This window comes from Scardinius erythrophthalmus (assembly GCF_964197995.2).
Source record: "Scardinius erythrophthalmus genome assembly, chromosome: 7".
NCBI lineage: Eukaryota > Metazoa > Chordata > Actinopteri > Cypriniformes > Leuciscidae > Scardinius > Scardinius erythrophthalmus.
The window spans coordinates 12,884,219-12,956,307 of NC_138227.1; the positions used below are offsets into that span (position 1 = coordinate 12,884,219).

The following is a 72,089-nucleotide window of genomic DNA, read 5'->3' on the forward strand; positions in this document are numbered from 1 at the left end:
TTTCTTAGTAAACAAAGCATAGTGTGTGAACAGTACAGATCACTAGATTTTTACAATTAAGGTAAGACATTAAGTAAAGTTAACTAAAAAGTGTTAGTTAGAATCACTGTTGGATTTTACAGTGTAAAGTAAGCATAACTTAATGCAATTATTATTATTATTTTTACTTTGGTTATTTAAAACATAAACAATCTATTTAAATGACAAAAGTTCACATAAGAGAGCAAGTGACAATTAAAGCTGCAAGCAGCGATGAAAAGGGCCCTGGCACCCCTGCCACCGCCACCCGGCGCCTTTAGGAAAGGCCTTAAGATTACACTCGCCAAATTTGAAGAAGATCAGATCAAAACTGTAGGAGGAGTTTGTTAAAGTACAACATCAGGAAATGGCAAAAACTGCCCAAAATCTGAGAGGAAGTTCAAAATAGCTGACTTCCTGTTGTGTTTAGGGCTACGCTCCAAGGTACTTTTTTGTAGGTATTGGGTCATTACATGTATGTACCAAATTTCATACCTGTACGTGAAACGTAGAGCCGGGGCAAAATGTAGGGGCAATAATTAAGCCATTTTGCCCCACCCAATTTTGAAAACCATATCACACGTAAATGTTCACCACTTCTGAAGCGTGTGCAAAGTTTCCTGATTTTTCTAGCACGTTTTGTATTTGCCACACTTCCTGCTACCAGCAGGTGGCGCTATTGCTGTAACCATAATGAGCATGGTCATGTGTTCAGGACAGGACTCTTATCAAACATGTGAAGTTTGGGGCAGATTGGAAATTGTATGCCTATTACTGCAGGCTGTCTGTAGTTGCCTAGCAACATCGGAACTGCAAGCAACATTAATATTGAACTTATCTGATCATGCATATATCACCAAAAGGCGAAATTGGGTGAACGTTTGTCAGGCCGCCGAGGGCACACCCTTCGACGAAAACTCAAGATATTCGCAATTTAACGTCGCAAAGGCCTTAAGATTACACTCACCAAATTTGAAGAGGATCAGATCAAAACTGTAGGAGGAGTTCGTTAAAGTACAATATCAGGAAATTACGAAAAATGCACAAAATCTAGGAAGAAGTTCAAAATAGCTCACTTCCTGTTGTGTTTAGGGCTATGCTCCAAGAGACTTTTTTGTAGGTATTGGGTCATTACATGTATGTACCAAATTTCATACCTGTACGTGAAACCTAGAGCCGGGGCAAAATGTGGGGGCAATAATTTACCGAATTTGCCCCCCCCCCCCACCCACATTTTCACCACTTCTGAAGCGTGTGCAAAGTTTCATGAGTTTTCGAGCATGTTAAGGTCCTCTAAAAAGCGATTCACTTTGGAGAAGAAGAAGAAGAAGAAGAAGGAAATTTCGGTAGGAAATTTACAAAATATCTTCATGGAACATGATCTTTACTTAATACCTTAATGATTTTTTGTATAAAAGAAAGAATCGATCATTTTGACCCATACAATGTATTGTTGGCTATTGCCACAAATATACCCGTGCGACATGTGACTGTGACTAGTCACATTATCAGTATCAGCCAATAATTGTTTGTTAAAATCGGTATCAGCCCCAAAAAAATAAATATATATATATATATATATATATATATATATATATATATATATATATATATACAGTATACACACACACACACACACACACATATATTTAATTGCCAGTCAAAAACCCATGTGCTCCATCCAGATTGTTTTGCTGAGGCATGTGAAACAACCTTTCAGCATGAGACATGAAACCAGCCTCAGCATATGGCCAGATGGTCAGACTTCAAACAAGTAATTACAATCTTGTTTATGTTGAGTCTAAAATAAGTTCCCTCTTGGGTATTCTGAAATACTGCACATGACATTGCAAGTCTATGGCGGTGAACAATTCCTCTTTATGGCCACTGAGGCTGGGTATTTGAACAGGTGTGTGAATTTTGAGAGGGAAGTGCATGAATGTGAGCAGAGTTTGAAAGGGCCACTTTCCGCAGATGCTCTCCTCCTCGCACACAGAGGAGGTTTTTGCAGGCGAGGGTAAATTCCTTCCCAGTGCTCTGAAAATGATCCGTCGTGGAAATAACCTACCATCATCAGATGATAGAAAAGGACTCATGAGATTAAGTATTATTAACTGTAGAACAGCTTGTTTCAGTGGGAATGTTCTGCTTTTAAATGTTGCTCACTAAAGTTGTTGTCCGTTGTTATGTGGTTGCTAAGGTATTCAGGGCGTTTGTCAGTCTATTGCTGTGCAGTTGCTAAGATAGTTGTAGTGGTTGTTAGTGTGTTGCTATGCAGTTTCAAGGATGCTCAGAATGGTTGCCAGTGCATTACTGTGCAGTTGCTAAGGCGATCTGAGAGGCTGTCTTTTGTATGTTTCTATGCGGCTGCTAAACTATTCAGGGTGGTTGTCAGTGTATTGCTGTGCAGTTGCTAAATAGTTGTAGTGGTTGTTAGTGTGTTGCTATGTGGTTGCTAAGATGCTCAGAATGGTTGCTAGTGTATTCCTATTCGGCTGCTAAGGCGATCTGAGTGGCTGTTTGCGCATTATGCAAACAGCCAGCGTTTTTCACAAAAAAAAGGTAAAATTTTGAAAACCCTGAGCCCAAATTGCAGGCAACAGGAATAATTATGCTCGCCTTAGAAATCACCTCTAATAATAATAATAATAAAAGGGAAAATGGAAAGACGAGAGCAAAAGAGGATGTTGGTAGCCTGGTTAAAACCAGACCATTCTCAGTAGAAACTGAGTTATGGTCTGGCAAAGCTCCTTTAATAAATCATTTCCAAAGGGGCGTCACCAACGGACGTCGCTCAAATGCCTCTGGGCGCAATTGGATAGACCTAAAACTCCTAAAACCAATCAGAGATCATGTGTAAAGCCATATGCTGTGTCCCAATTCGCCTATGTTACACTACGCCATATGTACTCTTTTTGTGAAGAAAATTTATTTACTTTTGAATGTGTAGCAAAAAAGTAGGCAACTTTGGGACATCATCTTCATCATCTTTATCGGACGGATCTGTCGCGTGCATCCCGTCATGTAAACTGCCCTGTCAGTCATCTTGTCACAGTTAAAATCCTCTATTAAATCTAATTTAATTTCCTACCGTTTCGGAGAGAAATGTAGTAAATGGGTCTTTCATGGAGACTGTCCTCATGTGTTTGCAATTTGAATATAATAATGCATTTAAAAGTTGGTGTGCTTCACCAACGGACGTCGGAGTGGACTTCGCTCAAATGCCTCTGGGCGCGATAGGCTAGACCTAAAACCAATCAGAGCGATCGTCATGTGTAAAGCCCGCCTCAACGTTTCTGACTGGTGCCTTGATTTCTCGGCATGGGGAAATGGACTTGAATGAGCTCTTTGCCAGACTTACTTGCAGAGCAAATCTAAATTTGCCGGAAGTTGTCTGGGTTTTCCCAGGCTAGGCTGTTGGAAGAACTGATTCTAAATTAAGAACGTGTTACACAGAAAAAGAAAAAAAGTTAGTCCACTGGAGTCCACACTTCTAAAACATTCATCCAGTAGAGCCTTCACAGCTTTTCAAACAAAAGCACCTCTGATTTGAACCACCTGACACGGTTCCACTCAGTGGTGGAGCGACTGTAACCACTTCTGCAACAGCAGCGTGACTCTGCTTACCTTTTTCCACCTCAGAAGTGCAAAGCTATTCCATTCTAGCGGTTACAGCAGTATTTGGCGATGAGAGAGGAAACGTCTGAGGAAACAGTGAAAAAAACAATCTTTAGAGAACCAAGAGGGTCTCAAAGGAAACTTTCAGACATGTTTTTTTCATAGAGTTGCATAGACTCTATTGAGCACAGGAAGTTTGCCTGCCAAAGGGAGTGTATGCAGTACAATCCTGAGATAATACATAGCCTTTCTAGGGAATTTCAGATCCTTTGCTGAATCAGCACAGGTTATTGGCAAACTCACATCGTAAAAACTGGCCTAGACAAGACTGGCATTATCCGTCAAATTAGGTTACGCCTTTAGATACAAAAGTTCTCATGAGAAAAAAGTCATAGTAAGATCAGCATTGTGGTATCGGTGCTCTGCATTGGCATCCAAGAGTGCTTTCCCTTGCCACAACGTGTCTTCGGTTGAAGTCAGCATCCTACGTCAGCGTTCACATCAGGTGTGAGGTCACACTACACTTCCTTTACTCTGTTTACTCTCGCGTTGTTTACGCAGACAGCCCCCTAGTCAAAACACAACGCTCATTGCTAGGCAGCATGCTAACGCTTGCACCACTCGCTTGCACAATTTCTCAGAAGAACCAGGTCAGTTCTTTTTCAGGGTTTATTTTTTTGACTAACATGGTGTAATGTTTGAGGAAGGCTTGCGCAAATGCTGAGTGAGATTTCCATTAAAAATAATAATAATAAAAATAATAATAAAAAGATTTTCTATCATTGTTACTATGTTCATTTCATGTCAAGGTAAAGCCTGAATAAGCAGAAATATATATTTTCTACTTAATTTGTTAATGTAATTACATTTTATTTAAATAATTTAAATATATTTTAAATATATTAATATAAACATTATAAATATATTTTCATTTGGCTGTATTATTATCTTAATTCAATAAATATTTGATTTAAAAAAATTGATGTAAATATTTATAAAAAAAATAATTTAATACAAGTATTTATACATACATAAATTAATTTATAATTTATTTATTTATTGTTCTAATTTAATTTATCTTTATATTAGTGCTGTCAAATTGATTAATCTCAATTAATCGCATCTAACATAAAGGTTTGTAAATATAATATATATATATATATATATATATATACAAACCTTTATGTTAGATGCGATTAATTGAGATTATTCAATTTGACAGCACTAATAAATATAAATATATATATATATATATATATATATATATATATATATATATATATATATATATATATATATATATATATATATATATATATATATATGCATTGGGAATATTTAAGTGAGGCACATGAGTGCAAAATAAAACGAGTTACTATTTCAATTAATTGGTTTGTAATAGGCCTATACATTGCTATATTGTTAAATACTCATATTAAATATATTAACATAAACATAATAAAACAATGTATACAGTAATTGTTTTCGTCAAGTGCAACATTAAATAAATACATAAACAAACATGTTATTTGAATAAATTTGTTGTTATAAAAAAATATGTAGTCACTTGACTGCATTCGTCACGTGAAACATCAAATGAAAAATGTATTTATTTATTTATTTATTGTACTAATGTAATGTCTATTGTGAATATATCCCAAAAGATATTACATATATGCATATAATAAAGAATATTAAATATCAATAGACAAACAGAACAGTTACAATATATTAAAACACCATTGTCTGACTGTCAAACTTAGTACATAATTTCAACCGTTATTTTCTGTGAGGGAGTTTTCTGTTTAAGCAGCTAGAACACGTTTGTTTGTTATGTTATGTTTTCACACAGTGGATCGGGAACAAGATTTTGCAATTTTCAAGTCAGTTTGTGAAGCCTAGGGCACTGGGACAAATCCACACATGCAGTGAAATGTGATTGGAAGCCTGGGCTGCTTAAACACACAGACCTGTCCCCTCTCTCTCTCTCTCTCTCTCTCTCTCTCTCTCTCTTCTAAAGCGCTTTCGTCAGCAGGGGGGGTTGCTTCTGAAACACATGTGGGATGTGGAGCTGTGACAGGATCACAAAGAGTGCCATTCAGCCCAGAAAGGCTCTGAAAACAGCAGCTCTCCTCCATCTGTGGCCTTATTTCCTCTCCCTTCACTGCACCTCACACAAAACACAGAAAACCTCAAAGATTACACAACCACACTGTGTTTCTCAAGAGGAAAAGGCATCAAGATCCACATGTTTTATTGAGGTCCCCAAATCCCCCACCCTGGGCCACTTTTCATGAGTTTTGCACACAGTGGTGTCCGGTGATTTTGGCCTATAGGCCATAACAGGGTCAAGCTACCAATACTGGGGTAGTTTTTTGAAAAAGCATGGTAAGTTTTGTGGTTACTGTCCTTTTACTATACCTACAGTAAAACTAAAGTTACTGTGGTAAAACATGGTAAGTGTTGAGATTATTGTGCTTTTACTATATAATACCACTGTCAAACTACACTGAGAGTGTGTTGGGAAAGAACAAAATCACACCAATAACTCTGAAACTTTGCTAACAGGGTTGAATATAAATCCAACAGATCACATGATATAATGTTGGCCTCCTGAGGATGTTGACCAGCCTTTTCTAAAGGCTAAGCACTTCCTCTGAATGACCATTTCCTGAAAATGATTTTTTAAGAGTTTCACGTCCTATTTTGTGTTAATTTTTCCCTGCATTTTCTTCCAAATATTTGAATGCAGTGCATTTTTGACAGTGTTATTAGACGGATAATTTAGTCCGATATCTGTGATTAAAGGAATCCTTGTGCAGAGGGAGAGAGGATTTTCAAACTGACCTCCAAAGAACCTTGGAAACATCCTGTTCAGTCAGAGTTGCTCAATCCACTGTGTAGGGGTTTTTTCTTTCTTTTTTTAAATTCGCCTCTGTTTTGTAAGTCCTCGAACATGTTCTTAAATTGTTGTCTTTTAAAGTAGCGTAATGAAAAAATGTTTTTCCCCTGGCTCTCGAACGACGGCAGCTGAAATAATTGGTGAGTTTCCAAAAACATCAGAAAGTGAAAAATGTCTGTCCCCCTTGTTATTTATTTAACACCCTAAATAAAACATTACGGAATATCCAAACTTGTTTATGGGAAAGAATAGTTTTGTTGTGTGAATGATCCTTTCAGAAATCTCAATTGGAAATCACGCGATTTCCACATTCTCTCAATTTACTGATCCTATAGTATATACTGTATATGTACAGTTGTGGTCAGAATTATTTCCACCCCTGGTAAATATGATCAAAAATGGCTGTAAAAAATAAATCTGCATTGTTTATCCTTTTGATCGTTCATTCAAAAAAATAGCAAAAACTGCCTCTGCTAGAAATCTTATAATGGGCCGTGGTTGGGTCTTCCATCAGGACAACGATCCAAAACAAACATCAAAATCAACACAAAAATGTGTCACTGAGCGCAAAATGAAGCTTCTGCCATGACCGTCACAGTCCCCTGACCTGATGAGTGGAGTGAACTGAAGAGAAGAAGCACCAACATGAACTTGTGAATCTGGAGAGATTCTGTATGGAGGAATGACCTCTGATCTCTCGTCAGGTGTTCTCCAAACTCATCAGGCATTATAGAAGAAAACTCAGATCTGTTATCTTGGCAAAAGGAGTTTGGAAAAAGTATTTAATAACAGGGAGCCAATAATTATGGCCAGCGTGTTTTGGAGAAAAGCATTTATTTCATAATGTAATTTACTCCCCACTATTTACCAGGGGTGCCAAAAATTCTGACCACCACTGTAATATAATACAGATACTCCTCTGATCTTCTATAATCTTCTAGACCTTACGACTTGATTTAAAAGCCTTTTGAGCTTTGGAATGGTGTGTGTGTGTGTGGACATGTTTTTCTACACCTGTGGGGACTTAAACCTGAATGCACACAGACTCATGGGGACTCGTGTCACCGTGGGGACCTAAATTGAGGTCCCCATGGGTACAAAAGCTTATAAATCATACAGAATTAGTTTTTTGGAAAATGTAAAAATGCAGAATGTCTCCTGTGATGGGTAGGTTTAGGGATAGGGGCAGTGTAAGGGGATAGAATATACAGTTTGTACAGTATAAAAACCATTACGTCTATGGAGAGTCCTCACAAAGATAGTGCACCAGACATGTGTGTGTGTCTCTGTGTGTGTGTGTGTGTGTGTGTGTGTGTGTGTGTGTGTGTGTGTGTGTGTGTGTGTGTGTGTGTGTGTGTGTGTGTGTGTGTGTGTGTGTGTGTGTGTGTGTGTGTGCGCGCGCGCGCGCACTTCCTCTTTTATGATGCACTGGATCTGCTTAAAGTAGGAAATGAAGCAAGCAGCAAAGGGAAGTGAAACTGACCAATTGTGACATTAGTGAAAACTTTTTTTTTTTTTTCTCTTTTGCTGTCGTAAGGTCCCGCCCACTGTCTAAATTTGTATACTGCTGCAGTTCAGACCTTCCTGGGGGAACTTATGAACATTATTAAACATCTAGTAAAAATATATTCAAGGGATATCAGCTGAGCTCTCTTTATCTAAAGACATCTAAAAGGCCTCATGCACCTGATGATGGGGAATGCCTAAACATAAGTGATTATAGTCCAACCAATATTTATAATTACTTTTCTTTTAATGTGAACTTTTCTATTTCAATATGTTTGCTATTTCAGCTGACTGACAGTTTCCTGTCATGAGGAAGGTGATCTGGATTTCACCAAGTACATCATGTTCCTGGATCAACATCTTTGTTGGTCCTGGAACAACATTCCCATCAACCAATCAGATTTAGGGGACAAGTTTACAGTTTATGTCAAGTTTAGGCTTACAACCAGGGTTAAGAGCATCAGTGTTATCCACATTTATTGATAAGATTTTAGGGATAAGTTATGGGTAGGAGTAGGTTAGGGCTAGGGCTACATTTTCTGACAGGAATGTTGTTCCAGGATCAACAAAATATGTTGATCCAGGAACACATCTTACTTGGCAAAATCATGATTAAACAGGAAGTACTGTTTCAGCCATAGAAGATGAAACATAATAAACTACACTACAGTGATAGAACACTTTGTTACAAACTATTTACTATGATATGATGAGCATTGAGCACTTTTACATTAGAGAATGAACAATGTTTGTATACATAGGTGCTTTTATATGACTATACTGACCTCTGGTGGTTATTTGGTTGTATATATCTGAAAAGTGGAAGTATTTAAAGTTTTTAAAGGTTCAACCATGCATTCTATTTGACTTTCTAGTGGAGCAGAAAAGAGGATATAGCCTATAGTAATAACATGACACCTTTCACTGAGAAAATGGTTGATGGAAAGTATCAGTCGCTAACATTCTTCCTAACATCCTTTTTATCTAATCTTATTCTGTCGGCTACTGTGTAAAAGTTTGGGGTCAGTAAGATTTTTAGACATAAGATAAAGACATTTAGCCTATGTTACAAAAGATTTATATTTCAAATAAATGCTGTTGAACTTTCTATTCATCATATAATCCTAATATATATATATATATATATATGTCTGTGTGTGTGTGTGTGTGTGTGTGTGTGTGTGTGTGTGTGTGTGTGTGTATATATATATATATGTGTGTGTGTGTGTGTGTGTGTGTGTGTGTGTGTGTGTGTGTGTGTGTGTGTGTGTGTGTGTGTGTGTGTGTGTGTGTGTGTGTGTGTGTGTGTGTGTGTGTGTGTGTGTGTATATATATATATATATATATATATATATATATATACATACATATATAATGAGCATTGACCACTTTAACATTACAGAATGAACAATGTTTGTATACATGGGTGCTTTTATATGACTATACTGACTCTACATATATAACTGTATATATATATATATATATAGTGCAGCATAAAACTGTTTTCAACATTGATAATACTTTTTTTTTCTGAGCACCAAATTAGCAAATTACAAATGATTACAAAGTAAATTTATGTTATTTAAAACATATTTTAAAAATACATTAAATAAAATTCTGTATTTTTAATGATGTGCATTAGAGACTTCGTTCAAAACCTTCTGAACGAGAGAGTATAGCCTACATAGTGTCATTTAGGACAGAAAGTGAAACCAATTTTTTGCTGTCTAATTCAAAATGTATGTAAGTTCATGGCTTTTAACCAATACATTTATCACTTCATCAAACTGCAAACATGGGGAAATAAATATACAAAAATCTAACTATTTTGCCAGAGAAACTAAAACTACAACATATAAAACATGTGACAACTTGTCCCAACCTTTTGGTTCTCTCTTTTAATGTTGCTGAATCTTGTTTCATGTGTCCCAGTGTGGTTTTAGTGGTTTATAGAGTTTAGTGGTTTTGTGTCTTCTTATTTAACCAACTTAAAGGGATAGTTCAACCAAAAATGAACATTCTGTCATCATTTACTCACCCACAAGTTGTTACAAACCTGTATTTGTTTCATTCTTCTGTTGAACACGAAAGATATTTTAAAGAATGCTGGTATCTGGACAGTTGACGGCACCCATTGACTTCCATAGTAGGAAAAAAAAATACTATGGATGTCAAAGGGTGTCGTCAACTGTCTGGTTTATAATATCTTCTTTTGAGTTCAACAGAAGAAAGAAACTGATACAGGTTTGGAACGGCATGAAAGTGAGTAAATGATGACAGAATTTTCATTTTTGGGTAAACTTTCTCTTTAAAAGCCAAATATGATTGATAGGCCAATCATATTTAAAAAAAAAAAAAAAAAAAAAAAAAACATCTAATTGAAAAAAGTTTTGAAGTAGTCCAACATATACTAGATATGCAATAAGGCTTTTTACTTAAAACCTTGTAGAGTCACATATATCATCCGAACATAAAACTATTTCAGCCAAATGATTCCTTTGCATAAGAATGTTACTATCCAAAAACATGCAAGTGTTTCTTTCCCTGCCCCATTGTTTTACAGTAGCCAGGTTGAGTTCCCCACCCCCAGCTCCCAGCGCACTCCTTTCCGCTCACGGATTCCATTCTACACAAGAGCCTGGAGAGCATATGTTTGAGCCACAGTCCCAGTGAATGTGGCCATCTGCTCAGGATTCCATATGATCCGGGCCCTGTGTGAGAATGCGCCTGGCTTTGTAAAAACTCACTAGGCGATGTGGGAGAATCTTCCCCACACACAATAGAGAACAGTAAGACAGTTTTAACCCTTTCCCTGGTTCGCCTCTCTCAAAGGACGCCTCCCCGAACCATTGTCCTCCCTGACAAGTGAATAGTGAACAGAATCCGTTTCTTGTTACTTAACTGTCAAAAGCTTTGGTGGGATTCAGTTTCAACTCTTCATAACACCATTAGGACCTTCCTTCACGCTGAAGCTAAATGGACAAAGTGGGAGAAATGAAGAAAAAGTAAACATGTAACTTCGAAGTAGAGCCACAGGTTATTCCGAGAAAAAAAAAAAACCTTTAAAACAATTATACTGTTTTGCAGCAAACAACTCTATATTTGTCACCACCAACTACTTGACTCATGGAGGGATAGGCAAATTGGGGGTAAACCAGATAAAACAAAGGGCTTCTCATTTCCATGCGAGATGGGATCTGCTCACACCTCCCCCAACCACAAGCCACAATAAATGAAGAATGAACAAACTCACAGTGCTGATAAGGAGATGCTAGCCTGCAGTCAAAGCGCAATTTAGCAAATCAAGTCATAATTCACATCCACGGATGAACTACAGTAGGCAACATTTGAAGTGGATCAAAACCTTGAATCAAAGTTATATGAATTTTGAACAATGTCTTGTCTTTGGACAACTTTGATGATCTATTTAAAATGTTGCTTCTGAAAATCCAAACATGCTAAATGTTAGAAACCAATACCTAAAGGTCATTACGTTCTCTTTAGGTTTAAAAAAAAAAAAAAAAAAAACATGAAGTCAGACATTTTGGAAATTATTCACTAAAGGCGTAGTTCACATAAAAAAAATACATTTGGCCATTTACTCACCCTCATGTTGTTCCAAATCTCTATGAGTTTCCATCTTCTACTGAACAAAAGATATTTTGAAGAATGTTGGAAACCAGACAGTTGACTGCCATACTAGGACAAAAAAAAAAAAAAAAAAAGCCATAAACTGTTTGGATTTCAAAATATCTTCTGTGTTCAACAGAAGGAACTCACTCATACAGGTTTGGAACATCATGAGTAAATGACAACGATTCTCATTTTTGAACGAACTATCCCTTTATATTTCATTTTTGGTAGGCAGTCATTTGTTTGGGGGGGGGGGGTGAAAAATCCCTCAAATCAGTAAAAAAAAAAAAAAAAAAAAAGTTATTCAAAGCCTGTATATCTTACCTCTGTGTAACAAAAGATTCAATTGAGAGATGTCTTTCACCCTGGTTTATTGTTTGGACCTCAAAAACAAACAAAAGTTCTTAATCTCATGTCCCAGAGAAAAAAAAAATAATCATACAAGTTTGGAATTATACAAATAGTTTTGTTTACAAACCCCTTATTTTATTTTGCGTGAACCATCCATTGAAGTTGGTGAAAAGAAACACCTCAAGAGTCAATGTTCATCAACAGGGTTTATTTTCAGTACAAAATAATAGGGGCAGCAGGGAGAAGAAATCAATATATTAAACTTAATACAAACGTCATCAAAAACATGTTTTCTATAAATACAATAAAATAAATATAAAAAAGGAAATTAAGTTACTTGAAACTCTCCATCATGTAACACAAAGCCAGCAGGTGCATTACAGACAATCAGATGCAAAACATGGACCAATCAGAACCAGCTATAAAAAAAAAAAAGCCACTAAAGGCTCATACTGTAATAAATTGGTTTGCCTAAACTCACAATATCAACAGCTACAAAACCAAAAACTATGACACAGGCAACTCATTCCAAGTAAAGCTCCAACTGTGCACTTCCTGAGGATGGATCCTCGGAAACATAAGGCAAGTAGGTCTGGGAACGAACCAAATGCCAATCTAAAAAAAAAAAAAAAAGGGAGCCGCAAGAACTCAAAAATGATATTGCAGACTAACATCAATTAATAAATCAATTCTAACTTCGGAAACAGTTGGTTTATGATAGTACACAAACTGTGGAGTAACAACAAAACAAAAATAGTTTGGCCTCTAGTTAGAAAGAGTACAATGAATCTCTCAAATATTGAAAATGACCTTCAAGACCTGGTCATAACTTCTCTTTGGCTATTTCGGTACAACAGTTTCGTAAATAGCTGATTGCTAAATGCATCTTAAAAGTTAACCGCTGCATATGTTACTAAACATCTCGATGCAAGAACTTTGCAGGTTGTAGAGTTAAATCTTGTCCCCACTTGTCTTTTCAGTCATCAAAAATAAAACATGGCGAATCGCTCCACTTAAAAGCACATGAAACCCCACTTTAACGAATCGTTTCAACATTCAGTACCTTCAAACAGTGCGTTTCACTCAGAGCTTAACTAAAAATGTCAAGTATCAGCCATATAATACATCAGGTATACCACAGTATACAGTTCAGTCCCCGTGAGGAGTGACAGTCTACAGGAAGAAGCTTGTGCCAGAGTTGCCGTGTTCGTTGTAGACGGCATCATCCGGAACTGAAAGCTGACTGAAGATGGGAAGCCTGCGCCCGTTGGCTTCCGGCCCGAAGGAGGATTCGGACCCGCTCATGCTGCTGGATGAGCTGCAGCTGCCCCCCTCGTGGTCTGAGAGAGAGGTGTGGGATAGACTCCGGAGGCCTAGGGAAGCTCCACCGGTAGGACTCTGCTGTAAGCAGCCTTCGGGCTGGGAGGAAGCGAGCTGGGTGGGCGACAACGTGGGCGTCAGTCCCGAGTGAGAGTACCCGGAGTCAGGAGAGGGAAGAAACTGAGGGTGCAACTCTCGAGCCTGGTCCAGAAGGGTGTTGGGGTCTATATCGGGGAAGGCCAAGGAGAGAAGGTCGGACATGGCGCTTGACGGAGTCGAAACGGAAGGCGCGCGCAGGAACGAGGAAGGAGCCAGAGGGGCTTCGAGAGGTTGGGGAGTTGTGGGAAACCCAGCGAAGCTGAAGCTCTGCTTGAGCAGGGGAGGCCGTTGGACAGTTGGGTTGGAGGTCTGGGGTCGGGATTGGGATTGTGCGTAATCGTCTTCGGCGTTGTGAACGAAATGGCAGCGGATACCGTAGGGGCAGAAGCCAATCGAGTGGAAAGTGCGGCAGGGTTCAGTCTTATATTTTGGGTGACGGTTGAGGTCTCGCAGTTCATCAGGGCCGTGCGCGAACTGACACTTGCTGCCATATTTACACAGACCCCTTTCGGCAAACGTGCGGCACAACTCGGTCTTGTAGCGTGATGAGGTGGATGTGATCGAAGATGTAGAGTTGGAGAGGGAAACGGCACCTGACGTGACTGAAGATTGCTTGAAATGGCTGGATTCGGCAGAAGACCAACCCAGACTTCCAGTGTTGCCCTCCACCATGCTAACGGAGCGCTCCGACCAGAAGGGCATCTTGCCCCACTTCGGCTGAGATGATACTTTCTGGGTGCCCCAGTAATTTGTGTTCATGCTTCCACTCTCAATGCTGTCAATAGAAAGTCCTGAACCAGTGGAGGAAAGTGTGCAGGGACTGTCAGGGTTCCTATATCCCACAGCAGCTGCCTGTGCGGAGGTCTTCATTGGCTCTCGAAGATCAAGATTTAAAAGGTGCTGCGAGTAGAAGAACAAGAGGGTTATACATCTTTAAGCAGATGACAGTCTGAGAGTTTAATTTAAAACCGCAAATATTTTTGTTAATAGCACATGCAGTGAATGGAATCATGGGGAGTCGGATTCGTTGTGCTTTCAAAAGAACCGATTAAAAAACGAATCGTAGCGGCATCGAGTGGTTTCTAACACTCCAACAAACATACGCACGCACATTCTGTCGTAAATTTTAATAAAACGTTTTTATCATCAATTTCATGCGCATCAATTCAGCTGTTACAACTAATATTAGGTTTTATCAACAGGTTCAACTGAGTCGACTCAAAACGATTCGCATGCGCATCGGAGACTACAATTCGCAAGGTTTCAATGAATGCAGCAAGAAGAAAACTGCGATTTCAAGTCTGAAAGCGTAGTTTGCGCTCTATTCACACATGCTTTTAAATTAAGATTCAGGTAAACGTGAACCAAGAAGGAAAAAAAAAAAACTTTTCAGCGGCAAGTTTTTTTTTTCTCTCCAGCTCCGCCAATCAAGTTGTTTACGTTTGAAAAATAAAAATAAAAATCAAATATTTTTGCACTAACTCTCAACAATTCGACAAGCATTTGGCGCTTTCATCTCGTTATGTTCTAGATTCATACATGCAAAACCAGCACAACATGATTATAATGTCTTATTGGAATAAAACGGCGCTGACTCGTGGCCCACGTTCCCTCCCTGGCAGAGAAGTTGCTAGCAACTTAGATGTCATTAAATTGCTTCGATCAGTTATCTTGAACCTTACTGAAAACGTTTGCATTAGGTTTTATACGTTTCCTGCAGAATGCATTCAGATGCATGGAAAACAACCCGCACTATAAACGTGATTCAAGCCTATTAGCTACGTGATGTTTCCCACAACAATCACACTGTCGTTATTAGTTCATAAACGCCAGATCTACCTTGCACAGGACATCATCCAGGTCAATAAACTGATTGAGCGCGTAGGATGGCATAGTCCTGACGAAGACTTTATTTGATGATTCCTCCGTGATCCCACGCAACTCCCTCGTAGTTTTCATGAACTTCACGCGTTCGACTCAGCACGTGTTTTTAAGGCTGTTGTACGGCGACCACACCTCCGCGTTTTCTTTGCTCCGCCCACTACACACGGAACTCTACAAAGCCCGCGGATGAGTTGTTTGTGTTTTTTGTGTGATAGCCTACTTCTAGGTGTTGTTGTTAGTAGTAGGCTAACAAGTAAACCAGCTATTGGGGCAAATTGTCACAAAAACTGTCCTCGTGTAAACCCACGCTGACATTGTGAATATAATATTAAATATACCATTATATTTACATTTGGAATAATTACATATTTTTAATGTTGTTGAAAGAACCATCAGATGCTCATAAAGGTTGCATTTATTTGATCAAAATATACAAAAACATATCATGATTTAAAATAGCCTCAGTGTTTTCTATTTTATAGGCCTGTATTTTAAATTGTAATTTATTCCTGTGAGGGTAAAGATGAATATTAGAATGATTACAGAAGGATCATGTGACATTGATCATGTGAAATTCAGCTTTACCATCACAGGAATAAATTACAATTGATGATTTTGTGCTCAAGAAACATTGGAACATAGATATAACATATGACATGCTGATTCGGTGCTCAAGAAAAAATATTTATACAGTGTAGCCTATACTATATAATATATATGTCTACATGTATATATTTTTTTCTTGAGTGCTCAATATATATATATATATATATATATATATATATATATATATATATATATATATATATATATATATATATATATATATATTGAGCACTCAAGAAAAAAATATATACATGTAGACATATATATGTATGTATATATGTATATATATATATGTATATATGTATGTATATGTATATGTATATGTATATATATATATATATATATATATATATATATATATGCATATACATATACATATACATACATATTGAGCACTATATATATATTAAATCATGGGGATATATCAACTCTCTCTCTCTCTCTGTCTCTCTCTCTCTCTCTCTCTCTCTCTCTCTCTCTCTCTCTCTCTCTCTCTCTCTCTCTCTCTCTCTCTCTATATATATATATATATATATATATATATATTATTATTATTTATTAAAAACAAATTCTTGAGCACCAAATCAGCACGTAAAGACTTTCGAAACCATTAAAAAAAATCCTAATTATTCCAAACTTTTGACCAGTACAGTTCACACTATTCACTTTATTTATGCATTGAGTCTTACTCTATTTTACTAGCTATACCCAATGAGTTTAAGAAAACAACGTTTGAGGCTATTGTGACTCATTTGACTGCGTCAAAACATCTGAAGGTTCGATCACGCCACCCTGTTGCTGTCAAAACTGGAGACGACGACCCTCTGAGGTGCTTTGATACGACCTAGGGAAGGTGTTGAAAGTGTCACCCACTGGTGAAGAGGTTGACATTAAAGTCATTTTATATCCCTCTTCCTGGTGACCACAGACATTCTGATCAGCTGATCCCACTGTGAGAGGAGACGTGACGGTCTCGGTGTGCTAGACGTTTTTAACAAGAAGATAGATTCATTTTGCAATTACTTTGAATCCAAATACTGTAGCTACTTCATTGAACAATTTATAGTAGTATTTTTTAGGACATGCATATGCAAATCTGTTTTTTGGGGGGTCTTCATCAATGGTTACGGTGCAAAATGAGGATGTGCATAAAAGTTTATTGGCATCAATGATTCCACGAAGAACCTTTAATATCCATGGAACCTTTCCATCCAAAAAGGTTCTTTATAGTGGAAAAATATTATTTAGGTTATTAAACTTATTTTTTTTACTAAGAATATTTATTTATTTTTATACTTGTTTAAATGTTTAATTGTGTATCATGGTGTCCACAAAAATATTGAGCAGCACAACTGTTTTCAACATTGATAATAATAAGAAATATTTCTTGAGCCCCAAATCAGCATATTAGAATGATTTCCGAATAATCCCTCTCTAGATTTTGAGCTTGTTAGTGACTGTGATTTTACTCTCTCAACATAAAGCCACACTAATAAGATTCCCCTCTTTGTTAATGAAATGCAGAAAAGACCAAAGTGGGCAGGGAGGAGGTTCCAACAAACCAATATGTCATCGTATGAATGGCTTGTTGAGACACAAGGGCTCTTGTGAACTAGCTGACTCCATCCATGCAGCTGTAACTTAACCTCACTGACTGAATAAAACAGTTAGTCTGTCTAATATCTATTGTTAACGTTCCTGCAAGACTAGCTTATAATTAGAAACATACTTTAATGAGGAGGTCAAGGAACCGGGAACCCCATTACCGTCCTAATAAGGGGAGAGAATAAAACAAGTGCTTTAGACAGACAGTGATGTAATGGGTCAGTTATGGGGGAATTCATAGAGAATAGACTTGTATAGAAAATAAGTCAAACTTCAGAAGTACGCGCAACTCATTAGCAAGGCACAAATGATTGAAAACTAAATACCTTGCGGCCTAGAACACTAAACCTGCTGTCTTGGGGTCATTAGAGTGTGATAAACAGACATCTGGTCAGTTTGTTTTGGGTACTTGGGAGAAGCATTAAGGGACTTCGGTGTTTGATGCAATGTTGTTGGCAGGCAGGGGAGTGAGGGCAGGGTGTGTGGGTGCGGGGTGTTTCCCTCCTGCTCCACTGATTGAGCAAAAGACTTTAGAACATAATGAGTAAAAAAGTTCTTGGGCTAAAAACCTCCCCCCACCCCCAGGGGAACGGAGGAGTGGTAAAAGGGGGAGGTGGAGCAGGGAGGGGGGCGATTGTTTAGGGAAAGGGGAGAGATGGCTGAAGACCCTCTCCGGTCTAATCCTTAATCACAACAGTGTCAGGGGGCAAAAAGGAACATCACCCAAAATGACACCCCCACCTTTCGCGGCAGTCATCCCAGATGACCAGAGACGAAATTATTCAACAAACCACACAGCCGTGTGCAGGAATGTGCATGAACAACTACATCTCCAGCTAACAAAGAATGTTTTGCTAACTTTCCTATTGAAAAACGTTATTTCTAAATGTTTCTGAACGTTCGAAACATCCAGTTTTTTAAATGTTTTAAAACGTCCTTGATTATATACCAACTTTAAGGAGACTGAACGTTCTCAAATTTTCTTATCAACTAAAACATTTCAGCAAAAAAACATTCCATGAATGATGTATAAATGTTTTTGTGTTATGAGAACATTAGTAAAGACCAGATAACTTTGAATGGACACGTACAAAAAATATTGGTTTAACTTAAAAATGTAAGTTACATGGTTGCCTTAAAATTTTGAGTTCATTGAAATAAAAAAAATTAGTTAATACAATGAAGAAGATTGTTTTAAACAACAGGAATTCATAATATTACGCTATCTGAACCACATTAATTATCTAAGTTGATTTGACAAAAGAAAGAAAGTTGTGATAACAAATCATGAAAATAGTGTTTTACAGTGATGTTATTAGAAGAATATTTATTCATAATAGTGAGAACCTCGTCAGTTCCATGTTAGGGTAAACTACATTTAATTAAAGATAAATTAATATGCAATTCATACAAACAATTACTTGAATACATAGGCTACATCAAAAAAGTAAAAAAAGTAATGCAAGTGTCCTATCATAATGAAGTATAAAAGCACCATTAAAATAATAAATTAAGTAGTTTGGCCTTTTTTGTTGATATTTTTACATTTTATCTTTTTTAATATTATTAATATTCCAAAAACGTTTGTCCACCATAAATATCATGTGGTGTGACTGACACACAGGAAAATAAAACATAAAACAGGAAATTAGCATAGACCCCGGCAGACTCTCATGGCTGTAATGTTCAGATTGCAATCTGATACTTATCCTTAATTTATAGTAATAGTAAATAAAAATGTACACTTGTTATTCCTTTTTTCTTCACGGTTACACCACATGATATTAATCTAAAACTGTTCTTTCTTGAAAATGTTATAAATTAAAAATCATTTGAAACCAACATGAATACAAGGAGTAGAACTTGACGTGTGTTTTAAATTAGATTTTACGGTTGCATAACTTCATTTTTGAAGATAATGAACACAACACAGAAAACAATGCAACTAAAAAAATGACCTTTCATTTTAAAATCTCCCCAAACAGTCCAGAAACTCAACAAGTGTGCTTTCATATGACCATTTCAATCCATTACCATGCACCACATGCCATTGCAAATGACCTGTAAACGTCCCAAGAATGATGTCAATCAACTTGTAATGGGCTCTGCAGCTGCAGAGGCCCAACCTTGCAAATGGGAAACCATTACATGACATAAAACCTCGGCTCATGGAGTCCAGCGGTCCCGAAACAAACCAAAGCCACAGCAAGCTTTGCCTTGACAGGGATCTCCATCCTTTAGCAGAGCATGAAAAGAATATTTCACACCCGCCTCTCAGGGCTGTTCTCATGCAAATGCGGTGAGAACGCATGGGAAACGCACATGGGCGTGAGTGACAAAAGAGCGTTCAATGGTCTTATACACTCATGTGTAGATCAAACTGAAAGGCCTGAACATATGATCCATGTCCTTTATGACTTCTAATGATTTGTATGGACTTTATAAGTTTAAACTCCATTGCAAGCATTCCAATGCCCCAAAATTGCATTCCCATAGTTTTAGATTTATTTTAAAGGAATAGAAAAAAATGAATTAGCTCATGATTTGCTCACTCTCAAGTCATCCTAGGTTCATCCAATTTCGTCTTTCAGACGAATACAATTGTAGTTATATTAAAACAAGTAATAAAAACTCAGTGAGTGTTTTAGCGCAATGTTCTCACCTCATGGGATCACAACACTAAGAGATAGTAAATCTTTTCCTGGATTTTTTTTGTGCGTTCCCGAGATTAGACCTTCTAATTGGATTGGTGCGCACAGACGCACAGAACAGAAATCATGAGTTAACAAGCGCAATTTTGTCCGGTGGAAAATTGCGCTAAAAATATCCTGGGCAGTGAATGGCCTTTTCTCTCCATAAAAGTGCATATATCCATCATAAAAGTGCTCCACATGACTCTGGGGGTTAATAAAGGCTTTCTGAAGTGAAGCGATGCATTAGTGTAAGAACAATATCCATATTTAAAACTGTATAAAGTAAAATAGCTTCCGGGCAAACAAACATACGGATTCGACTTAAGTCTAAAGCGCAACTTATGCGAGTACTATTTACGCTATACACCTTGACGTACTACGCTACTTCCGACATCATAAGTTGTGTAATTTGCTCTCTAGGCGTAAGTAGTAGGTTCATTTGACCGGAAGCTAGAATTCTACTTTGTAACGTGTTAAATATGAATATTATTCTTACACGAACGCATCACTTCGCTTCAGAAGGCCTTTATTAACCCCCGGAGCAGTGTGGAGCACTTTTATGATGGATAGATGCACTTTTATAATGGATAGATGCACTTTTATGATGTATAGATGCATTTTTATGATGGATAGATGCACTTTTATGATTGATAGATGCACTTTTATGATGGATAGGTGCACTTTAAAGGACTTCAAAACAGAAAAGGCCATTCACTGCCATTATAGAGCTTGGAATATACAGGACTTTTTTTTATATATATATATAACTCCGATTGTATTCGTCTGAAAGAAGAATGTCATATACATCTAGGATGACTTGAGGGTGAGTAAATCATGGGCTAATTTTCATTTTTGGGTGAACTATCCCTTTAAGGACCATGCAGCAGGATATCTGAAATCTGTCATTTCAGTGTAAAATGTCCCATTATCCTCCATACAGGCTCCACATTAGCATGCTGCCTGCGGAGGGCTTGTGCTTGTTTGTCCTGTGCACTATTAATCTGTTTTAATTTCATTTGCAGGTGCTGAAGCACACACCCCTCTGCATTACCCCTCAGTGTGAGCTCAGCATGGGGGTTTCGGAGTGAAAACAGACAGACATCCATCTGAGATGTCCCTGCCACTTAAAGCACCAGAGGATGAAACTGCACACTCCATTGCAACTATACTCTCAAACTAAAAAGTTTTTACTTTAGCATTACAACAGTGCCGGTTCCTCAAAGGGACAACTACCTTATTTAGTCCTTCAGTATTACCTTAAGGGTTCAAATGACTACTATAAGGTATATACGCACCTTTCTTAGATAAGTTGACCCGTTGAGGGTATTGCCTCAGTGACAAGCTGTTGTACCTTTTTTGCAAAAAATATTCTGACAATCAATGAGGCTTACGTGTCTGGGTATGATGGACTTTCTTGAAAAAGACACTCAGCTTTTAGTAATAGTTCAGTTAAAAATAAAAAAAAATATCATAAACTCACCTTTGTGTAATTCCAAAGTGTTATTTTAGTATCCTTGATTTAATATTAGTAATATTTTAATTTTATTTTTATATTTTCTGTTTTCATTTTAATCTTAATTAAAGTTTTAGTAATTTTGTGTTTTTGTTACAAATATAAAAATAAAATACTAAAATACTAAAACTAAATAATAATAATAATAATAATAATAATAATATAGTATTTAAGGTTTTTGTTTTTTAATATTTTATTTTATTTCAGTTATTGTTTGTTTTATTTCAAGTAATCATTTTTTTATGTTTTTACTTTTTATCTAACGATAAAAACCATGTTAAAACCCTGTATTTTTCATTCATAATACCTTAAATTTCAGTCTGTTCCTCACATAAAACTTTCATATGTGACCCTGGACCACAAAACCAGTCACATGGGTCCATTTTCTGAATTTGAGATGTATACATCACATGAAAGCTGAATAAATAAGCTTTCCATTGATGTATGGTCTGTTAAGATATGACAATATTTGGACAAGAAACAACTATAATCAACGTACAAAAAAATCTAAACATTGAGAATATCGCCTTTAAAGTTGTCCATTTATGTTCACAGTTGTGCTGCATTCACTCACAAAATAAATGTTTTTTTTAGCATAAAAGAAAAATCAATAATTTTGACCCATACAATGTATTGTTGGCTTTTGCCACAAATATAACTGTGCGACATGTGACTGGTTTTGTGATCCAGCGTCACATATGGTTTCAAAAGGCTTGAAATATAATATTACAATAGATTGTAAGGGACATCTTAGGGGGGACTTGTTGGAGCTTGATGTTATAAATCACTTTCCTCTTTCTCTGTATGAAAGAGCAACTTGGACATTCTTCAAAATATCTCCTTTTGAGTTCCACAAAAGAAAACAATCATCCTGAATTCTAACAACATGGGATGAGTTAATGGTGATAGATTTTCTGTTTTCAGATAAATTATTCCTTTAAATTGGACTGGACAAGTGTTTTGCGCATACTTTGTAGTGAGAAGTATTTTGACGTGTTATTGTTATTTCAACATGCCTAGTATGCTGTATGCATGTGCACATTTGTCATATGTTAAAGAGTTTTTTTGTGCAAAATGCTTAAAATATTAACTCTGAAGACCTGTTATAAATATGTTTAAGGGGGTTGTGTGACATGTCTGGGCAATATTGTTGGTTTACCATATTTTTAACTCTGCTCTTGACAGGTTTGTGTTTTTAGCATTTTATTTGCATACCATGTTCATTATTTAACTCCATCCATTTGTTTCAGTCTTCGAAGCAATTGTGCACCAATTGTTGTGTTAAAATCATTTCTTCTATCCCAGTTTAATATGCAGAGACAACTAATAATAAGTTTTCCAAAAAAAGTGTAAATAATATGACTATGGTGATTTAAAACATCTACCGTTATTTGTTCTGAGTATCCAGTCAAGAGCGACATGGTAACATTGAGCGAACCAATGATGTGAGTCTTGGGGCGGGGCTATCTGTTTTTTTTTCAACCAATAGAGGAGCAGGGGGAAGTGTTCAGGAAACCTGTTTGAAAACCATGATTGAATTTGCAGTTCCATTTGGCCCCACTAGAGGCACATAAAAGAACACACTTCTGCTTGAGGGTGTAAAACATATGTGTTTGTCATTTTAGTGTGGAACCATTCCATCATCCTGACACAAAACCAGGAACAGGTGATGCAGACAAGCCAAAACAAACTGCACTTAAGACAATTTACAAGGTAAACTATCCACACTCATCTGCCCTGTGTGTGTGTGTGAGTGTGTGTGAGTGTGTGTGTGTGTGTGTGTGTGTGTGTGTGTGTGTGTGTGTGTGTGTGTGTGTGTGTGTGTGTGTGTGTGTGTGTGTGTGTTGTTTGTTTGTTAATATACTCAGTTAAAATTTTGAATCAGAAACGTTAAACATATGTGTGAGCATCAAATAAATCCATACTTTCCATATGTTGAAGAGCTACAGAATCCATGAGTGTGATAATCACAGTGAGAGCATCTGTGGAGATAGCAGCTAGTTTACTGAAAAACAGTCCTGGAGGGAAACAGTGTCCAGTTACGCTAGAGAAAACAAGTGAACCTGAGAGAAAGAAAGGCAAACCTTTACCAAACATACACATGCAGTGATCGCTCTTTACTCTGTCAGTTAAGACATTTTATCTATATTTGTCTGTTCAGTGTTGCAGACATACAGTAATATAGCCATTGAATAATCATTGTTGTCAAAGTAAAACTGTTCTTAAAGAATGAAAAAAAAACTGTAGTGTTTATTGAAGGAAGGACAATATGTATGTCACTCTATATTATTCTGGGTAAGAACGTTTGCTAAATGTGTAAATGTAAAAAAAAAAAAAAAAAAATATGAAAATGAGATATTATGAGATACATATATTTAATATATTGAACATTTTTAGGATATTATATTATATACAATGTATCTATGTATAATATATAATTTATTTTTAGTATAATATATTTATATAGGCTTTTATTATTTGCATTTCATAGAACATTATATATATATATATATATATATATATATATATATATATATATATATATATATCCCCCATCTGTAATCAAAATCCTGCCAAATAAACCACATTTGATGTTAACTCTCATACCATCAAGCATCTGTGGTGTTGATCCATGACCTAAAGCCCATGTGGTACTGATAAGCAGTTCCTCATTGGCAAGCAGTTAAGACAAGCCAGCTTTTCATCTTTATTTCTTAAGTTAGTTTCTTATTTTTCATCCCTCACCCCACAGGAAGTCTCTTCAGGCTGTGTATTGTGCCCAGCGCTCTGGCTCGCTCCCTGCCGAGGGCCCAATCTCGCTACGCAATGACGAGACTTGTTATCAAAGCCTCCCCCTGCTGGTCGCCTTTATGAGCGCCCTTTTAAAGGCTACTCAAAAGCACGGAAAAGTGCACTTATATGAATTTATTTGGAATGGGGAAGAGAAACTAGATTGGCCCTGTGTACAGAATCCCATTTACGGTGCATCGAGTTAATGAAGAGTCACGAGATTTAAGACCCGTCTCAGTGGATTTCCCAGAGTTACTTGGCCACAGCAAAACATCTGCTTCCTGTATGGGAATGGGACTAATTCTGTCCCCCCCCCACACACACATACACACACCCTCGGGCTTACCCTGCACTCTTAGGGCTCTTGCTTTCTTTTCACAAGGCCGTCCAATCATAATAAACTTTGGAAAGTCCACTAATGAGATTCAGGGCAGCCCTGGAGATCTGCCTCCCAGTGCATGCCTGAGCACCTACATTGTGTTTTTCCACACGGGGAACAAAGAGAACATTACACTCTTGCAGGAGAGATCTCTCTTGCTCAGAAAGGACAGGCTCGAACTACTGAGCCTCCCATGGGTCAAGCCTCAAGAGACCCAGAGACAAAGTTGTGTATGCGTCAATACTACTCGCCTAAAAAAGAAAAAAGAAAAGGTGGACTTGTTCACTATGTTCTGTGCATTAATACAGCTTTTCCTGCCAAAAAAAGAAGTGTAATGTATACATCTATGGTCAGGTCCCAAGACTTCTTCACCGGCATGACTCTAGATGACGCAAAGTTTGCAAATTGATTTTGAGATATCCATTGGCTCACTTTCAAGGTTTTAAAACAAAAAATATTTCCAATAGTGCGACGTGACTTTTTTCTTATCATAACGCCGGTTCGAATCCCACTGGGAACGGTGCGAGTAGAACTGGAGGGGTTAACCATGCAATAACTTACTACAGAATTCATCTAAAATTTGTACAAAGTTTTGCTTTTTGGTTTTGCTTCATTATTTTTATGTGATATCAATTCGACACCACATTAGTTTTTTATGAAAATGTCAACCAAAATCAAACACTGATAGGCTCAACAAATTAACAATAGGCAGAATAGGTATTTGATGCGAAGGCATAAGCAACAACAGAAGTCTGAATTACAACTAGTTGTATTTGATTACAGTGTTTTCTAAAGTAATTTTGATGGTTTATTGTTCTTGTCGTCACAAACCATGTTTATCTTCACAGCAAGCGAACCCCTATTTAATGTAGTCTGGATTGTATGTTTAGTGACCAACAGTGATGTCTGGATGGGATTGGTCTGGGGATTTGTTTTTAATGACTATAATAGGAGGAGAATATTTAACCATTTTAAATATGAGGGAAGAACAAATCACTAAACTTGGTTATGGTTTTTACTTGATGAAATTATTTAGCAAAAATAAAAAGGTTAAAATAGAGCTACAGGTTTTATTTTACTATAAAAACCAAAAAGCATACATTGACTACAACATAATCAGGTATTCATATTTTGTTGGTTCTCTCTTGTTTTTGCATGTTCATATTTTTCTTTGTGACACCCTGGCCAAAAAATATGTCAGCACAATTTGCCGTTTCATCACAAATAAAACAATTGACTCCAAGCGCAACTAGGCAATATGCTTACAAAATCTTTAACATATTTTGAATAATTTGAATAAAGGGTGAAGATGTCGATTTTCCTAGACCGGATGTCACTTTTGGCCACTACTGTATACAGACTTTACTGCTTAACATAAAAGTTTATGCTCATAATGCACATAAATTCAGTAATCTAACTGAGAGCAAAACTTTTACCCTTCGCTTTGAAGAAAAATGAAATAAACAATATTCAAGCACTGTTAGTATCATGTCACATTGTGATCTTAATCATTGTCCACTGTGTTTTTGTTTCTAGAAGCATTTTTGTTGCAACAATAAATTGCTCTGGAACAACGTAAAAAAACTGTCCCGTCTCCACCCCCACTGCTCCCGCCCCCCTCTTCATGACGGCATTTAAACGACCCCTTGAATCCAAACCAGGCCTACATTATCCAGGCCTGTCCTCCAGGCCTGTTGTTTATTCCTTCTTGAAGGCACTTGATTAATAACCAAGATATCGGTCTGATTTGCAACTCCTGAGGGGCGACTGAGGGAGGGCGTCAACACTCTGGACCAAGGTCTGAAATTTCTTTGCCCCTCCTGTAAAAGTATATAGGACATATGAGCTTCAGGGTTGATACTTGTGGAGACAATTAGGCTTATTTCCCACAGGCATCTCTGACTACAACCATGAGTTTTCCATTACTTCTCATGAATGGCTTTGGTAAATCAAGCATTACTTTGAATTATACTTTTGATTAATTTGATCATGTTAACAATTTAAATCTCCAATTATATGTTTATATAAAACTGAATTAATGCGTGACCACTTCAGTCTGTTTATAGAATGAAAGCCTCTGATATAAGTTGGCTCTTTTTAGTGAATCAAAAACATACAACACGACCAGTGTAGTCTGAATGCGAAGGAATGATTCTTATAATTCAGTTCTTTTTAGTCAATAGTCAAGTCAAGTCACCTTTAATTTAATGCTTTTTACAATACAGATTGTTTCAAATCAGCTTTACAGTGATAACAGGAAATGAATGCATCAAAGATTGTTTTGGCTGTACAGCAGCTCTAGAAGAAAGTCATTGTCTTAAGTTCAAAATTGATTCATTTCCGTTGTAAAAATGATCTAAATCTAAATTATAAGATAATAACAATAATAAATACATATAAATAGTGCTGTCAAATCGATTAATCGCATCAAACATAAAAGTTTGTAAATATATACACAAACTTTTATGTTTGATGCGATTAATTGTTTATTCCTTAAAAGTTCTAAAAGAAAACTGTTAAGGAACCAAAATGACAAGGAATCATAACTGAAATTCAAATTTCTTTATGATTCCCATCTCTATTACTGAACTGACTGTTCATATATTGGCAACAGTATACATAAAATTCTTATCCAATTCACTCTTAGAGGATCAACACAATTGCAGTACTGGACTTGCATGTTGTGGTCACATATTACTTTCTTTTGCACTTTAAAGCATCTGATTAAAGTGAAGTTCTTCATAACTGCATTTTTCGTGTGCAAGTGTACCGCTTGTAAGAAGGGTTTCCTATAAAAGACGAAATAAGAAGTCTTCTTTCCAGTGCTCCAGCTGGGACTCATTACAAACACAGTGCTAATTCATCCCAGTGCCCAAGGTTTGACACCGTTGGCCATGCCCAGCAGGTTCTGAGGTGGGATCAGAGGTCCTGACCTGTCCTTTGCCCTCCAAAAGACCCCCTTGCCTCTATGCTCTTGGAAACAGCAACACTGTTGATTCAATTAGAACCGGAGGAACGTAGCAAGACCCTGGACAAAAGGTTCAGCGCAATGCGGTCTGTTCATGGAAGAGCCAGCGAGGCAAAAGGACCGTCTATCAGACATCCATCACTGCACAAATGCACAAATGTTCCATCACCATGGAGAAGCCAAATGGGATGACGGGGAAGAAGAGGTGGGGTGAAGATGGACAAAGAAGACATTCTTTTTTATTATTTTTTTTTCTTAAGGAGGGATCCTACTGGACCTCAGCAGTGTGACACAGAGTGAATCAGCTGAGAAGGTTGAGTGACTGCCAATGAAGGGATTTCCACTGACACAGCATTTCATTAGGTAAACAGTGAAGGATAAGCAAGAGTAATAGTCTGAGGGTCGTGCGCTTCGTTTTTCTACACTGTGCACCGCTTAAAAGACTTTAAACTTTGTAATTAGTCAGAGAATATGACTTGTCTATAAGCAGAATGAAATCCATTCAACTAATTTTCTCATTTTGCATGCAATTAAGTGTAAGTTGACTATATAAAAAGAACTTAAAAGTAGCGAAAGATGCCTTCCCAGCTATCAAAAATATGTTCTAAGAACGTTTTACTTACATTCCCATTAAGTTGTGAAAACGTTATTTCTGGTTGTTCTCAGAACAATCTAAACAAACAGTTTTTTAAATATAAAAAAAACGAGCGGTGCGATGCGAAGCAACAAAAGCAAACAGAACTCATTAAAATCAGTGAGGCTGTCGACAAATGATGCGGTGACAAATTCCTGACTAGAAATTGATGGGACAAACGGATTTGGAACGCTAGCTTTGTCGCGTCCAGTGAACCGCCTCGTCAAGCTGTTGTGGCACGATGCAACAACTGTCACAACTGGCATGTGAAAAGCAAACATTCCATTTTAGCATTTAACAAACATTATGGAAAATTTACATTTGAATGTTCTTGGAACGTTCTGAAACAATAGCATTTAAAGGGGCTATATGTAGAATTCAGAAACCCTTGTTATTAGCGACACCGGTGGCCGTTAAGTGAACTGCAGCCAGCAACTTACTGCTCGTGCTCGCACTCGTAACGTACAAAAGACTGAATGTAATTCAAGGCCCCAATATACTTTTATATCGTTTTTCATTGAACAAAGTCTGTTCAAGTTTGGACAGATGTATTTTCAGTGCTTTGACTGCCGAATTTTGGTCACCAAGGTATAAAACAGTACATCATCGAGCAGACTGTAAGCCTGTTGCATTGTTCTGATCTGCGTCAAAATAATTATGACATCCATTATACTAAATACTGATTAAATGTGTTCATAAATCTCATTCAATCTTGTACCATTGCAGTAAACATTAGATCTTCATCACCTCAAACCATGTTCATAATGAACTGCGATGCACAGACTTCAGGTCGTGCCTTTCCTGGCCCCAGAGCAACTCTCAAATCCTCTTGATATCCCTCTACGCTACACTCCCCCCCTCATTTAATCAAGCAGAGGAATTACCAGGGGAAGTGATTAGGTACAGGTCTTTAGTTTTTTCTCTTTCTTTTTAAAAGCGTAATCCTTTCAGCATAGTAAAAAGAAAAACTCCACAGATATCCCGGCATTGTGCCCCACTTTCTCTCTCTTTTACAAAGAGGCTGCTGCATGGTTCTCTTTTGAAATGAGAGTGGCAAATTAAAAGTTATTGTTTGCTACTTTTAAAAGCATTTTCTTTCCCCACCCACCCCTCAACCCCTGGTCCACGTCTGGGATTTGTCCTGCTGAACATCCTTGGCAATTTATGTAGAAGACAAAAGGGTAAAGGTTGTTACCCATTTTTCCTGTCAATCAAGATGTTAAACAGTGCTCTGATGGCCTGACTTTATGACATTATAAAAAAAGATTCTCAGCTGCTCTAGTAAAATACGGCTTTAGAACCGAACAATAAACACGTTTTATTTTATTTTATTTTTAGCAAGCAAGTGTCCAGCATGCAAACTCCAAAACTATCCTTTGTACAACTGTGAAATGTACACTACCAAAAACTTTGGACACATATGCATGAATAATATGAAAGCTTTTGTTTTTATTATTAATTTACTTAATAAGATGTTCAGTTGCTAAGTGAATCCCAGTACTGTTTAAAAACAACCCTTTGTACATTTGTAACACGTACACTATAGCAAAAGTTTGGACACACTTGAATTTGTCTTTATCTCTTTTCTTTATTATTATTATTATTTTTAAATGTTTAAAATCTTATTTTTTTATTTAATTTTTGATTCTTAAATATTTATTGTATTATTTGATTTTATTTTGTATTTATTTTTAGCAGCTAACATATAGCATAAAAAACATCCTTTGCAACTGTACAAAGTGTACAATATGAATATATTATCAGAATGGGAACTCCAATATCATCTCACTTTGAAGAACTTCAAATATATTCCTTATTTTAAATATCCAAAAAAAGAAAAGAAAAAAAAATCCATCTAAACATTTATTTGGTCATGTACACCTGTATAAATCTTAACAAAATATAATATACCACCTACTGAACAAAAAAACACCTTAAAGATCACACAGTTTTTTGATTGACACTACCGCTGATCTTACAATGTTTCACAATTCCACCACAGCACATTTAATAAGGTTTAATGAGCAGGCTTGTTAAGGCATCAGAGTAAGTCGTACACTTAAAGCAGTGGAGTGTTATGGTGGGATTTTGTGTTTCTCTCGCTGCATTCACGGACCAGCTGCAGCTCGTCTCAGTGGCTCGAGTTCCCATAGTTCCATTAATCCCCCAGCAGCACTTGAGGAGCACACACACACACAGGAGGCAGAGAGGAGTGGGTGGGTTGTATTGTCCTAGTCTAGTTTATCATTTATATGCTCTTCTGTGAGATATTAATGCAACTTAGCCAAAGAAATGCAGAACAGCTTTTTCAGCAGGCATTTCAAAGCAGTATCACATGCATCTGTTCATCCTAACAGGAGATCTGCCTTCCATCAGGCACTGACTATATATATATTATATACAGGAGGCAACATTTGAAGTGGATCAAAACCTTTCATTAAAGTTATACATGAATTTTGAACAATACCCATTCTTGTCTTAGGACAGCTTTGATTCACTTTTTTGATCCACTTCAAATGTTGACTGCTGTATATAGCATTTTTATATATAGATTTTTAAGCCAAGCCCTTCATTTAAAAAGTACTCTCTTCACTGTAATACAGTAGTGAAAAAAATGTCTTGGCCTGCATTACAACAATGAGAATTTTGGGGGAAATTTGCTTTATTTTATTTTTTTATACAAATAAATTAAAGTGTATTTACTTTAAATTAAAATTGAATGCAATTATAATGAAAATAATGCAAACCCATGCAAAGCCTTCATTTACCGTATGCAACCATATAATTTTCTATATATTTATGCAATTTATTATTTTTATCCTGTTTTGTCTTTTAATTTTGGGGTGAAATCAGTGTTATTTTAGTTTTATTAATATTTTAAATTAGCTTTTATTTTTATATTTTTAGTTTTCATGTTAATTTTAGTGCGTTTGTCATTTTATTTTTTTATTAATAATTAATAAAAAATAATAATTAACTAAATAATTTTAGTGCTTCAACAAACTAATTTCAGGTTATTGCCAAAGCAACATTTCTGTTTTTTGTTAAATGTAAGTTTTATTTATATTTTATTTTATTTCAATTAACAGAAATGGTTTTAATAGTTTTAGTAAACAATAATGATCCTGGGTGAAATATGATCCAGATATTATTTGACTTTTTTTTTTTTTACTTTTTATCTTACAAGATTACGAGCCCCACACAAGACATGCAGACAAAAAAATATATATATCATAGCCACAAATTAGGAATTCATTCCCACAACTTATTAATTCGTCCCCTCATTTTGATTTTACTAAAACAAGGGAACTAATTATTATATCGAATGCACAATTTACTTAAAACAAGGAAATGAATAGTGAACATGCTGACGTAGTAAGTCTTAGGACCTAATTGTTAATTTGTGGCCACAATATACATATTTTTTTCTCTGCATGTCACGTGTAGGGCTCCGTCAAAACCTATAATGCAAAGATACTGCAGAGAGCAAGTCCATGCTAAACCACTAAAAGTAAAGTGAAGATGTGTATGTGCTGGATGTTTGTTTGAATGTGCTGTGGGACAGAAGGTGTGTTTGAAGTTGTCCTGCAGACTCTCTTCCACTAACCCTTTCATGACATGGCAGGAGAAGTGAGACAGCTGGCGCTCAGGCTGAGGGCGTTTATTTACCTCCACCGGCAGCAAAGGAAAAGCGCTCCACAAAAGAGGGCTCATGAATGGGCTCTCACTGGGGAAGCCTTCCTAAAGTTCTTTATGTGGGTCTTCCATTTAAGCATGGCACTTTTTGTTTGTTTCTTATAACAGCAGAAGCTTTTGGGACATATAACGAGAGCGCATGACCTTACACACTAGGTCTGACAGGAAAAGAGGGAAAAATGCAAACAAGCTGCAAAATAACAGTCTGGCATTCATAAACAGAAAAAAAGAGCATTAGTTGTGTTTTGTGTTTCTGAGATATTGACATAAGGGATAGTTGTGCAATATAATAATTGATGTAACAGAGTCTTGTGACTGGCATGTTTTTCTTCTTCTGCAACATGCGTGTCATCTATGCTGAATTCATCTTTAGTATTTGATTTCCTACTTCCATAGAAACCTTTTCTCACAAATATATATCAAAACAATTGTTCAGGATACACTCTCAGAAAAAAAAGGTACAAAAGCTGTCACTGTGGCGGTACCTTTTCAAAAGGTACACCTTTGTACCTAAAGAGTGCATATTAGTCCCTCAAAGGTACATATTGGTCCCAAAAGTGTACATATTAGTACCTAAATGGTACATATTAGAACCCTTTTGAAGGGTACTGTCCCAGTGACAACTTTTGTACCTTTCTTTCTGACAGTGTATTTAAACAGTTTAAAAATCTATTTAATCTGTGCTAAGATCATTTGAAATGTTTTCTAATATGTTCTAGTACTTTTTCTACAGTTTCTGTGATAGTATTTTCTAAGTCCTTTTCTTTACTATTATTTAAATGCCATATTGGTGGATTGAAGCATCAATCTGTTTTGAGTAACTTTTGGGTAGTGCTAAGAAACCAAATACATATCAGATATGATAGGGTGTCAGACAAATGGATGTATGTTTATTGTTATATTGCATTCTTTCTTTTTGGACATTTATTAAAATCCGTCATTCATTCAAAAAGCACTTTTTTTTTAACATTCATTTATTTGAATGCTTATAAATTCATCCAGAATTGTGCAGTAAATAAACAAGGACGGTACACAGAAAACTGTACCGACTTTTAAACACAAAACTTGGGTTAACTGAAGTACCAGCTGTAAAGAGTTCTCAGGCTAACTTAAGTGCACGAAGCTTGGACAAGATCATTCAAATGAAACTTTTATGATGAAATATTTTTGTTCATCTGACTGACAAAGGTTGCCCTCTTCTGGTGAAATCCAAAATCTGTTTTTTTTTTTGTTTTTGCTTCACCAGTAAGATATAACTGTTACATTCCCAAACATTAAACATATTTCTAAACTAAAAAGAGCTGTTTTTCTTCAAATATTGTCATTACTAAATAACAGATTTAGATTTGTTTGAGAAAACTGTAAATATGAACTGTCCAAAATATGGAGTAATAATTTACATTTACAATAAAACAGTAGAAAAGCATCTATACATATAACATTTTTACATCTAAGTTTTTTAATGTCTTATCAAACCAAAGTAAAATGGCCAAAATATGTTAAGTGACCTGAATCTGATATACAGTATAATGTCTAATAATTCAGAAGTTACAAAATGTCACATTTATGAAAATATGCTTCCCATTATTATCTGTTTCAGTAATTTAGTTTGCATTACGAAGTGTTGAAGTACTCAGAATATTTCCAAACACGTCAAGACTGTATTTAAAGTGAAAAAAATATGTATAGAAATGCGTGGGAACTGTCTCACTGAAATATAACTTGAAACTGCTTTATATCAAAAATAATGTTGTAAACATGTAGAATCTATGTCCAACTAATTCACACTGACAAAGTTTTAAATGAAGAAACATTCGTGTCCGTGGCTCAATAGTCCATCCTAGAGTTTCTGAATTACAACTTGGAATTTACCTATAAAGAACAGAAAAATGATACATGTGGATCCACTTGTCATTAAAGAACCATTCAAATAGTATAACCAAATGTATTATAATTATTTATCTGTTTGTTTAATCATTCATATATTATTTAGTTACTAAGAGTTAAAATGGTGTGGAATATATAAGGTTGATTATAAGGTTAGCATAGACTTACATGATGGCATTAAAGAGACCTCTGCGGTCACTACACCCTCCAAGCCCAGGTTAGAGAGAGCGCCCCGAATCATCCCACAGGAAAAGGCCAAGTACTGCAGAGAGGACGTATATAGATGGTTTACAATTATAGACAAAATAAAATAAATGTCAGAAGAATATGATAAAGTATGAATGAGCCAAAATATCATTCTCACTTTTGGGGCCTCCTCAAGGTATTGCTTTCCACTGGAAAACTGAGTAAGTAGTGAAAATTTATTATCCTGTAAGACATATGTGCCCTAGAACAAAGCCAGAGAAAATAAATTACAATAATGCTTCATGTGTTGCCACGGATTAAAATGCCCCTATTATGCATTGTTAAAGTGTAAGTTGCAGGTTAAATTTTTCACGAAGATAATGCAATGTGTTTATTAAACATAAAGATAAGAACTGCCCACCATTGTTTTTTATACCAAAATGCTGATATAATATGAAAAGTTGGCACTTTTAACAGTGGTTTTAACCGCTCCCGCTCCCTTCCACTAGATGGAGCGTGACGTCACAAGAGGAACTCACTAGTAGAGTTACCGGCATAGTCATAGCTATAGATGCCTTACATAACTACAGACAAGTTGGTTGTATGTTTTATTTGATAAAAAAATTATGGATAAAATAACTCAACTGTTAACATACTCGTGTGTGCTGACTTCAAGGGGACCGTGATCCTGCCTGAAATGAGAATAAGCTATTCGCAAAACAAACGGGTTCAGGCACGTCAGATCAGCCGGTCGCGGGTCGAGCTGCTCCACTAAACATCGATCTCTCTTTTTCTTTTCTGACAATAAACATCGCTAATTAAATCGTGAGAAATTGATAACGCGTGGACTGAGGAAGGGTATTACATGACGTTTGAGGCGTCGATGAGACTAGCGATTGCGCCTGACGTGCATCTCTAACGTGCAGCTCTGATTTGGACTGACTTAACGTTACTGTAAGTAAATAATGTCTTCAGTCGTTGTCCCTCCTTGCTATTCTACATGACGGCAATATTTTGAAAAGACTTGCTTGTTCTGTTATATTATCCGGGTTAAGTTTGCACCAGGCTAGACTTGCTCTAACGTAGCTAACGTTACTCACCGGGACACCTGGCTAACCCTCCACTCATTCTCCTCACACCAAGCATTAATAACTCTTTGAGTGCCATGGCTCCCCTCTCTCACGCCTGACCAGTTAAAAATTGTAGGGCTGTGGTCCATAAAGAATTTGATGGTTTCCCACATCCTCAGTCGTTCTCCAAATAGCCATAATATAGTAGGAATCTAGCAGAGTATGGGTTGCGAGTTCCTCTTGTGACGTCATCACCCAGTAACTGAAAAACACGCTACGTTTGAAGAAACCCTAATAAATGTTATTTTAACGCATTTTAAGACAGAAATAATTAAATATATACATATAGAGCACTTTAATGTACACATTTATTGGCTGTGGTGGTTAACCTGCAACTTACACTTTAAATGTTACCAATTTTGTTTTGGAGTCTCCTACAATGGGTTTACCACCTTTTCAAGGTCAAAAAACACTTTGATTTTCTCATAATATACATTGCAGCATCACCTCTTTTCTCACAGTGTCTGAAACGGCTTGATAAAGAATTAGTTCTCTCTAAACCCTGCGTTTTGGAGAGTCTACTCTGCTCTGATTGGCCAGATGGCTCAGTCTGTTGTGATTGGTCCACTCTGCTCTGATTGGTCAGATGGCCCGGTCTGTTATGATTGTTCTACTCTGCTCTAATTGGTCAGATAGCTCAGTCTGTTGTGATTGTTCTACTCTGCTCTAATTGGTCAGATAGCTCAGTCTGTTGTGATTGGTCAACTCTGCTCTGATTGGTCAGATGGCTCAGTCTGTTGTGATTGGTCTACTCTGCTCTGATTGGACAGATAGCTCAGTCTGTTGTGATTGGTCCACTCTGCTCTGATTGGTCAGATGGCCCGGTCTGTTATGATTGGTCTACTCTGCTCTGATTGGACAGATAGCTCAGTCTGTTGTGATTGTTCTACTCTGCTCTAATTGGTCAGATGGCCCGGTCTGTTGTGATTGGTCTACTCTGCTCTAATTGGTCAGATAGCTCAGTCTGTTGTGATTGTTCTACTCTGCTCTAATTGGTCAGATAGCTCAGTCTGTTGTGATTGGTCAACTCTGCTCTGATTGGTCAGATGGCTCAGTCTGTTGTGATTGGTCTACCGGTCACACCGTGTGTCAGAAACAACACGCCCATTATCACATCTGAATTTCAGCTCTTCCTCAACACTTGATACAGTGATACGAACAGTAATGATGAAGTCGGTTTCACTGTATCAATTCGAGCCTGAATCCTTATCCTTTAGAAGTCCATGCAAAGTGGATTTGCTTTGGCAGCATTATAAAACAGCATCTTCTCCACATGTTGACGACACAAACCAAACTCTTCCAGGCCTCAGATAGAACTGCAGTGTTTGAGGGAGGAGCAAAGTACTGTAGCATTGTTTACAGGCAGCCAATGAAGACCATAGGCTGGCTGGCATTATGCAAATTTGTTATAAAACTACGTAGGTTTGTGCAGGAAGTAAAACTGGAGTTACTGACGACTAGTTTCAGGCAGTTCAGAATCAATACTTTCTTTTTAGAGACAATGACTCCCTTTATCATGCTCTTTGCAGCTTTGCAGACCTTGTATCTTCACAAACAGCTATATTACACACTACATGAAAGGTAATATCATAATAGGGGCACTTTAAATACATTATTAAACCTTCAGACCTGATGGTTAGTCCTCAAGTTGTCGATTTGTTTTTTGAAGACGGTGCTCCAGAAGTCTTTACAGAGGAACTTCATAACGTCCAGGTCATCTTTGAAACTGGGGCAGTCTTTTGTAAACCTTCTCAAAAACATATGCAAAGTCATGCCATCATTAGATTTATAAACTCTGGATTAAATAATAATAATACAATGTAGTGCATATAAAAACAACGTGGGTTGCACTTTATTTTACAATATGTGCACTTACGTGTACTTACCTAAGAAAGTACTGGGTAAACATGGGTTACGGTTAGGTTTAGGGGTTGGTTCAGGGTTAGTACCTAGTTATTGCACTATAATAAGTACATAGTATGTACATGGGGAACAGGACAGAAAATAAAGTGCTACCACTATGTGTATAACATACACAACTCTGTATATCAGAATACCGGTACCTTTCAATCAGTCCTTGTCCAACTCTGAAGCCCATTGCCTCTAGAGTAGATACACACGTCACTCTCTCCTTAACAAAGCAAATGAGAGCATGATACAAATACAAAAGACAAAATTCTATAACAAATCATCATTAAAGCAAAGGAAAAAAATACGATATGAGCAGTCTGGATATTTTATAGACTGCAATGTAAGATGGTACCCTATCAATGTCCTCCCGGGTCGCATGCTCCTTGTACACGTGAGAAACAATCTCCATGTGGAGGAATTCAAACAGAGCGTCATCTGCCATATCTGAAAGAGAACATCCATGGAAAGTTCCTCAAACATCTGGAAACACTCTTACAGAAAAACAGCCATTTCTGGGTTTAACCCATTCAGGCCCACAGGCAAACTAAAGTGGCTCTACCACTCTTTTTCCACCTGAGAATATTTTTTTAAACGACTAGAAATGTTTTAAAAACAGCTGGCATAGAAGTATACAATCTGAGAAATTGTTTTTGACAACTTGCTGGATAATGTGTCACGTGTGGCTGTTTAATGGGAGAAATAGCCTAGGGGGTCTATGGACGAAAAGAAACCCAGTAAAAATAAGATTAAACTAAATAAATAAATAGATCAAATACACAAATAATACATCTACTGTAACAGAACAGTACTATAGTGAGTAGATTTAACATATTTGTTATATACATTTTTAAAAGTATAAACTTGTATATAACGTTAAACATTAGACCTTTACAGAAGCTGTCTTCAATGCATGTGTTGTTTATGTGAATTAATTAAATGATGTATGTCATCAATACCGATGTCTGCAAGCTTACTGCTAAAAGCTGTTTTATACATAAAGCTAAAAATCCTAAAAATGCATAAAATGCTCATAATCTGTAGGATTGAAGGTAAAGACAGCTGCTCAGCTAATGTTACTGCACCTCAACAATAGAGCTGTAAACGTGCTCAACCTATTGACGATAAATATGATATGGCATTAACATAAACACACGTTTTAAAGTACTTACTCCTTGCACGTATCTTCAGTAATCAAATAAAAATACATTTATGAAAAACACCCCCAGATGCACAAAATCCGTCTTCAGTTCTTCAGGATAGTATCGCTGATACTGACAACCAATACTGCCATCTGCTGTTATGGAGAACAACGATCCAACATTCGCGCTCACTCATTTAACCTCCATCATACAATTTAATACTAGCTCACAGTCACAATATTACCGTTTCAATGTATTTTTCATTAATAAATGAAGCCATGGTGAGCATAAGAGACTTCTTTCAAAAACATAAAGACAGATATATATTAGCATTTACCTATTTATTTAATAAATAGATCTAATGTATCATTTTAAAGCAACCTAACGATACATTTGTTACATATTATATATTAGTTTATTATATAACTAATAAATAATATATAACAAATTTATCATTAGGTTGTTTTACTAATTAATGCCAAAATATCTGCCAATTATAGTCAATTTCAAAAGCTACGTAAAATAAGTTGCTCTACTTAAGTACTATTAAATGTGGATTTATTTTATTTTTTTACTACCACTTTAGTATGTTATTAGCCAGACACTTTGACTTTTGGGATTTTTTTCCTGCACAAAACCCCTACTTGAACGTACATTTGACTTCTCAGTACCCTGATGTACACTAGTGAGAAAGATCTGATTTCTTTGTTTCTAATTTCTAATGTTTCATTAGAAATGTTTCTAAGGTTTCATTTCTAACTAATCCAACCCTGATTTATTTTGCATGTGAAAAATATCATGACACATTTCAGTGAAATATTACTTTATAATAAGAGGCAAGCAGTTATGGAAATTAACAGAGTTATAAGGTCATACTAAACCACATATGAGTTGACATTAGACATAACATACACTCTTTTGTTAAAATCAGTCTTAAAGTGTGTCCCAAACATAATTGGAAGAAATTCATACTTTTGCACATCTTTACACTTACCAATGACCTTTTTTTTTTTCTCGGATAATGCAAGATGATTACAGACATAAAGCTACCTTGGTCCGAACTGCAATTTCAAAAGTTACTTACCATCTAAGATTCACATTGAGTGTTAGTTCGCAAACAAACCAAAGTAAATAAATAATAGCAATAAGTCTATCGTTCTATTTCTCCAAAGTGTTACTGATTAAAACATCAGAGCACTGAATATAATACTTTCCTATGAAACTGAAAAAAAAAAAAATGCACATGTTGATGTTTCAGATATTGCATCAGACAAGCAACATCCTGAAACATCTACAGGACAAAAGACTTGTGGTGGTGTTCCTACCGAATGCATAACGTCCCAATTACATGAACATCACTCAATCGTGCTTACACAATCCATTCTGCACAACAGCGTTCTTGGTTGAGGATGAAATCTCTAAAGAAGGTGGGCTAGAAGTGCTTTCTTTGCACCCCTTCATGGTTTGAGAAGACTCAATGTTACTGCCCGATTGAGAAGGTGACCTTTTGTGGACTTCCACGAGAGAGACTTTCCAAGGAGAAGCTGTTGGTTCGATTTTGGGCATGAGGAACATGGGACATGGCTCAAGAGTCTGCGTTTGAGCTTCATGCACGTTCGGACTAACTGAAGAGTCCGTCTCCGGGGATTCGAGCTTGGGTTGGTGGTTCCTGGTGAAATTGGAGAGCTGCTCGAGGACCTGGATCTGGCGGTCCATCATTCCCAGCATGCTGCAGTGGAAGGCTCTCTGCTCGGCCAGCTGTTCTCCAAGCCGGTGGTTCAGGATGGTGAGCTGCTGGAGGATGAGGCTGCTGGTCTCCTCAGAAGTTCCTGTTCGGATGAAACAAGAAAAACTGTGACTCATGAGGTCATTAGGGGTGTGTTCACACTTGGCATGTTTGGTTCGATTAAAACAAACCCTGGTGTGATTGCTCTGCTAGTGCTGTTCATTTGAATAAGTGTGAACGCTGCCATTCAAAAAGATGGGTCTCGGTCTGCTTCCAAACGAACTCTGGTGCGGTTCAACTGAAATATGAACGCAACACAGACCAAAGACACGTAAACGAACCAAAAACGGGACATGATGTCAAAAGATGCGACCCTAAGAAGGACAGAATGCTCAAGCATCTCAATACCTGAGACATCAGAACCGCGTCTCCTCGAAGCAGATCTTCGTTTGTGTGTGTGACGGAGGGATTCCTGCTGCTGTTTTGACTCCTTTACACATTTTATAAGCTCTTCACGAGTTCTCAGCTGTTCAAAATACCATTATAGGCTACGCACATAAGACGAGCGCAGAAATCCCAGCACACAGCCTTGTTTTGGATGTTCGGTAAGTTCCGTCACAAAATATACGTAATAAAAGTCAACCAATCAGGTTGTGAACATATCCCTATGCCTTTAGGTTCGGTGTCTTTAGGTTCGGTGTTAAAATGACAATGTGAATGCTAAGCGAACCAGGACTAAATGTTTTTTTTTTTTGGTTAGGACCAAATGAACCAAACTACAAGTGTGAACACACCCTAAGTTTGTTGTACCACACAGAATTGAACCAGTATGTCACCTGGGAAATCGTCGTGGCCGCAGTCGGCGGCGTCTCTTGTACTTTCTGTACTGTTGGGAGTGCACAGGGACGGTGGTTCGGTCTTAACTGCATAGAGGTATTCTCCTGACAAGCCCAGGGTCATAACTTCATCTGGTCCTACTGCCCAGCTTGGAGGCTCAGAACCAGCCATATCATCTGGATGGAGGCTCTCGTCAACATCAGGTTCAAGTTTAGACATGCTCTCAGGATCACAGTTCGGGATTAAGCCTTCAGGGATTACGCCTTCAGGCCAAGGACCTGAAACCAGAGACAAACAGGACCAATCCTCATCTCGTACAGTGATCACAATTAAAATGGACACAATTATAAGGAGCAACTCTGACATTTAAAGCGATACTCCGCCCAAAAATGAATAAAGGTTTGGAACAACATAAGGGTAAGTAAATAATGCCAGAATTGACATTTTTGGTTGGAGTATCAAACCTGTATCAAAGTCTGTGTGCAAACGGGAAGTCTAATCAATACAATACAGTTGCAAACTACAAAAACGTGAATTTGTGAAAATGGTGACATCATGTGTTGAGTCTATAGGCACATAGTATTTCTTTAAAAGTGACATCGCCATCTACTGGCCTGGTATGAATAATACAGTGTTTTTAGTTGTTTTTGTGGATTCATTTGACAACGTTGTTGTCTGTATGCAAAAAACGCAAAGGTAAAAAATATATTTTTAGAACACTGTTGACATGTAAACGTACCCTTGGTGTTATTCCAGAAACAGGGTTGGGAAATGCTGGTCTAATTATTGCCCTGAAAACAAGGCAATAATACCAAGAACCTGATCAAATTAAAGGCATAGTTCACTCAAAAATGAAAATTCTGTCATCATTTACTCCCCCTCATGTTGTTCCAAACCTGTATGACTTTCATTCCTCTGCAGAACACAAAAGATGATATTCTGAAACTGTTGTCAACCAAAGAGTTTTGGCCAACTTCCATTATATGGACACAAAGACATTTCTCAAGATATCTTCTTTTATGTTCCGCATAAGAAAGAAAGTCATGTGGATTTGTAATGAGGATGAGGATAACATGAGGATGAATAAATGATAACAGAATTTTATTTTTTTGGGAGAACTCTCCCTTTAATATATTGTATAAGACCATAATTCTCAAATGGCAGGTCATGAAGTACAAATAATAAAAAGTAACTAACCATATAATTGTGCAAAATTACTATAAATGATTAAGCATCAACTTAAAATTGGGAGCATAAAACGGTTCTCATATCTTTTTTATGACGTCAAAGGATGCATGTTAAGGTTGTGAGGAGGTGTGACATGCCGCCATGCATAACAACTATGAACAAACCTGGAAAAAGTAAGAAAATACGACTGGGTGGCCACATGTTCTAAGGTAAAAATGTAATAGTTTACCCAAAACTGAATATTCTGTCATCATTTATACACCAAAACACAGGTGACTTTATTTCTTCTGTGAAACTCTTTTTGTGTTCCACATACAGGCTCTTTCACCTACAAAGAAAGTAAACTGGGAAATATGCTAATTTGATACCAATGATGTCAAACCTGGTGCAACAAGTCTTGATGGACCATATTTAAATGTATGTGAACATGAATGGGATTATCAGTGAATAACAACTTGCACCTCACACAAAATGGCATGACTTTAGAAGATTTGGAATAGAGTGCACTAATCATAAGGACCAATTTTGTGGCGTTTTCATTGAGCCTGACAGCATCCAATTACGTCCTCACATTCACTGTAAGGAGAAGAGCAGCATCAACATTCAGCATCCCATTCTAACATTAGTGTTCCACAAAACACAAGGGTCTGGAACGACATGAGGGTGATTTAAAGGACAGAATTTTCATTTTTGGATTAACTATTCCTTTGCATATAGACAAATAAACTGCAAGTCATGCAAAAAGGTAATGGGCAGTACTGTCTGTGTGGTCATCCAGGTCTGCGAGTGACCGTCCGAGAAGGTCGTGACCATCTGTGAGGTTGTCCTCCCTGCTTCCCGTCTTTGGTCTGCGCACCAACATGTGATCCAGCATATGAAAGTAGCGGAAAGACTCGACGGCAGAGAGGCGTGCAGCTGGACTTCGGTAGCTGGCCAGTTTGATCTTGCGGTACTTATGTTTAAGGCTCTTCCAGCGGTTACGGATCTGGGTGACGGTGAAGTGGATGCCCCGCTTTGCCAGACTCAGACGGAGGCGTCGGAAGAGGGATTCGTTGCGCTGGCGCTTCTTATCCAGCTCGTGGACCAGACCCATCTGCTCTATGAGGGCCAGCATGGCAAACGTATCCGGTTCTGTCCACCACTTGTTGGGCTTCTTCTCATTCAGGTTCATGGTGTCCTTCCTGTTTGAGGCCCCTAAACATGCAACCCACTTCAGAAAGAGGGCAGATTAAAAAACTCGTTCAGATGAATAAGAGTAAAGGATTTTTAGGTGAGTTCAGATGATCTAACTCTCATTAGAGAGTAAAATGTATTTAAAAACTGTATCATAAAATTATCAAATGTATCATAAATTTAAAATGTATTTAAAAAGCATCACCATGAATTCAAAATGGACAATTTTTGTTATTTATGGAATATTGTAGTATTTTTTTTTTTTATAAATTATTTATTCCTTTTTTTAATTCATGTGCCCTCATAATCTTTAATCAAAAAAGATGAAAGACTCCCTCATGCAACAACATCTCTTCTCTTCTCTGATGATGTGTTTACTGGCGCGAGGGCGAAATATAATTTCAAAAATATAAAACAAGGAAACATTATGACGTAAAATTAATAAGAAATATTTTAGTATAAGGGGAAGTTCACACATAATGCACTGAACTTCTTTTTTTTCTATTTAAATGTTTCATTTATCACTGTTTGCCATTTCCCGTATGGTGTTCCAAAAACGTGGCACTCCAAAAAAAAGCTCAATTTAAAAATAAAAATAAACGTGTCTATAAACCTTGTGTTTTTCTTCCTTTTACTGTTTTAATGTGAGAATGGCCCATTAGTAGTTACATTTTTTAACACTGACCATGTAAAGCCTTTCGTAAAAGGGGAGCGTACCAAATACTCAAATCGGCATGAAACAGAAATTGCAATCACATTTTTTGGTCTATTGTGGTGTATATCTGAAAAAAAATGTAGAGCGGAACTTAATTTAACCATTGAAAATTTATTCGATTGTTGTTTGAAAATTGCTACAATCTCATGTGAGTGACAGGATGCTGGAGGGGAGGGATTATAATTGTCCCGCCCCCATGCCGGTGCACACCTCATAGGTTATGAGGGCACGTGAATTTAAAAATAATGATAATAATAAAATAATGACGTGCACAAATAAGTCGATTATAATAAACTCGTGTGTTCCATAAACAAACAAGCATTGTCCATTTTTATTTCATACGATATTATTAAATTTGTTTAAATGTTGATTTTTTTTTCTATTAAAAACTTCAATCAATCATAACATTTGTAAAGGGGAAAAAAAATTATTCATTTTGACTAGTGGTCTCAGATATTTGGACCTCAATGCAAGTCATTATTGTACGTTATACATAATTAGGTCTAGTCATTATTAAAACAAGTGAAATTCAGTATAAACCTCAACAGCAATAAGCATTCCCAGTCTACACAAACCTGTTAAGTTGTAGGCCTCCTGCACATACTGTAATGCAGAAGGGATTCATCGAAAACGCCTCCGCATCGACCGAAACGCGGTAATTTGGCGAAATGACAGGCTGCGTAAGAACATTTAGACGGTTGTTGATTGTGAAATATTTTGAATGGTATCAAGACACTGAGAACATCTGTTTACTTCATACTGTGCCTTTTCCCTCTTGGTTTCTCATAGAAATAGAACCAGCGGGTAGAATGACCATTAGCATGAACCATGAAATCTGACAGAGGCAGACATTAGCGGTCCGAATGATGTTTCCAATTAATCAGATACGATAGTTGTACAATTATTATGACCCTTCATTGTGTATTTTTGATTGAACGGCATTTAAAAATAAGAATTGTAGTTTTTCTAATGTTAATTATTGTCCAGAACGTTACTTGTGTTGGTCATCCAACCGGTGTTGTCATGTGATAATTGTTACTTTTCACAGCGCTGATTAGGATGGGCCAATGACAGTCGTTTGTGAATATTTGATAATGAGTTTTGTAAATACTCGAGTACAGATTGTTATGGTGGATTTTTGTTTTGTCTGTCATATAGGAATCTGTGGACTGAGTATAATTTCATGATTAGCCTATACATTTAGGTGTACAAATGTCCACCATAAGATATAACAAACCCTGAGATTTGGATGGGGCACAATGATTGATTCTGCTTTCTGGGCCATCAAGCGCCCCCTGTTGGAAGTATCCTACTTTGATAGAAAACAGTAACCATTAGCTTTGCTTTGCAGTGCGATTTCTGCTGCTCCCGCTTGTGGTTGAAGAAAATTACATTGTGACCTCGTTACTGCCACCTTGTGTATCGGAGTAGTGTTGATAACATAAAAAATGTGAAAAAAAGCTAAATTTGCAAAACAGTCATTCTCCAATGACAATAAGTGGGAAAGTTACTGAATGGAAACATTTAAAATTTACTATACACCAACTGTTACCTTACCATACACATACTTTTATAAAGAACATTACTTAAAGTGATAGTTCACCCAAAAAAATGAAAAATCTGTCATCATCATTTACTCACCCTCATGCTGTTCCAAACCTGTAAGACTTTTGTTCATCTTCAAAACATAAATGAAGATATTTTTTATCGGAGAGCTTTCTATCCCTCCATTGACAGTCTGCGCAACTACCACTTTGAAGCTTCAAAAAGTTCAAAAAGAGATCATAAAACTAATCCATATTAATTGAGCAGTTTAGTCCAAATTTTCTAAAGATACATGATCACTTCATGAACAGATTGAATTTAGGCTTTTATTCACATACATTGATCAGCAAACATAAACAGAAGCTCAACCGAACCAGCTTAAAGCATGAGAACAACCTCATTGGTTCTTGCTGAAGCTCAAACGTGCTGCGTAACACGAGAATGAACCTCATTGGTTCTCGCACGTCAAGTGAACATGCTTGAGCTTCTGTTTACCACAACTGATGTGTGCGTTGATGAAAGGTTAAATGTGAATAAAATCCTAAATTCAATCTGTTCAATCTGTTCATCAAAAATGATTGTGTATCTTCCGAAAATTTGGACTAAACCGCTCAATTCATATGAATTAGTTTTATGATATCTTTATGAATTTTCGTAGCTGTCAATGGAGGGACAGAAATCTCTCTGATTTTAATAAAAATATCTTACTTTGTTTTCTGAAGATGAATGAAAGACTTATGGAACGACAATTAATGACAGAATTTTCATTTTTGGGTGAACTAAACCTTTCAGTACTGAGTATGTATGCTGTGCACTAGGGGCGTCCCTAGTCTCTTTTTTAGGAGGTCTTCTTCAACCCACCTAAAAAATTGTGATTGGCTCCGTAATCTGTTCACAAATTCGTGATCACCTCAGTCCCCTTTATTCGGCAGCTCCTCCCTGTCTTTTAGTCAGTGTGTCAGCACGTTCTTCAGTCTGCAGCGGCAGCAAATGACAAGGTGTGTACTTTTATTGATAGATTATCATGGCACCTACATCTCTGCAGTCATAAATATAGTTTACATAATTTGATGCTGGAGCAATACAACACAGTTTCCCATCCACTGTATAGTTTTCGCTGCGTTCACACCCCTCATTACACTACAGTTGTAAATATAACATGAAGACACTTTAGAATTATATATATTTTTTTTTCATATGAAATTTAAATTTTTTAATTAAACCGTGTTGTTGTGGATGTGGCATTAGATTATCATGCACAGAAATTATTAAGGACAGTCACACTGTAAATCTGAACAACATTTGTGAATCTAAGCTGATTTGACAAAAGATTTCAAGACAATAAGACAATAAATCAGGAAAATATATTTTTTACAGTGCAGCGACAGACAGAACTCAGTCAATGCACTGATTTAAACGGCTTATCAGAGTGAATGACAGAGACAGAAAAACATCATGTGGAGTTATTTTGTAACCCAGCAGCTGATTGTGACATACATTTATTAGAGGATTTGTGGGATTTGTGGTTTTTGATGTCACTTTGAATTACAGAAGTTAAGTGACAAATTGATAGGTTCATGTGCCACTATTTATTTATTTTTTAAATCAGCTTTACAATCGCAGGAATGAATTACATTTTAAATTATATTCAAATAGAAAACAGCTATAATAATATTTCACAGTATTACTGTTTTTTTGTCTTTTTTTTTTGTTGTCTGTGTGAAAGTAGCACTGTAGGTGCTTTCCTGTTCAATAACAGTCATGTAAAGTTTAACTAGATGTACCGCATGGCGGTACAAAATATGACCGCCGCTCAGGCCTGCACTGGCTTTCCACAAAAATAAATGACGTGGAGCAATTTGGCTGTATTGCGTGTTTATGTATATAAGTTGTATATTTTAAAAGACTGTCTGAGTATTCCTGTGGATCATGGATAATTTAGAGTTTTGTAATTATTTGCCATTACTATTTAAGTTTTATATCAAAAGTCATTAGTTTAGACACTTAACATCCATAATGTGAAAACGTCACATCCATAACAGTGGTTTTCCCTACATAATGTATTACAAAAATGAGTTTCAAAAACACACTTATTGTGTTCAAGCCATAGACTGTAAAAAAGAGGTTCAAGCAAGTCTTTTTCATGCTACATCGGCAGTTTATTTAATAATTCACAGAGTTTGTAGGACACTTGTAAAGTGTGTGTATTTCATGTTATGTCCATAACGCTGATGAAATGTATTCATAGTGTGTGTCTGTGTGTGTGTGTGTGTGTGTGTGTGTGTGTGTGTGTGTGTGTGTGTGTGTGTGTGTGTGTGTGTGTGTGTGTGTGTGTGTGTGTGTGTGTCTGTGCGTGTATGTATGCGTGCGTACATGTGTGTGCGCGTGTGTGTTTGTGTGTGTGTGTCTGTGGATGTGGATTTGTATGTGTGTGTGTGGGTGTGTGTCTGTGCGTGTGGATGTCAGTGTGTGTGCATGCTTGCGTTTGTTTGTATTCCTGCATGTGTGTGTGTGACAGTATTATCCTAAACCAGCAACCCTTCACTCAACACCACCATCTACAGGCCGATGAGTGTACAGTCACTAAATGTGCACATAAATTAATTAATTTTATACCCCCCCCAAATTCTACGAAACTTAGCATACCCCCAGATGATGTCAAGTTAATCATACACATGAAATATGGTGCAGTTCTGAACATCTCAACTGAAGATAGGGGCGATTAAAGCAGAATAATATATCATTTTCATTTTTTATGGGAGGGGCGCAAATCACAAATGAGTGATTATGGGCTAGGTTGATGTGGGCCCTTAAGAGCAACATACCATAAAAATTTCTTCATCCTCGGTGCCACGGTTCAGGTAGTTATTTAGGAAAAATTGCATTTTTTGGGTTTGGGGGGGCCCAGCGCGGGGGGGGGGGGTGGGAGTGGCCCCTGGGGACCAAATGAAATTTTTCCGTAAAAGTCTAGTGGGGCTACATGCCCACCAAATTTCATCTTCCCCGGTGTTTCGGTGTCCCTGGTATCGTTGACGAAAAATTCACGGGGGCCCCAGCGCGGGGGGGGGGGGGGGGAAGTGGCCCCCGGGGACCAAACGAAATTTTTCCGTAAAAGTCTAGTAGACCAACATACCATAAAAATTTCTTCATCCTCGGTGCCACGGTTCAGGTAGTTATTTAGGAAAAACTGCATTTTTTGGGTTTGGGGGGGCCCAGCGCGGGGGGGGAGTGGCTCCCGGGGACCAAACGAAATTTTTCCTTAAAAGTCTAGTGGGGCTACATGCCCACCAAATTTCATGTTCCCCGGTGTTTCGGTGTCCCTGGTATCGTTGACGAAAAATTCAGTTAGATGATAAAAAAAAAAAAAAAAAAAAACTTTGACAATCCCTATATGACCGCTTTCTCTAGCTACGCTAGCGGCGGTCATAATAAACAGCTATTGATAGTGGATAACATGCTGCCCCATGGCACTGTAATAAATGTGTTTTTTATTGATATAATCCAGTCCCTTTATATTGTTATCATTCAGTCCATTCCAGTAAATGACATTCCTTCATGTGATCAGCCCCTTCAAGTTAATCATTGATTTGATATTATTCAAAACGGGGTTTCGGGAGTTGCTGTTCATCTAAACTCTACAGCTATGGACTCAAGAACGGTGTTTGTCCTATTATGGACGTTGCTGTCGTCCTCCTCCACTGGAATCAAACTAGATGTAGATGGTGGTTATGTTGACATTACCATTGCGATCAGTTCAAAAGTACCACAGGATAACACGCTCATTGATAAAATAAAGGTGAATATGCTTATTTTTTTTGTCTATTTAACAAACTTTATGTGCATTCATTGTTTTAATTCATTGTGTTTGAATTTTTTAATCTTAGAAATACTGTATATAATCACAATTTGTTGACAGTATTTGTGAATGCACAAATGAAATAATAATTACTTTTGTATAAATACACTGATCAGAGTGTTTTCTCATTTTATCTTTTCACTTTCCTTCTGACAGGACATGGTCACTGAAGGGTCACTTCATCTTCATCAAGCATTGGATAAAAAGGTCTATTTTAAAGATGCTACAATACTGGTTCCATCTCACTGGAATAGTAAGGAATTTATTAGAGCAAGAACAGAGTCCTTTGAAAAGGTACAGAGAATTATGGCATTATATCTTGCAAAATATTAATTTCCCTTCATTTCATTCACATATGATATTGCTGACCCGATCTCTATGTCAAACACAGGCTAAAATAAAAATCGATAACTCTGATTCAACTGAGCCAAATACTCATCAGTATGGTGAATGTGGACAAGAGGGAGAGTACATTCTTTTCACTCCAAACTTCCTGCTAAACGACACTGTCATTCAGGTTTACGGATCAAGAGGTGAACATTGTCTATCCTCCTTCTACATTTATATGTTTATAGTCAAATAAGACAGTCATATTTGTTACGTTTGGCATGTTTGAGTTTAATTTGCGTTGGACTTTAAGTTGGTTTTGCACTGTTTTCTGTTGTTTCTGGTGTTTTTGTCATTGCCTCAACTAACCGTGACAATATTAATATGGTAGTCTGTTTGTTTTACTAGCAATTTGTTTGTTTGTTTGCAGGAAGGGTCTTTGTGCATGAATGGGCTCATCTGAGATGGGGCGTGTTTGATGAATACAGTGAAACAAAGCCATTCTACCACTCTAATGGCCGTATTGAAGCTACAAGGTCATAAATTGTTAATTAAAAGAAGGAATATTTTTTAAATGTCCTTGGAAATTACAATCACTATTGATTTCTTGCTTATTTTTAGGTGTAGCAAAAGCAGTGAAGGACAGTATTATGAACGTACTGCTGATGGATCTCTTCAAGCGTGTCGCATTGATCCACAAACTTCCCTACATACCAAGGGGTGCATGTTTTTTCCAAACAAAAATCAAAACACAGACAGCTCCATAATGTACCTACCAAGCCTGGATTCTGTAAGTACAGATTTTGCATGTTTCCACACATTCCAGAAAATTATTTTAGTAACTAATTAAACTTACAGCGTACAGTACAGTACATGAGTTCTGTCCTGTTTTCTTCTGTTTGCCAAGTCATTTGGACGTTACATCCCAAAATTATTATCTACATCTACATTTCAATTTGCAGCATCTGCTTGACAAGTTACATTTGCAAAATATTAAGTTTGAATTACAAGAAGCTAATATACTTTTTTAGTTTGTTAGACATTACAATGAGATATACAGTTGAAATTCAGTGGCCTGAGGACACAAAGAAAATTGTCACAGAGTGACGAACAGACAGGGCGGAACCTTTTTTTGAGGGGGTGTTTCACATCGGGCCGGTTCCGGTTTTACATGTGATGGCCGATCGCGGGGTAATGAAGGAAGAAACGAGTGTCAGCTGCGAGAGATGAGGGGGGCGATCAGCGATTGGGACACGTGTCTTAATAATGGATATAAAGAGGCATTTTGGGGTGAGGAAGGGGAGAGCGGAAGGGGCGCGCACGCAGCGGGTGAGAGAAAGAGAAAGAGAGAGCGGATGGAGGCCGCGGGGAAGAGAGAGAGAGAGAGAGAGAGAGAGAGAGAGAGAGAGAGAGAGAGAGAGAGAGAGAGAGAGAGAGAGAGAGAGAGAGAGAGAGAGAGAGAGAGAGAGAGAGAGAGAGAGAGAGAGAGAGTGGACTTTGGCTGGATTGCGGGTGTAAGCCTTGGGTGCACCGTGAGTCTGTTGAATTGCAGTTTTATTGTGGAAATGAGCACGAGTGAAACCTTGCAGTGTGTTGGTGAATATACGAGTGTGGGAATTGTGTTTCTGCTGTTCACTCGCAGTCACAGTTTATTCCTCTCCCCGCTTGAGCCCTGTTGCAGGAGAATGCTGAAGCTGCTGAGATATGTTCATTTATGTTCATTCCTCTCTCTGTCTGAGCCCAAAGAAGAGAACACTGAAGAAGAGAATGCGGAAGCTGTGAATTATGTCCATTCCTCTCTTTGTCTGAAATTACTGAGGTACGTCAGTTATGTTCATATCTCTCTCTGTCTGAGCCCAAAGAAGAGAACGCTAAAGAAGAGAACGCAGAAGCTGTGAATTATGTCCATTCCTCTCTGTCTGAGCCCAAAGAAGAGAACGCTGAAGAAGAGAATGCGGAAGCTGTGAATTGTTCAATCCTCTCTGTCTGAAACTGCTGAGATACGTTCATGTTATGTTCATATCTCTCTCTGTCTGAACCTCGAAGAAGAGAACGCTGAAGAAGAGAATGCGGAAGCTGTGAATTATGTTCATTCCTCTCTCTGTCTGAGCCCTGAAGAAGAGAACGCTGAAGCTGTGAACTGTTCATTCCTCTCTCGGTCTGAGCTCCGAAACAGAGAATGTTGAGACTTTTAAGATTGTTTTTATTATTTAATAATGTATTTATTTTGAATTCTGTGTTCGCCTTCCTTCGTGTCCACGGTCAGCTCCTCAGGGGCGGTACGCAAACCAAGGGCGGGCGGCCTGCTGGCGCTCGCCCCGACCTGTGACATAATTACAGAGCCCCGAAAGAGATCTTTGCAAAAAATAAAAATATACATACTTTCTGGGCTGTATATGGGCTGATGGCGCAAAGCTGTGTGCATTGTCCTATTTGTCAAGTCCAAGGCTCTATAAAAAAAGGCTGATACAGTAAAAAGTGCTCAAAATGTGTCTTTCATTAGGGCAGTGCGTCCTATTTCAAGGCCTTATGTCCACTTTAAGGAATTTAACTCTGTGGCAGAGAAACCACGGAAATTGTAACACGTGAGCACAAAAAAAAAATTCCTGTGTGCATGCAAAAGTTTCTTGTGAGCACATGAAAGTCTGCATATTTTTTTCAAAGGTCCCTTTAGGGTCTCTGTAGAAAAAAACGTATGTTTGGTGACATTATTTTATTTATTTTTTGTGACAAATTATGTTTTTTAGGTGATCACATTTTGTAAAGCAAACGATCACAATTATGAAGCCCCTAACCTGCAAAATGAAAAATGTGGCAACAAACCAGTGTGGACCGTAATATATGAGGATTCTGTGGATAAAGACGCACTTCATTCTCTAGAACCAATGCAATCCTCTCCACCACCACCATCTTTCAAAGTTGTGCAACGATTGCAACGGGTTGTTTGTCTCATCCTTGATATCTCAGGAAGCATGCAGGTATGCAAACATTAAAAAAAACTGAGCTTCATTTGAAACGAGTGTCTGCATAATTTTAGCCTTTACACACTTGAGTACCAATGCTCTGAAATGAGTTCCGTTTTCAAGGGCACCAGAATCCTTCGACAGCAGCAGGCTGCCACACATTTCCTGCGGAGCATTATTGAGGATCAAGCCAGAGTTGGAATTGTAACCTTTAGTACTAATGCTAATACTCGGAGCCCCTTGACTACTATTGACAGCGACTCCACACGAGAGAATCTCATCAAAAAGTTGCCGGACCAATCAGACCTTGGATCAACAAACATGTGTAAAGGCCTCAATCTGGGCTTAGAGGTGCTATATTAATTGTTAATTTTATGTTTGTAATAAGTGAAGTATATATATATGTATGTATGTATGTGTGTGTGTGTGTATATAGTGACGAATGCTCTCTATTTTCTAAACATCAGGTACTTACAAAAGACAATATGGATGTATTAGGAGATGAAATAATTTTTCTGACAGACGGTGAGGCGACGGACGACATTGATGGTTGTAGTCCGATGGCAATAAACAGTGGTGCCATTATACACACAGTAGCTTTAGGTCCCAGTGCAGCTAAAGCACTGATGGAAATGGCGGAACGAACTGGTAAGTAAAAAAAAAATGAATAAGTATCTGTATCTGAGTAAATGATATTACTAATATTGAGTACAAAAAAGAGTAAATGATAGTGCCAACTTAGTATGTAATGCAAAATTGTTCCATGATGAAAATAGGGGGAAAATTTATCTTATCCAATGATTACATCACCTCCAACCAGTTAATGGATGCGTTTGCTTCGTTTACATTATCAACTGGAGATTACACAAAAGAACCAGTTCAGGTTTGGCAAGTGATCGCTCATTGATGAAATTATTACTTTAAGAGTGTCACTGATATTGAGTTTTTTAATGTTTTTTTTTTTTTTTTCATTTATATTCTTTAGCTAGAAAGTGTTGGAGAAAAAATATTAGGCTGGTTCAATGGGACAGTAACAGTGGATCAAACTGTTGGTAACAAAACCAACTTTGTAATAATCTATGAAAAAGATGTTCCAAGCATTTCCATACAGTCACCAAGTGGCTCAATCTACAGTCTGACACAAATGAGTCATGATATGTCTCTGAAAACAGTCACCTTAAAAGTTCCAGGAACTGCAGAGGTATGACAACTTTTATGAATCAGTTATTTAAGTTTATAGTTCAGACCATAAACATATAGGCTAAACATGAACTATTATAATATAATTAAAGACATCTGGGCCAAGAGTTTTAGATAAATATTATCAAAATATGTTAAACAACAACTTCAGACTAAGATGATTCAGCTAATACACTTACAGCAAACCCTTATTTTTCTGCTTTTACTATCCATGTGTTTGGTAGACTGGGGACTGGAAGTACATCATCCAAAGTACAACACTTCAGTCTCTGACTATAACAGTAACGAGTCAAGCGGCGCGTGCTGATGTTCCCCCTATCATAGCCAAAGCCCACATGAACCAGCAGTTCAGTGACGGCACTAAACCCATGATAGTGTTTGCTGAGGTCAGTCAGAATTACAGGCCTGTAATAAATGCTGAAGTGTGGGCTACGCTGGAGTCCCAATCTGGGTCCGCACAAGAATTACAACTCCTGGACAATGGAGCAGGTAAATTACCCACAATTCTTGTTCCAAGTGTGGACTCAACTTAAAATATAAATAAATAAGGTACATTTCCAAATTATATAACTCAGAGATCCATCTTTTTCAGGGGCTGATGCTTTTCAAAATGATGGCATCTATTCCAGATATTTCACAAAGTTCGAAAAAGGGAGAAGCAGCTTGAAAGTAAGAGTGAAGAATCAAGATGGACAAGCCAGATTTACAAACAAAAAAAAGAGTGGTGCCCCATACGTACCTGGATATGTGGTAAACGGTAAACCCTTGGTTGTTTTGAAAATAAATTTAAACTTGATCACATCTGAAAAGAAAAACTTACATTTAGACCAATAGCACAAACGCGAGTCTGATGTTATACAGTAGTTCAATAAAAACTTGAGTAACTTGAGTTTTAGACACAATATTGCTAGTTACGTTCTATTTTTTCCAGCAACTATAGTTGCAACTAAAGCAAAAGCAGAATTGTTTGTAAAGTAACTTCTTAATGAATCAGTTTTTGAACAAGTGAATTCTGATCGACTAATCCAACATCTTAAGTGAGACTCAGTTCGAAGGGCACTGCAAATGGCATATAGGGATTATAAAGGTTACACCGATACATCACTTCACAGGAAGTGGAAAACAAAATGTGCCCACCAGTTATTGCGCATCACTCCAACACTTTAAAGTTTGTATAAAATAAAAAAATAAAGGCCCGGTTTCACAGACAGGGCTTAGATTAAGCCAGGATTAGGCTTTAGTTCAATTAGGGCATTTAAAGGTGAACTAAGTAACTTTTTTTATCTTAACCGAACAGCTTCGGAGTCATTGGAATGGTTATATGACTGTTTTCGGGTTGAATGGTGGTCTTCTCGCACCCCCCGAGCGCCTGTGAGCCGAAAAAACACCCTTGCAACTTTGGGCCGCCGGCCTCAGTATCAGGAAGTTTCGCGTGATATCAGGTCTCGCGATGTAACGAATTGCTTTACGGCATTGCACACATACACTATCTAAACATTTATATGCTAGCCTTGTGTGTATCATACATACCTCAGTGGACATGGCTCGGTGCGTTTGCCGGCTTCTTTGAAAACAAATGCACATGACCAGCGGGAGAAGATGAGAGGGGGGCGAGTCGCCAACGAGTTTTGACGACAGTGTTGTCAAATATCTATTCCGAAGCTGTAGGGGGAGCTCTATAGAGAAACCCGCGAGCAAAAAGCGAGAAATTGGTAAAGCTGCATAGTGCTGCTTTAAGTAGCTTTTATAAATGTGCCTTTGAAAAAAAATATTACGTGCACCTTGAGACAAAACAATTTCAGCTATTTTACGATTTGTCAGTGCAAGTTGCTTTCCGTTAAAACAGCTCAAACATTCATTCTATCTGGGACTAGCTTAAACCTTGTCTGTGAAACCGGGGGAAAAAGAAGTTAAGCCTCTTATTGTTTTTAATTAATCCAATGTGTGTTTTGTACGCAGCTGTTTGCTGTTTGGGTATAAAGTGTGCTATAATACATTTTTACAAATACACATGGATGTATTGTAGGCTATATTACTGGAATATAGGGTGAATTTAAAGTGAGTTTAATAAAAGGAATAAACATAATAAATCAAACATGGAGAACAGAGAACCAAGGAACCAGAGAATGAGTGCACCAAACATACATCTGTGTAGGACAAGACTTGAGAAGGAACACAAGAAACACTGGGGTTTAAATACACAAGGGGTAATGGGCAAACAAGACACAACTGGAAAAAATCAAAAAACGAATTAACAAGAAAACTACAAAGGACTATAAAACATGGTGCAGAAAACAAAATAACATAAAAGTCCACACAAGACCATGGGAAAACAGGCTGGGATCATGACAATTACACAAACGTATGGTTATTTATATTATAATTATTTACAGAAGTATTATTGGGCCATCATACCTCAAAATGTATTGAAATGTTTGATGACATTGCATTTAGTCAAGTTAAATAATCTTCAACAGGTATCCTGTGCTCGGTGAATATGGAGAGCAAAGGGACAATGTAGGGACCCTGATAATTGGAATGCATCTTGACTCAAAGTTTAGTTCCTGAGTGAATGATTGTTTTGAACAAATCATTTTAGGTAAAGATTCAGTTACACACTCGTTCAGAAACTTGTATCTACTGTATGTAACCTGCAGAAAGAGTCCATAAATTCATGCACAAACTGAAACTAACAACATAAATGTCATTATATTTAGCTACAAAGCTGCTTCAGACATAATCAAGCAGATTCAGGTTGTTCCTCTAATTTCAGGTGTGGTGGAGCTGAACCCTCCAAAGCCTCCAGTTTCTGAGGAACCACTTGAAGTCGCAAGCTTTTCTAGAACAGCCACTGGAGAGAGTTTTGAGGTGACGTTTACAGGCTCAACTCCACCAAACTTCCCACCTAACAAAATCACAGATCTGAGTGCTGAGATCCAGGAGGACTCTGTGCTTCTCAGATGGACGGCTCCTGGTGAGGACCTCGACCAAGGGACAGGTAAAGCACACAATTACTATACCAGAATTTAAATACAAAGTTTTTAATTTCTTCACTGACAACATAAAATAGTAGTTTCAAATTTTGATCATGAAATAATGTAAATTTTATTGTCTTCATGGCATGTTTCTTTTCCTTTAAGCGAAATCCTATGAGATCAGGTGGAGCTATGACCTTCAAATGCTTCGAGAAAGCTTCAGCAATGGTCATGCAGTCAACACAACTGCCGTCTTACCGCACGAGGCTGGATCAGTTGAACAGCATTCATTCAATTTCAGTTTCACAATCCAAAATGGCACCACATTGTTCTTCGCAGTTCAGTCTGAAGACAAAGAAAAAGCGAAATCTGAAACCTCCAACATTGCTCAAGCTTCAAAGATCCTCCCTGATCCAAAACCCCAAGGAATATCAAACCCAGGCATGAATTTGACAGTTCTTGTCATTTCTTTGTGTGTGGTAACTATGGTCATATGCTTTGTTGTTGCTGTAACCACATGGGCAGTGAGACGCAGAAAACGCCTTGGTTAAAGCATTATCTGGAATTAACAATCTGATACAAACAATCAAAATCAATCCTTATGTGTAAATTGAACATAACCATGCATCCAACTACTTGAGAATATTTCTTACAATAATCATCTCTATCAAACAGACTTTCTAACTTTATGAATATTTTGCAAGTACATGCATTGCTATCTCATTTAGAATTCTCATTTATAGTTGATTCTCAATCGATTTATCTTCCTCTGAAATGTGAGCACCTTTAAATACAAATGAACCAAAACATTTCTGTACAATAAAAGGCATGTATTAAACTTGTCATGATGATTTAAAACACATTTTTAGTTGATTCATTCTTTGAATTTTAAACGGCGACCTATTGTGCTATTTTTCAAAGTGGGCTCTACTAGACTAGGTTGTCATGCTTAAATTCTCAAAAAACACTTTTCCACATTATTTGACATTTTTGCAGCACCTCTCTTCCCAGACTGTCAGTAACGCTCAGTTTAGTTCCTGTCTCTATGAAGCCCCTCCTTTTGAAAACAGACTCTGTGCGTGATCCAATATGGTGGCTCCCGGCTGCTAGACTGCAACACAGTAAACAGCTCCAAGAGCAAGTTTTCAGATATCATTTTCTCTCTTTTCGATCACTTTTTTCCCCATTTCACATTTTCTCCCGTTACGAAACTGGACTACAACATTATACAACCTGGATCATTCATTAAAGGTAGACTATCATCCACCAACACATGCAGACTTTTCAACTTAATGTATTATTCTTCGATTCAAACAAACCTCATTGGTTCCTGTGGAAGTTCAAACGTGCTGTATAACACACGAGAATGAACCTCACTGGTTCTTGCACTTCAAGCAAACATGCTTGAGCTTCTGTTTACCACAACTGATGTCTGCATGGATTAATGTTTCGAATTAAAGCCTAATGACATCTCAGACTGTCTGATGGCAGATATGTAAAGATAAGTGTTTTTCTGACTTTTGAGTGATTTGTTACTGTTTTGTACATGTTGTCATATTAATTATAATTCAAATGGATTTTGTTTTATTGACCACAATATTATTGTTGATAATTGTTGACAGGGGCAATTTTGATTAATTTTGAACTAGGGCAGGGGCTTGGGAAGTTTACCAAACTGTGACGACTTACGCTTCTGAGAACCCTGGAAATGTGGAAAGGGTCCATTCAAAATCTAGATAATTTTTTGGAGGGTTGGTACAATGTTTTAATTTATGACTGACTGGCAAGAAAAAAAATGCAATATTTTATTGTATCCCTTGTAACACGATATCACAATGAAGCATTATCTGTTGAGATTATCAGAAAGAGCTTTATTGCCAAACATGTTTGTCAGGTTTGGCATAGACGAAGCAGACAGAATGGTAAGTTAACCTCGCCGCCGGGAGTCCATGATGGAACGAACTCTGTAGATGGCCTCTTCTTCCACAGGAACGGGAGGAGGAGGAGGCACGTCATCCGAGGTGGAATCTGAAGGAACAGAAGAGACTGGGTCAGTGAAGGGTTTGAGGAGAGAGACATGGAAGGAGGGAGAGATCTTGTACTGAGGTGGAAGGTTGAGTCTGTAGGTTACTTCGTTCAACTGCCTCCGGATGGTGAAAGGTCCAATGAATCGAGGACTCAGCTTACGGCAAGGCAGGCGGAGGCGAATGTCCCTCGTCGATAACCACACCTTCTGACCAGGTTGGTATTGGGGTGTATCGGCTCGTAGACGATCCGCTTGATCCTTGTGCCTCCGCACTGCCTATTGTAGATGCACATGAGCTGAGTTCCATACCCCCTCGCTCTGATGGAACCAAAAGTCGACAGCTGGAACCTTCGAGGGCTCACCTGACCAAGGGAAGAGAGGTGGCTGATATCCGAGGAAGCACTGAAAGGAGGTGAGCCCGGTGGTACGCTGAGTGAGGGAATTCTGGGCGTATTCCGCCCAGGGCAGGTATCGGTTCCAGCTGTCTTGGTACTGATGGCAATACGTTCGCAGATAACGTCCTATCTCCTGAATCTTCCGCTCAGTCTGGCCGTTGGTCTGCGGATGATATCCTGAAGAGAGGCTGACAGTGACCCCAAGGAGCTTGAAGGCGTGCCACACCCAGGAGATTAATTGGGGTCCCCTGTCCGAAACGATGTCTTCTGGAATGCCGAAATTTCTGAATACATGATGAAACAATGCTTCAGCTGTTTCTAAAGCCGTGGGTATACCAGGTAAAGGTATCAGCTTGCAACCTTTGGAAAATCTATCCACAACGACGATTACACAGGTAAATCCACCGGATCTAGGAAGGTCAGTCATGAAGTCCACTCCGATGTGTGACCAAGGGCATCTGGGTATAGGTAGTGGCACAAGTTTACCCTCAGGTAGTTTCCTGGGAGTGTTGGTAATGGCGCAGACTGAGCAGCCGCGGACGAACCTGGAGACATCTTCGAAGATGGATGGCCACCAGTACCGCTGACTGAGGAGCGAGAGGGTACGCTTGCAACCTGGATGTCCAGAGCCCGGAACCGTGTGAGCTGAGTCCAGAAGGGGAGTACGAAGATGTTGAGGTACGAAAGTACGCCATTCTGGACCTCCCGGTGGAGCAGGATGGCGAGAATTTTCTTGAGAGATTTGCTGGTCGATGTCCCAGAGAATGGGACTGAGGATTAAGGCTGGAGGGAGGATGGTTTCAGTACTGAGGTCCTCTGAAGATGAATGATGGAGTCTGGAAAGAGCGTCTGCCTTGCAATTCTTACTTCCTGGACGGTAAGTTACAACGAAGTTGAATCGAGTGATGAGTGCCCAGCGGGCCTGGCGAGGATTCAATCTTCTTGCCTCACGAAGATATTCCAAGTTGCAATGATCTGTAATTACTTCAAACTGGTGATTTGCTCCCTCCAGCCAATGTCTCCATTCTTCTAAAGCCAGTTTTATGGCTAGCAGTTCCCGGTTGCCGATGTCGTAGTTTTGCTCCGCCGGGGACAGCTTTTTGGAAAAGGCACATGGATGGAGTCTGGGAGGCTCACCCTGCCGCTGTGACAGCACCGCTCCAACCCCAGTGGAAGATGCATCGACCTCAACGATGAAAGGAAGTTCAGGATTAGGATGGATGAGGATTGGTGCTGTCGAGAAATCTCCTTTGAGGCGATGGAAGGCTTGGATAGCAGTGGGATTCAAGGACAGAGACTTGGGTCGATTCTTTAATGAAGATGTGAGAGGAGCACTGATGAGACTGTAGTTCTTGATGAATCTTCTGTAGAAATTTGCAAAACCAATGAATCTTTGAAGTTCTTTGACAGATGTGGGTAATGGCCAGTCTTGGATTGTTTCCACCCTCCTCTGGTCCATCTGGATACCATGCTGATCTATGATGTAACCCAGGAACTGAACAGAGGTGATATGGAACTCACACTTCTCCAATTTCAGGTAGAGCTTGTGTTCTCTCAGTTTCTCTAGTACTTGAATGACATGACGATGGTGTTCAGCAATTGAAGATGAATAGATGAGGATATCGTCAATGTAGACAATCACAAAGTGGTTGAGGTACTCACGGAACACTTCGTTCATGTACCCTTGGAAGACCGCTGGAGCGTTGGACAGCCCAAAGGGCATAACCTGATATTCATAATGGCCAGATGGTGTGACGAACGCGGTCTTCCACTCATCTCCATGCCGTATACGGATCAAGTTGTATGCACTCCGAAGGTCTAGTTTCGAAAATATGCGAGCCCCACGCACCTGCTCCAAGGCAGCTGGGACCAGAGGAAGGGGATAACTGTATTTGACGGTTTGAGAGTTGAGATGACGTTAATCGATGCAGGGCCTCAAGCCTCCGTCCTTTTTACCCACAAAGAAGAAACTTGAAGCGGCAGGGGAGGTCGATGTGCGGATGAACTGTTGTTGTAAAGCTTCCTCCACATACTCCTCCATGGCCTTCTGCTCCGGGATGGACAGTGGATAGATACGACCTTTAGGTAGAGTGGCTCCAGGTAGCAAGTCGATTGCACAGTCCCATGGCCGATGAGGTGGTAGTTTAGTAGCCAGTTTCTTGCTGGATTCATCCTGGTACGCCTGGTACTCCATTGGAATCTCTACTTGATGCTCTACTTCAGGACTCTCAACCGAGGTGGAGCAAACAGGAACTTTGGACCTCTTCTGAGGCGTCGATGATGAAGAAGGGATTTTCTTGATGGATGATAGACAGGACAAATGGTAGGACTCACCCCAACGCAATACTTCACCAGATTTCCAGTGTAGCGTCGGCTGATGTTGAACTAACCAGGGATGTCCCAGGATGAGCTCAGCGATGGACTCCTCCAGCACCATAAAAGAAATCTCCTCTGAATGAAGACAACCAACACGCAGCGTCAGAGTAGGTGAACAGTGACGAATTCGACCCAGCAGTTTTCCCTGGATGGTTTGTACATGGAGGTCTTGAGAACTACGATGTTTGCGGATGTTCAATTTTTGGAGAAGCTGGGTGGAGATGAAATTCCCCGCCGAACCAGAGTCAATAAGGGCTTGCGCTGAGACACAAACCCGAGAAGTTAATACATGCACTGTGGTGCGATTTAAAGCTTCAATTTTAGGTGAGACTTGAATTGTGCTTACCGCTGGGCATGGAGGTCGAACAGGGCAAGAGCTGAGAAGATGATTATTAGATGCACAATAGAGACAGAGTTTATGAAGAATTCGTCGTTGACGCTCTGAAGCTGGAAGATGGGCGGAGCTGAGATCCATAGGCTCTGGTGCTGGAGGAGTGACTGATGGAACCGTGGGCAGAAGACATACAGTGGGAGTCGGAGAATCACAGGCTGATAGTCTTTGCAAAACTCGAATGGATTTTTGAATTAATTTCTCAATTCCCAGACTGTCGTCATAAACCACCATCAACTGCCGAATGTTAGGGTTCAAACCATGACGAAAAGCTGTGATCAATGCTGCCTCCTTCCATTTACTGGATGCCGCTAAAGTGCGGAATCGTAAGGAGAAAGTACTCACGGAAGATTGGCCTTGAAGATTGTAGAGTTGATCATGTACTGATAGATCGGCAGCTGTTTGACCGAAAACTTTTTTGAAGTGTTGTATGAAACCGGAGAGGGATTTGACGACTTCCGAATCCGAATTCCACAGAGACTGTGCCCACTGAAGTGCTTGCCCAGACAGGAGTGAAATTATGAAAGCAACACGAGCTGAATCGTTAATGAATTGATGTTCTTGCATGGAGAAATACAAAGATACCTGAAGTAGAAACCCACTGCAGTCCTCCGCCTCACCGGAGAATGTCGCTGGTCGGGCCATGGGACACGCTGAGGCAGTGAACGAAGCAACGGACGCTTGAGGAAGTGAAGCTGAAGAGGGGTGTTGATGAATGGCGATCGGATTGACAGGTGAATTCGCTGTGGATTCCGAAGGATTCTGCATGGTGGTCTGATCTTCTGTCAGGTTTGGCATAGACGAAGCAGACAGAATGGTAAGTTAAATGCTCTAATTTGCAGAATGGATCGGTACTGTGAAACAGGTGAGTAAACAGTAAGTTGAATTTCAGATGATAGGTTAACTGAAGTGTAACCAAGTCTCTCTCTCTCTCTTTCTCTTGCAGATGATGATGAAGGAGTTCCTTAGAAGACGGAATGATGACTGGCTGAGAAGATCAGGATCGAAGGTAGGAATACAGGTAAGTATGGCAGAGAGTCTGTGTCATGTGTAGACGAGATCAGACAATGACTGAATGTTTGTAGCAGGTATATATGGGTGAACTGATGATGAGGTCCAGGTGACGGTGATTAGTAATCAGGTGACAATGAGCGTGTGAATGACTGAGTGGGCGGAGTTAGGGAATGAGTGGAAGGAGATGGTGATGGAATCCTGACAATGTTTGCACACACAAGGAATTTTTTTCTTTTTTTAGTGACAGAAGAAGCTTCCAGTACACAGAGACAACAGCAGTACAGAGATAGTAAATTTAAAAAAATGCAGATATATGTGAATAAGATACACACAAACACACACACACACACACACACACACACCCACACACACACACAGACACACATACACACATATATATATATAGAGAGAGAGAGAGAGAGAGAGAGAGAGAGAGAGAGAGAGAGAGAGAGAGAGAGAGAGAGAGAGAGAGAGAGAGAGAGAGAGAGAGAGAATAAGAAGAAGAAGGGTATTGTCAAATAAATATAAGTGATATTGCATATTGTTGTCATTGCACAGTGGGGAGAACATTTACTGTTCATGAGGCAGATTGCCTGGGGGAAGAAACTTTTCTTGTGTTTGCTGCTCTGTAGTGCCGGCCAGACAGCAAAAGTTCAAGAGAAGGTGGTTTGGATGTGAAGGATCCAGAGTGATTTTCAGAACACTTTTTCTCACTCTGGACGTATATAGTTGTTGGTGGATGTACAGTTTTCTAGGGTTTATAGAATACTACTTTGCTTACTGAGAAGTTAACATAATCCTTGAGGCCGATAAATGTATTTAAAAAGCATCATTATATTTGCATAATCAGTCCATAAGCAGGGACATGACTTGGGCTAATAGTCCCTAATATTTGTTTTTGTTTTTGTTTGTTTTCAATATGGTATTTTGTCATTTTTGAAAGTGTAGTGGCAATTGGGTTGATTTAATGTGCAATCTAGAGTACACTTATTACCTGTTGAGCTTGTATTTTAAAGCAGGACAACTTAATTACAAACTTTGAGCATTCACATCATTTCCCCACTTTAATACTTGACAATAATGACAAGGTAAAAAATAAGATAATATTAACTGATGTAAAAAGTTAATTTTATAATTGTTTTCAAGTCTCTAGTTGAGTTTTCACACACATTTAATCTGTTTCCTGTTTATCAGGTAGCTTTAATGCACTCTTTTGAGCCGATATTGAAGGGGTGGATTCTTGAATCCACTGCTGCTTCAATATCATTTTGAGTGGTTTGTAATCAAGTTACAGTTTTTTACAATCACTATGACAATTTTTTCAATACTTTTAACAAATTTCCTAAACTCTTAACGCACCAACACACCTACAACAGTTAATTTCATGCTCAAAATCACACATTGTAAATTAAACTCCAACACAAATTTTCAAAATACAATAATACACTAGCAACAATACACTATGTCTACCAAAACACTGCAAACATCTCTCAAAATCAAATAATTTTTCAAAACACTAACATATGTAACATAGCCGTCCAATAGGAAGATTTAGTCAATCATATCACAATGTCAAAAAACACTAACATTAGATGGAATTACAGAAACTGCATTATTTTATGTGTCAGGTATGCCCTTATACAACAGACAGAATATTGTATTGATCATAGATTGTGTTTTGCACTTTAGTTTCTTTTGAAGCCTCTCTTCATTTTTGTTTTGTTGGGTTTAGGTCTTTTGCTGCAGAAATTCAATAAAAAAAGACCCATCTCAGAGTGCTTTATAGAATGTACGGTTACAGTATACCATGTGGTCATGCGATTGAAAGAACCTCAACACCTGAATGTGCTTCCTAGATGGGAATCAGCTGTGATTTATATATTTGCATAATTCAATCAGCTGTTTCTCAGTAACAATAGAATAAAATACAGGATATATATATTGTGTTTCAATTCACAATATAAACAGCTGTTTACCTTGACTTTAGCCTGTAAGGTCAGGTTTAGAACATGGTGTTATCTGTTCTGACATACAGTGTTAAAGCATTGGTAAATTTGGCAGTAAAAATCCATTGTTTTGGTCTTGTGGTTTGAGCTTGTGTGTAAAAGGAGTTCAAGCATTTTAAATTTGTGTTAATTGTATGCATTTTGTGTTAAAGCAACAAGAAACGTGTTAATAGTATAGATTACACAGACGGATGTAGTGCTAACTGTGAGTTTTGGAAAATTGTTAAAGGGGTAGTTGAGTGTGATTTCACTTTTCTAACTTTAGTTAGTGTGTAATGTTGCTGTTTGAGCATAAACAACATCTGCAAAGTTACAAAGCTCAAAGTTCAAAGCAAAGGAAGATTTTTGCTTTTAAAGAAAAGGACTACAACAAACGGCTGGTTGGGACTACATGACATTCCTCTCGGGTTAGTGACATCACTAACCCTAGCATTTACATAAACCCCACCCCCGGGAATACGCAGTCCATGTTGAGAAGAGGAAAAGTTGTTGTATAAGAGTACATTTGTGAGTCAACTCAAACTTTAGCATCCATCTTTTCACATGCAATACAAAGTCACTCTGGGTGCATCTCACAACAGTTCATATATGAGCAATTTATAGATTTATCATGACAGAATATCCTAATTGAAGATAGTTAACTCCACATGAGCAACATAAATTCATCCACTAACCATTCAGAGACGTCCTGTTGCATTCTACATGTTGTCACTTCTTCTTGAGTCTCTCCATCCTTATCTGACTCCGTTTAACATTAAAGGCAGAACAGTTTCTGTCATTTTAGTGTGTCTGCGTGAGGTAATAGCAGCTGCAAACAGACAGGAGCTCTTGAAACCCCGCCCTCTGCAGCAGCTCATTTGCATTTAAAGAGCCAGGCACAAAACGGTGCGTTTTTGCTCACCCTCAAAAAGTGACAACTTTAACTTGCTATATAAAAATATCTGTGGGGTATTTTGCGCTAAAACTTCACACACACACTCTGGGGACGTCATAGATATATTTTACATCTTGTGAAAAAGGCATTATACCACCCCTTTAAAAGTATTGAAAAATCTGTCATAGCAATCGTAAAAAACTGTATTAATCAATATTTATCCTTCCAAATATTAAATGATTTGAATGAAGCTTATGAGATTTAAGTAGAATTATGTCTGTTTACTGTAACATGCTCTCTCCTTGTTTGTGAGAGAAGCACCCACCCAAAACGTCTAGCTGACAATGAAAGGCGGTCACTGGAGTCACTCAGGCATGTCTCGTATGGGACCAGTTCAAAGTCAAAGCATTAACTTTACTTTTCATCTTCAGTTACTATAGAGAGTAATGATAATAAAGTTAATAATGAGTGTGTGTGTGTGTGTGTGTGTGTGTGTGTGTGTGTGTGTGTGTGTGTGTGTGTGTGTGTGTGTGTGTGGGTGGGTGGGTGGGTGTGTGTAGGTGTGTGTGTGCACGTTAGTACCCTTTGTTACAGGACCTGCCGTTCGTGAGGTGAGCAACTGGCACCCAGGGGAGATGAAATGACCACCTGATAGACAAACTGGAGTCTAGAAACTAAGATTCGTGACCTCGGTCACTTTTTGCCTAAACCGGGATCCTGGTTGTCATCCTGATAATCAACGGAGAAATGCTTCTGACTTGTATATGAAAATTTTGTACATTATCTTTGACTTAACCAATCAAAATCATTCAGTTATTCAAGTGATGGTTGTTTAGTGACCTGTGTTAGAGTATAATTGCTACTGTATTGTGTGTGTGCACAGAGCGGCCTACAAACTCCTTGTGGAGTGTTGAAGCTAACTTCTGCTGATAAAACTGCAAACTATTCTTCTGTAAAATATTCTTCAATTGATTGCATCTCTGACTCCTGGTCTTCATTCATCATATCTGGTCCCTTAACTGTAAATTTCCCTACAATATCAATACACTACAACATTATATTGCACCAAGTAAACTAATTAAGAGTCAGCCAACATTTTACAAATGTACCAGCCTTGAGAGCAAATTTAGTATATGAAGTATATCCATCTTATGTTTTAAATGGGCCATGATGTTGGCAGAATAGTCACACCCCTGCATGACATTGAAGCACACACCCACTTATCTCTGATCAGCATTAAGATCATTTGTGAAATTGTTCAAAACGGGCTTTCGGGAGTTGCTGTTCATCTAAACTCTACAGCTATGGACTCAAGAACGGTGTTTGTCTTATTATGGACGTTGCTGTCGTCCTCCTCCACTGGAATCAAACTAGATGGAAATGGTTATGTTGACATTACCATTGAGATCAGTTCAAAAGTACCACAGGATAACACGCTCATTGATAAAAATCAAGGTGAATATATAGTTTTTTGTCTATTTAACAAAAAATGCATTCATGGTTTTAGTGCCGTGGGTGAAAGATAATATTTTTTGCATTTTTTAAAGAAAATTTAGAATGAAATATATAATCAAGTTTCATTAACAGTATTTGAATGAATGTATAATTACTTTTTATAAATACTGTACACACATTTTGAGTTTACCAGAGCAAGAACAGAGTCCTATGAAAAGGCTCAGAAAATTATGCCATTTTTATTACGTGTCAAATATTAATCAATTCGATCATTTCATTAAAATACTGCTGATGCAATTTCTATGTGAAATGCAGGCAAAAATAATAAATGATAATGCTACACCAGCATATGGTGATGAGCCCTATACTCATCAGTATGGTGAATGTGGAGCTGAGGGTCAGTACATTCATTTCACCCCAAACTTTCTCAGAGACGACACACTCATTAAGTCTTATGGGTCAAGAGGTGAATGTCATTTGTTATCCTTCAACATTTATCCAGGTAATGCAGTAATCTGTTTGTTGTATTAACAAGAATTTTTGTTTGTTTGCAGGAAGGGTCTTGGTTCATGAATGGGCTCATCATGGGGCGTTCATGATGAATGAATACAAGTGTAGCGTCTAACACGTGTCAGGTCTGATGTATCACACTAGTATAGGGTTCAATATGGGCCAACTGATCAGAAGGTAAGGAGGAAGCAACACAGCAGGTAGGTGAAAACCAAGAGTTTCGTTTACTGGTTAGAATCTTGCATTCATTGAAGAATTTCTTAATTGCAATTTGTCTGGGGTTTCCAAATCTCAATACTGTCATTTAACAACATACAATGTATGACAATGCGTATACAGTTTTTTTTCAATTGTTTACACGCAATTTTGGAAACCGGGTTCTTTTTTTCAAAACAGAATCACAATTATCCAAACACCACACTCAATTTGCATAATTCCTAGATTGTTTGCAAAATGACACACTTCAGTCAAAACATACACACTTCAGTCAAAACATATACACATATTTGTGAAAATGCTATTAGTTTTCATTTAACCAACACAGTCCTCAATGATCAGACACTATTGCAGCCAGTTACACACAGCTGTGAAAAATATAAAACACATTTGTGTTTAAAAAAACTAATTTTAGGAAATAGCATGTGTTAGATTTTTGGCCAGACATTGTTATGTAAGGGATAATTTAGATGACAAAAAAAAAATAGTGACATACCCACAACATTCTTCATGATTAGTTTGAGATATAGGGTGAATGTACACAAATAGGCTATAAACTATACAAAGCACTGCACAACACTGATGCTGCAGACTGAATATTTCAAGTATTTACTGTATTTCAATACTTACACAGTATTTCTTACCATAATCAGTTACAGTAATCAACCAACAATGAAATCAATGAAACAAATAAAATCTGTAGACAAATACAAATTACTGCATGAAGTACATACACTTTGACTCTGAAGAAAAACTACTGTAAAAGCAACAAGAATACTGTAACTATTCATCATCTCTCCATCTGGCTGGATCAGGCCATAAGATTTCATCCACATCACAGGCTTTGACTTCAATGGCATAAGTCCTTCCCTACCTCTTCCTCTACCTAGGCCTCTTCCTCTACCTCCTTCTCCTCTTCCTCTACCTAGGCCTCTTCATCTATCTCCTTCTTCTCCTCTTCCTCTATCTCCTTCTTCTCCTCTTCCTCTACCTGGGCCTCTTCCTCTACCTCCTTCTCCTCTTCCTCTACCTAGGCCTCTTCCTCTATATCCTTCCTCTCCTCTTCCTCTATCTCCTTCTTCTCCTCTTCCTCCACCTGAGCCTCTTCCTCTACCTCCTTCTCCTCTTCCTCTACCTCCTTCATCTCCTCTTTGAGCTCCCCCTCTCATTCTCACTCTTCTTCTTTTTCTTCTAGCTCCTTCCATTTTTGTTGAAGACAGGTGAACTCACCTGCTGCCTTTTATAGCACACCTGAATGTTGCGTTTTCAAATTAGCACATGTGTGCTTCCACACCTGGTGGTTGTGTTTATCCAATTCGTTCATTAGTGTTGTCATTGGCAATCCGGGGCTTTGTAATGACAAAGAAGTAACCTCACAATCCTTAAAGGTGCCCTAGAATGTGAAATTGAATTTATCTTGGCATAGTTAAATAACAAGAGTTCAGTACATGGACATGACATACAGTGAGTCTCAAACACCATAGTTTTCTCTTTCTTATTTAAATCTCGTTTTTGAAAAACACCCCTGAAAAACAGGCGAATCTCCACATAACACCAACTGTGACGCAACAGTTGGGATCATTAATATGTACGCCTCTAAAAATTTGCATAAGCCAGCCCATGCTCAGTGCCAGGCGGAACTGCGCAGCCGAATCATCGGAAGTTCTGCAGGTGAAGAAACAAGCGAGGATCATAGAGAAAATGGCAGATCTATCTATAATCTATCTATAATCTATCTATTATCGGATACCGCTACAGTTTAATTCGAAGTTGTTAGTTGCTCTGCCCATTTCACCGCGGACTGTTTTTCTAACCTGGAACAATATCAAGCAGCCAGGCTTCTCTCGGCGTCTCAAACGGACAAAGGGGGCAATTTCAACTAACGTTATATTCCCGCAAGCGGTAAGTAGTGATTTTATTAACGATAATTTACACTGTGTTATCTAGATCCAGCGCGATATTGTTTTTTCCTCAAAAGACATCGTGGCTTGCAGACGAGCGAACGAAGCATGGCAGTTGTTCAGTGTTTGGATGTAACTAGCCTACAAATGAACACAAAAATATGTTTTAGCTCCTTCATCTGAGCCTCTGGAGAACCAGTGGGTTATGTGAATTTCTGATGTGTAATTGTTCAAGTCCAGACAGATAATCTTTCTCTCAAAGTCGTTCAACACTGTTTATGCATCAGTAAATCGCGTTGCAGTGATAAGATCTTCATTCACGCGATCGACAGGCTGTCATCTGCTCAATGCTGGAATAGATCTAAATACTTAAAAAACTTATCATGATTCGTTAATCCCGATAGCTGTAATAGTAAAAACGTATAATCGCTGTAATAGTAAATGTTTTCCAGATAGCTCTACATGTAATGCCAGATATTTCATATGCAAGCATGTCAGCCAATCACAGCAGTGGGCGTTTACACTGAAGTCTCACAGTAGACACGCCCCTTCAAACAGAGTGTCCAGATCAGGGTATGAAATCAGGCTAGGAAATATGCCTTTTATTTCTAAATTATAACAAATTTTGATCTAATAAACATACTAACATTATAAGGGCACCCCAGGAAACATTATAAAATAATAAAATAATCCATTCTACGGCACCTTTAACTGTGTCTAAGGTGTGAAAATGTGTGTAGAGTTTTACAAATCACTGTGTGTAATGTTTTGCAAAAAGGGTGAAGCAGACATTGTGTGTAATGTTGTGCAAATCTGTGGAGGTGTTTTGCTCCTTGGAGTAGAATTTTGCAAATTGTGTGGAAATTTTTATTTTAGTGTGTAAACAATCGTAAAAAACTGTAATCAACTCTGAATTTCAGGAAGTTGGACTCGTCAACTCAAACAGATCAACCCAATTGATAACAATTGTCATATACTTTGTACAAAAAATGAAATAATAAAATAAAACTTCTTGGAAAACGCCTCGGTTACGACTGTAACCTCGGTTCCCTGAAGAGGGAATGAGCGTTGCGTCGAGAATGACGCTATGGGAAACGCTTTGCGTGATGACGTCTTGAAGCACATGTAAAATCAGTCCAATGGTGTGGCGGAACGTCAGAGGCGGGTGACGTCACCTACCAGGAAACCATAAAAGCCGGCCCGAAACAGAAAACGAAAGCTTCGTAAAAGTCTGAAGTCGAGCTGACAGGCATGAAGGAGATATGGCAAGGCGACGCAACGCTCGTTCCCTCTTCAGGGAACCGAGGTTACAGTCGTAACCGAGGCGTTTCCTTTCAAGGGAACTCCCGTTGCGTCGAGAATGACGCTATGGGGAACGTCTATACCAACGCCTCCATAGCTACGAATGTCTGTCCTGTGTGTAATCTGGTGAGCAGCACTAGGAAGACAAAACATGAGACCCTGGAGCAGAGTCTAGATCCAGAGAGTAAAACCTGACGAAAGTGTGCGGTGAGGACCAGCCTGCCGCATCACAGACGTCCTGTAAAGAAACTCCTGAAATAAGGGCCTTAGAGGCCGCCATACTCCTCGTCGAGTGCGACCGGACAGCCAAAGGAGAAGGCTGCCCAGCCGCCTCATAAGCAAGTGAGATAGCCTCGACCACCCACTTGCTCATCCTTTGCTTAGACACTGGACCTCCTTTGTTAGGGGACCCAAAGCACACAAATAATTGATCACTTTTTCGCCACAGGGCAGCTCTGTGGACATAAGCGTCTAACGCCCGCACAGGGCAAAGCAAATTATTAGCCTCCTGGTCAGCATTTTGAAAGGGAGGAGGACAGAAGGCCTGCAGAACAATAGGTCTGACCACATTAGTGGGGACCTTGGGGATATAGCCCGGTCTGGGATGAAGAAACGCTTTGACCATACCCGGAGCAAACTCCAAGCATGAC

The 72,089-nt window shown here is 38.1% G+C and overlaps 4 protein-coding genes across 4 annotated transcripts; 1 reads left to right on the forward strand and 3 right to left on the reverse strand.

The window, feature by feature from the left end:
• Positions 1 to 12,149: 12,149 nt before the first annotated feature.
• LOC308693513 (mRNA decay activator protein ZFP36L1) lies at positions 12,150 to 15,415 on the reverse strand. Its single transcript, XM_081370435.1, has 2 exons — positions 15,287 to 15,415; positions 12,150 to 14,347 (listed from the first exon to the last, which is right to left on the reverse strand). Exons 1-2 carry the CDS (start codon positions 15,404 to 15,406, stop codon positions 13,202 to 13,204), a joined length of 1,266 nt encoding a protein of 421 aa, XP_081226561.1. The 5' UTR covers positions 15,407 to 15,415; the 3' UTR covers positions 12,150 to 13,201.
• A 17,664-nt stretch (positions 15,416 to 33,079) lies between these two features.
• Positions 33,080 to 38,658, reverse strand: trappc6bl (trafficking protein particle complex subunit 6B, like). Its single transcript, XM_081370337.1, has 7 exons — positions 38,499 to 38,658; positions 37,682 to 37,773; positions 37,482 to 37,549; positions 37,048 to 37,165; positions 34,467 to 34,550; positions 34,271 to 34,364; positions 33,080 to 34,087 (listed from the first exon to the last, which is right to left on the reverse strand). The coding sequence occupies exons 2-7, from the start codon at positions 37,769 to 37,771 to the stop codon at positions 34,056 to 34,058; spliced, it is 486 nt and encodes a 161-aa protein (XP_081226463.1). The 5' UTR covers positions 37,772 to 37,773; positions 38,499 to 38,658; the 3' UTR covers positions 33,080 to 34,055.
• A 616-nt stretch (positions 38,659 to 39,274) lies between these two features.
• Positions 39,275 to 44,912, reverse strand: LOC308693386 (uncharacterized protein). Its single transcript, XM_081370266.1, has 5 exons — positions 44,861 to 44,912; positions 44,683 to 44,783; positions 42,979 to 43,429; positions 41,031 to 41,309; positions 39,275 to 40,297 (listed from the first exon to the last, which is right to left on the reverse strand). Exons 3-5 carry the CDS (start codon positions 43,388 to 43,390, stop codon positions 39,828 to 39,830), a joined length of 1,161 nt encoding a protein of 386 aa, XP_081226392.1. The 5' UTR covers positions 43,391 to 43,429; positions 44,683 to 44,783; positions 44,861 to 44,912; the 3' UTR covers positions 39,275 to 39,827.
• Positions 44,913 to 49,295: 4,383 nt separating this feature from the next.
• Positions 49,296 to 57,827, forward strand: LOC308693495 (calcium-activated chloride channel regulator 3A-1-like; the record flags this gene model as incomplete). Its single annotated transcript, XM_081370416.1, has 14 exons — positions 49,296 to 49,448; positions 49,665 to 49,802; positions 49,900 to 50,041; positions 50,266 to 50,371; positions 50,457 to 50,625; positions 52,583 to 52,813; positions 52,922 to 53,149; positions 53,266 to 53,446; positions 53,575 to 53,681; positions 53,784 to 53,999; positions 54,223 to 54,487; positions 54,591 to 54,755; positions 56,772 to 56,996; positions 57,139 to 57,827. 14 exons carry the CDS (start codon positions 49,296 to 49,298, stop codon positions 57,522 to 57,524), a joined length of 2,712 nt encoding a protein of 903 aa, XP_081226542.1. The 3' UTR covers positions 57,525 to 57,827.
• Between the last annotated feature and the right edge of the window lie 14,262 nt (positions 57,828 to 72,089).

Excerpts from the sequence above, each read along its gene's own strand:
- LOC308693513 (XM_081370435.1), bottom strand. The coding sequence starts at position 15,406 with ATGAAAACTACGAGGGAGTTGCGTGGGATCACGGAGGAATCATCAAAT. Across the intron at positions 14,348-15,286 it reads TGGATGATGTCCTGTGCAAG|CACCTTTTAAATCTTGATCT; the intron begins GTAGATCTGGCG and ends TTCTACTCGCAG.
- trappc6bl (XM_081370337.1), bottom strand. The coding sequence starts at position 37,771 with ATGGCAGATGACGCTCTGTTTGAATTCCTCCACATGGAGATTGTTTCT. Across the intron at positions 37,550-37,681 it reads CCCGGGAGGACATTGATAGG|GAGAGAGTGACGTGTGTATC; the intron begins GTACCATCTTAC and ends TGCTTTGTTAAG. Across the intron at positions 34,088-34,270 it reads GGTCTCTTTAATGCCATCAT|GTAAATTCCAAGTTGTAATT; the intron begins GTAAGTCTATGC and ends TGTTCTTTATAG.
- LOC308693386 (XM_081370266.1), bottom strand. The coding sequence starts at position 43,390 with ATGAACCTGAATGAGAAGAAGCCCAACAAGTGGTGGACAGAACCGGAT. Across the intron at positions 41,310-42,978 it reads CCTGGATGACCACACAGACA|GTCCTTGGCCTGAAGGCGTA; the intron begins GTACTGCCCATT and ends CTCTGGTTTCAG. Across the intron at positions 40,298-41,030 it reads CGGCCACGACGATTTCCCAG|GAACTTCTGAGGAGACCAGC; the intron begins GTGACATACTGG and ends TCATCCGAACAG.